The sequence below is a fragment of the Pocillopora damicornis genome, chromosome 5, assembly GCF_964200805.1.
Source record: "Pocillopora damicornis chromosome 5, jaPocDami1.2, whole genome shotgun sequence".
In the NCBI taxonomy this organism is placed as follows: Eukaryota; Metazoa; Cnidaria; class Anthozoa; order Scleractinia; family Pocilloporidae; genus Pocillopora; species Pocillopora damicornis.
The window spans coordinates 17,514,575-17,584,790 of NC_142674.1; the positions used below are offsets into that span (position 1 = coordinate 17,514,575).

Here is a 70,216-nt window from a genome sequence, read left to right on the forward strand (position 1 = left end):
TTTCTAATTCCCTTACTTTTTTTCTGTTTCTTTTCCCTTTCATTTGGGCAACTTTTAAAAATTAGGCTGTGTATAACATTTCTGTTACAGTTTGAACCCTTATTGGGGATAAGGTTTATCTACTTTGTAGATCTCAAAATAGCCGATGGGACTTTCAAATGAAATAAAAAAAGAATGCTTCCCATATGGTACTAGTACACCTCGCTTTAAAGGGCCGAAATTCAATTCACTATTTTTCATCGATATCTGGGTTTTACTAATTAAATGTAGTCTTTGTTTCGCTTTTTTACCTTCCACCTTCTGTTTCTTTTTCCTTTTTATTTAATTGAGGGTACCACGCCCCGATTATTAAAGAACTTTTTGCGATACAAAACGCATAAATAGTGAGATATATCTTTTTCGTGTTGCATTTGATAATTCTTTGTTATAAACTAATTGTAGTTTTTGCCTTAAAGCGTTTACTTTCTTAATTGGTTTTCTTCTTTTTCCTTTTAATCTGGTGCATTGGCCCCCACTTGTCAAATCAGATTGTAAGTAACGTTTTCGTTGTCTAATAGTTGTATCTTGTCATTGATAAAGATAATGGTAAACGTCTAAGTAAATTGGTATAAATTAAATGGTTTCTCTTACATTTAAATTACGCGGGACAAGTGGAATATCTAGATTGACACTGCTCAACAAGTGAAACGAGGCACGAGATTTGCCTGCCTGTTCGTGATAGATAATCGAGTTTTATTGACTGTTTGTAGTTTTTGGTTGATATATACTTTAGTGCCTTTACTTTCTTTAATATTTTTTCTTCACTTTAGTTTTAATCTGGTGCATTATCCCCCATTTGACAAATCAGAAAGAAAGTAATGTTTGGGTTGCTTAAGTGCCGCTTTCGCTAAGAGTGGTCCTCTCGACTTCCCGTCGGGAAAAAGTCTTCTTTCATTTTTTGCCCATGGAAAGGGTTTAGGACACATGTCTCAAAAATAGTTTAGTTGTTCTCCAATTCTCTTTTTTTGGGTCGCTAGAAGCCAAAAATTATTTTTGGCTAGTACACCCATGTGGACAGCGATCGAAAGTGTAAATTTCACAGATTTTGTCCAGCGCGCAGCGACTGCAATAATATGGCTCACGCAATTCTATCTTGCTACAAGTACAAGGTGCCTTTAATCAATCAGTTCAATGAGAAAATATGGAAACTTCAGCTGAAATATTTTTCATACAAGCGTGATCAGAGGAGATCCTTCGCTTCGACCTTTATTTGCATATCAAAATTCACCAATTTGTACGAAAGAATTCTCAAAATGCAGGCGCTAATCGGGCTAAAAGATTGCAACAAACCCATGGGTATACCTGTAGCTTTCATCCACCAATATCTTAAAGACAACGCAAATCCATGTGTTTGCTTAATTGCGCTCTTGTGAATGATCGTTTGCATAATTCTCGACCAAGATCACCTTTTTGACCGATCAAACCTCGTTTGTTTATCCTCTACGTTGAGGATTTCAGGTTTTCATAACAACTGAATGAAGAATAGATGCCGAGTTGTCCTAAAATGTTGCGTAAACGTGATCGGTCGTAACGCCTGCGCGCTTGCGTGACTTACAAAGTAGACAAAGGTGATCGGAAGGCGCCTTCAAGATGATTTTTGTTGAATTATCTGGTCATGAACTACGCGCAGTGTGGAGAAGATCAAAATTAAAGAATAAAGTTTGGCACTCTAGTCACTAGAGACATATCGCGTTACTTAAAAGGGCCAACAAACAAGTTGAGATACGTTACAGTTTTATTTACCAAAACAACACGCATACACTCAGAGAGAATTCTCGCAGTTTCTCCCGAGATTTTCCACACGGAACGCAATGAACTAGTCCCCCTTTCTACAAATGTATTGCGTGACGTGATTGTGCAATTTTTCCCTTGATATATGACTAACATCGCAGAACCAAAATTAGTTAATGTAACGCATTGGAATCGAAGGTTATTAAAATGGACTAAAGAATTTTACATTTTACTGAAAATCTTATCTTTTAAAATGTTTACTTGATTCATGAAAAGCAAAGATTGTTGTGGCCGCGGGTATTTCAGCCCTGATTTCTCTCCCGGAATTCCGAGACGTCGTATCGATTCATTTGAAGCACTACCAGCTATCCAGCCAAATCTTCGAGTACAAGTTAAGTTTGTTTTGGTCCGGTCATTTTGGTCCCGATATGGAAAAAATAAAACAGTTATCGAAATGTTTTACACATCGGAACACTTTCGGAAACATTCGAAATGCGGTGAAAGTACTTGTTGGCACCCAGAGCACAAGGGAAAATGTGAGGCCGTGAAAGAAAGCCAGACTGACTGGAGATGTTTTCGAAGTTTTCGGAATTATAATTGTAGTCGGATCACACGAGTAATATATTTTCAATTTCTCGAATGCTAGCTAAAAATTGATTCGTAAGGGCCTCTCTGGGCTATCTGCACGAGTAGACAAAACCAGAATTCTCCTAACAAAATCAAAGGAAAAATTGTCATGACAAATTGTTGTCTCGATTTTTGCATTTTTTAAAAATTTCAATGCTGTCAATTTTTTTCGTCAAGGCTTGATCTGCTCATGAGACCAGCCGGCATATTTTGCTAATGGACTCAAATTCTAGTTGCCAGGATTTATCGTACGTCGTTTCAAAGTTCTAAAACCCACGAGTTTTGCAACAAAAGAAAGTAAAAGCCTTCTTGATAAATTTTAGTCAATTCAATAACAAGCTGGTGGTAGTTTTTACGACAAATGGCGTTGAACACTCAGTCTCCTTACACTATCTCACTTTTTCCATTGTGCTCTGGATGCTCAAAAATACTTTTACTACATTTCCAGTGTTTTACAGCTGTTCCCATGTTTAGAACATATAAATATCTCTTTTGTTTTCCGTTTCGAGGCCAAAATGACCGGACCAAAACAAGCTTAGCTTGTACTCATAGAAATCAGGGCTAAAATACCCGCGGCCGCAACAATCTTTGCTTTCTATGAATCAAGCAAATATTTTAAAAGATAAGATTCTCAGTAAAAAATTTGAAATTCGTAAGTCCATTTTAATAGCTTTTGATTCTAATTCGTTACATTATCAAATTTTGGTTCCTCGATGTAGGTCATCTGACAAGGGAAAAATTGCACGATCACGTCACGCAATACATCATGCTGGGTTTGTCCAGTTGATTTTGATGGTCGCAGAGAAACGTCGAGTTTGTCGGTCAAAACCGTTGTGGTCCATAACACCGTAAAATCATTAATGATGGAAACAGATTTTTAGAAAGGAGGGCTAGTTCATCGCGTTCCGTGTGCAAAATCTCGGGATCTTTAATTTTGATCTTCTCCACACTGCGCGTGGTTCATGACCAGATATTTCAACGAAAATTATCTTGAAGGCGCCTTCCGATCACCTTTGTCTACTTTGTAAGTCACGCAAGCGCTAAAGCGTTACGACTGATCACGTTTACGCAACGTTTTAGGACAACTCGGCATCTATTCTTCATTCAGTTGTTATGAAAACCTGAAATCCTCAACGTAGAGGATAAACAAACGAAGTTTGATCGGTGAAAAGGAGATCTTGGTCGAGTTTCAGAATTATGCAAACGATCATTCACAAGAGCGCAATTAAGCAAACACGTGGATTGGCGTTTTCTTTAAGATGTTGGTGGATGAAAGCTACAGATATACCCATGGGTTTGTGGCAATCTTTTAGCCCGATTAGCGCCTGTATTTTGAGAATTCTTTCGTTCAAATTGGTCAATTTTGATATGCAAATAAAGGTCGAATGAAGAAGAGTTGTATGAAAAATATTTCAGCTGAAGTTTCCATGTTTCCATATTTCCATAAAGGCACCTTGTAACTTGTAGCAAGATAGAATTGCGTGAGCTATATTATTGCAGTCGCTGCGCGCTGGACAAAATCTGTGAAATTTACACTTTCGATCGCTGTGCACACGGGTGTACCAGCCAAAAATAATTTAAACTAAACTATTTTTGAGACATGTGTCCCAAACCCTTTCTATGGGCAAAAATAAAAGAAAACTTTTTCCCGACGGGAAGTCGAGAGGACCGTTCTTTGGGAGAGCGGCACTTAATAGTTATTAGCGTAATGATTGTTACTGACTAAATAAAATTGCTACAAACAAGTCCAGTCGAGTAATTGTATTTCGAGAAGAGTAAATATTTAAAGGTTTTTACCATACATTACATTAAGAAACAATTCAAGTTGTGTTTGCTTTGTTGCTCTCAGAATAGCACAGACAGTGTTAAACATTATGCGAAAAAGTAGAAGTTTTGATTGCTATCATGCAATTATCCTCACAAAACATCTGAAGATTAAAATTTTTTTTGGGGGGGGTTGTATTTAATGATTATAGATATTCATCAAATTGCGTTTGTACTCGAGTGTACTTACTTCCTTTTCTTTCTTTCTGTATTTTCCTTTAAATCTTGCGCATTGACCCAAATTTGGGAAATTAGACAGTAAGTAACATTTTCATTCCTTCTAAGTAACTATTAGTTAAGATAATGCTTTCTATAGGATTGGAATTGCTTGAGGCAAGTTGAATATCTATTTTGATAGTAAATGTAATTAACAAGTGAAATGTAGTGCCAAATTTGCTTTCTGCCTGTTCGTAACCTCTAATTGAGTTTCATTGACTAATTGTAATACGTGTTCTAGTTTGTTTACTGTCTCTATAATTTTCGCGAAAAAATCTGTGCGACATTTTCTGACCAGTTCAGATCTTCTTTTCAGTGAGTTGAAATTTCGGGTGCTTAAGACGCATAGTGGAGCGGCCGACACAAGCGAAGCAAATTTCAACGACAACTATGAGTTTCGCTGGTGAAGACGCACTATGAAGCGAGGATATATTTTACGGAAAAGACTTGAATCGTTTTAATAGCGTAGTTGAGGTATCCAAGTACTTATCGTAAACTGAAATATGAAATTATAAGGAAGAAGCTAAGCTAAATTCTAAGATACGGACCAACATTCCAATCATTCCGATATAAAAGCAAGATCCCAAAACTGACTAGCTAAAACTCTAAAACAAACTCACAAAAGACTATCTTCAAGGATAAAGGAGAACCGCTTGCAAACGAATTCTAACAAAACTAATAACCAAGTGAGAAAAAGCGAGCGGCTTACTAACAAAGCATGAAGAACGTAAGCCACGTGTTACAAAATTGCAAAGAAACTGGTATAAAAAACTGGGCGAAACTACCGAAAGATTAGATGTTTAAACAAGTACGAAGAGAAGGAACATAAGCATAACATAACAGTCCCGCTTGTGGAGGTTTGACCAAAACGAACTTCGAGATAAGGTGGGCAAAAGGGCGCTTTTCGATAAACACGTCTTATCGTTAGCCTAACGCAAGATAACTAACTAAAATGCGGTTCTGGGTGGAACTTAAAGATCACGTCCCTAATGGACAAACAGTAACTTCACTATTGCGGTTTAACACGTTTAACATGAAACAAACTTATAACAAATCAATGTCCGGTGGCAAAGGCGTGGCAGTCGTTACACATAGTTTCTTCTCGCGATCAGTAAAAGAAAGCGCAGTTCGAACCGTTACTGAATTTTTTTAATTTGAAACTTGAGTGTTAAATTCTGCTCGCGCAGAAAATTTCAGTCAGATGATCGCTTAGTATGTGAAAATCCAGTTACAATTCATCTTATCTAGAATTTATATTTTGCGTAGCATATCTTTGCTTAGAGCACTTCAGGGTGAGTTAAACAACCTACGCACGGCATGTTCCATCTTTTAGTTAAAAAAGGAGAAAATCACTCAGATAGGAAAGTTTCATTGTGTAGTGGTATTTGCCTTTTTCCTTTTCCGATCATTGGCCTTTCGGTACGTTTAAACTCTAAGCAACTCATAAACTAGGTTATACAATACGGTGAAAGAAAACAAATTCTATAATTTATAGAATTTTGTTATCTTACGCCATATCAAGTATTTAAAAGTATCAATTTGTTGCCTTAGTATTATTATTTTGTATGAAACACTCAAATTGAGCTAACAATTTATTTCTGTTGCTCTTTCCTCTGTAAAATCATGTGTGGACGATTTAGCGGGTAAGAAATTATTTTAGTTCATACCTAGATCATATTATTGAGCAAAAAAAAGTGAAAAGTAAACAATCCTTCTCGAAGCCCTTTTCTTTTATTCTGTTCAATTCAAAATGCTTTGCAAGATATTATAATCTCTTGATGTCTGAAAATATGCTCAAAGACATAAATTAATTAGCATTAATCGATTTTATCATATGGCCCGTCTGGCCCTGCTCGCGCGATTCCATAGAAAAGCTGACGTGTGTAGGGCCGGACGGGTTTGCGTGAGCCGGCGCCCGTTTCTCGAAATGCCTGGTAACTTAACGGTCTCGAGGCAATACTTTAAAATCAAAATTTTAGGAAGAGAGAAGCAGCCTGGCAACCTTAGTGTTCCATTTTGTTTCTTTAGCTAAAAGTTTTATTGTAGAATCTTAAAAGCATTTGAAACCATCTTGAAGAAGAGCAGAACAGCTTTACGGGCCCGTTAAGTCACCAGGACCCCGAGAAACGAGCTACCGGTCCGGAAAAACCGCCCGGCCCTAGTGTACTTGGGCAAAAAATATTAAATGAAAAACATTGGCCGCTTTTGTGGCCAAAAATGAGTGACAGCAGAGAGTACAAATGGAAACAAATGCCACGTTTTTCGATGAAATGTGAGTTTCCTGTTCTAACTCGAAAACAGAAAGGAAAAGTATTAATTGTAGAATCGCTTTTGTGGTTATTCCGCGCGCGCCAGTCTATCGCGTAGTATTAACGAAAAAAAAAATGGAAATTTTCCACACTGAAAAGTCATACGATAAAATGCGTAACGACTTAGTTAGGTCGGGCTGGATGGGAAATATTTGGCTTTCGGTCATAGCACTCGGACCTCTGTATTGTGCTCGGTCCGTACATCATGACCTCGAGCCAAATACTTTCCCGTCCGGCCCTCCCACTCAGTCAATTAGTACACAGTATCTCACAACGGCTTTAAACTGATAGTAAATTTCAGTTGATTCATTTTCTCCTCTTTTCCATCGGGTTCACCAACGTCTAAATGACATAACAGGTCGTAAGTAGCTTTTTCTTTACTTTTCCTCATTCATTTTTACATTTCTAACAAACAGGTATTATTCGACAGTCATCATCGGTCATCATATGTTAGACTCTCTTCAGAGTTATCATCATTTTTGCGAAAGAGTAGATTTGTAAAAGAAAAAGGTTTATTTACAATGAACTGGTATAGTTTTCGCCCAAGTCAATATTTTTTAATAATACTTTGGCAAAATGTCCTTTTTACTATTGGTGGCCGACAGCATGTTAAAGACTCTTATCTGGTCAGACTTCACCATTGACTGCCAACATGGTAACCATTTGAAATACCCAACAGTTGTGGCTAGTGTAATAGGATGCGTAGTCATACTACTGGCTGTTCCATTAACAAGACACTTTTACTTAACGATACCAAACTGAAGAACAATGTAGGCAATAACAAATGTGCATCACTAACTATCATATCTCTTTCTCCTATTTCCTACCTTAACGGGCAAATAGATCGTAAGTATGTCTTCTTTTTATAGTTATTTGGCGGATTTCACGTCTTTTCACTACTGCAGTAACAGTCATGTAACATATTTGTGTCACTGTCGCTTACTTTTGTAATAATGAAAGCTACAATTTCGTTTTATTGATATTATTATGGATGAGAAATTATGATCATCAATAAACAGTGGCATTCTGATATTCGCCTTGCTTCCTAACATATGGTTGGAAACTTGTTGAAGTCGTTTTGAACTAGGCTCTTGTGAAAATATATATTCAGTATGAACCATAAGTAGATAAGGATCAGATTTTGATTCAGTGGCTCAGTTTACGAAAAGATTTAATGTCGTCTGTGGTAGACTGTAAAATTGAGGTGTTAGTTACTAGAAACTAATTATGGGAATTAAAGTCATAATCATGAAAATGGTTTCATATCAGAATTATTTGTAGAGCAGAGGTCTTAGCCGACTGATTAATGAATATCAACTCTCTTAGCAGTTAATTACTTTCCTTTTATTTATTTTTCTGTTCTTGATATATTTTTTTTTCTTATTCCTTGGCCTTGGCAACTGTGAAAAACGATTAGGACGTAAGTACATGTTTCGCTGTGATTTAAAGCATATCTATTTGCATGGCACCCTCACAGTACGTTAACGTTAACATATTTAACTAAAGTACAGGTGATAAACGAAAGAAAAAGTGCATAGCATTTCTCAATAAACAAATGAATGTTTTGAGCAACAGATGCACGTTTTAATTTTTATTTTTTTTAATAACTTTTATTTACATGCCACTTCTGCAATCACTTAGCTGGTAAGTTGAATTTAGTTTATCTCGCACAATTCTTATTCTTGATATATCATGCTCAAGACAATTTAATTTTCCTTTAGTACCTAAGATCCTATTTACAACCGGACTGCATATGAATTGTTTACTCTTTTCGGAGTGCATGTCGATTAAGTGTTGTAAAAACAAAGCCAGGTTATTATCACGGCGAATCAGAACAACTAAAAATCACTGGAGCCTCAAGAATCTCAAGAATCTCATATTCAAAGCAAACATTTGGCATCCAGGACTGGAAAACGCACGTGATCATGTAAAATCAAATTTGCTGAGAAGCTGTAGTGCAGGACTAGGCGTAGAAATACTCCGATGTTACTAAGGATTACATCTGCAACTCCCATTGAAAATCGCTTTCGCTTACAATAATACAGTTTTAACCAATGAAATTTATGCTGACGTCCATCAATGTGTTTTAAGTTTACTTTTATGCTTTATTTTGAATTTTGAGCTCAACTCGTGCTTACGGTATATTTTTATTGGTAAAGACTTCCATGCATAACTGGCCTCTCATCCTGTGATCGGCTTGTGACAGCTGATGAGGAACATTCGATTAGGCAATGCTAACTTTCTCTACTTCCTGATAGCGACTGAATCTCTTCCAAGACTGCAAACAAAAAAGTTCGCGGTGTCTACCTTAGGATCATTAAAAGGTCTGACAAAAGCAGAACAGAATTAAAACAAAGTTTAACATAAGTAATTCAAGAGCTGGTCATACTACGCATAAAATCGGCGTGAACGAGGTTACACAGAAATTTAGAAATGCAACCCATCCTTGATAATTTTCTCTTCAGTTCTGGAGAATCTTTTTCCAACATTACATCCTTCTCTAGGAAATGTAAATTTAGGCGCTAATGCTCGCTTTTCATGTGTTGAGAAAGTACTGGAACCTAATTCCTTTCCTAACAAAAAAAAAGGGGGGGGGGTAGAATTTTTACGATGAATTGTAATTTCATAACTTAAGCTATGTTATTAGATCATTAACTGCTCCTCCTTTCTTATCTCGTCTTTTCTGTCTAGCCAAAAGGGAAGGTAACTATCAATATCATCTGTTCCTATAAGTAAAGAACTCTCCTGTGGCTTAATATACACTGTTGACTCTCTGCGCCGGCTGATTACTGATCTGCAAATTGCAATCGTGAATAGCAAAGAATTATTTGCGTTTGTATCAGTGACAGTTAGTGATAGCTGTTAATGTTATAATGTTATTATCCAAACGATTTTACTGATGTGGAAAGTATTAGTATAAAATCAATACCTAAATTCTGTACTAAACGATATTTGTATAATTATCATCAGATATCAGTCATACTTGGCTGATTGTTTGTTTGATTTAACAAATTCTTTTACATAATTATCGATTTCAATGTAAAATATTGACGTATCAAATTAAACAAACTGGTTGGTTCAAATATACACATGAATAGTTAATGACTTAACATCTTTTCCAAATTGTTTTCCTCTTTCACGGCGTTCTTTCCGGATTCATAAGCGGGTGAGTGCGACGAGTTCAGTTTGTTTATTAAGCTAATGATGTGTGTGGTCAAATATTCCAAGGCTATATTAAGCCACTTATTTACTCACTGAATGCGAATCTTTCTTTTCATGTTCACCTAACATCCTCATCCGAACTGATTTAACAGATTGTGAGTAACCACGCTTGAACTATCATTTATCAGTACGCAGGATAAAGGGTCGATAGGGATGGTTGAACAAACGATTGGATCTTAATAGGGGAATTCAGACAGGATACTCTTTTCTGAGTATCATTAGATTTATGGACAAAGATGTTGCATAGAAATAAAAATTTTAATTGTTACAACAAGTGAATTTCAACGTTTCGGGCTACGGCCATCAACTGCTAAAACTTTTACAATAAAGTTGAAAATCAAAAATTGACAACGTTAGTTTGTTTCTTTTAACATTTTTGCACAGTCATCCATTTGAGCAACACAAAGCAGTGTCATTTTCCCTGGCTTTATAACATAATAAATTCCTTACAGATGTTGAGAGAACACGAATGAGGCTTATAAATAGTGAGCTGTAAGTTGGGTGATTTATAAGCTTCAAGCCATCAATCTTTTTTAACTTGTAGATGATAGTTCGAAGTCTCCTTGGAAATTAGAAACTGGGGATATCGATACTAATAATTATGCATTTTGGTATTATTTTTGACAAGCAGCAGATTAATGCAGCAAAGGAAGTAAAGAGCATAGGTAGAGTGATAACATGACATATGACTCTTTGCGCACAACTTATTGTTTTCAAAGGTTGTATGGCGTGGTCATCATGGAGTGGCGTCTGCAGAGGGTGCAATTTTCAGTACAGGAGAAGAGTCGGTAAGTGACAAGAGGGAGTCTTTGATAATCTGTGACTCGAAAGTGCAATGGCGGGTTTTCGCCATTGTTTTACAACTTCAAAAAACTATACAGCATTTATAAGCTTTTATTAAAATAGATAAATTCTTATGTAAATATTGCAATGATAATTAAGCAGGAACCTCCAGCAGCTATTTTCAAGCGATGTTTTCTTTAACAGAAAGAAGATGACTTAATCTCCAACCGTTTATTACTTTTAAAAGATTATCTTGATATCCTTACTTCCAGAATTTAACTGCTCAAGAACTCGGGAATCACGGCCTTGTAAATGTAAGTGGTTTTATATATGAGGAGAAAGTAAAATATTCATTTGTTGGTAGAAAATGCTGCACAGATATCCTTCAACTGTCCTTTTATTAAATGTTAAACTTTTTGTTTAATATACTTTGGTTTTATCAACAGAGTTGGTAATTTAGATTGGCCACCGTAAAAATTATCAAAGCTGACGTTTCGAGGTTTAGCCCTGACGAAGCGCTAACGGTCGAAACGTTAGCTTAGAAAATCTTTACGGTGGCCATTTTACATTTTCAATTTAGTTGATAAGACCGAGATATTTTGGAAACTTACCCCTTTTTCTTTGTAAAAAGAAAAAAAATGGCTCGCACTGAATTAAAAACATTTTATTTTTTCTGCAGGAGTTTTATTACTACCGATTAGATGCTAGATTTACATTTTGTCACAAAAAAAGGCAATTTTTCTTTAGTAGAAAAGGAAAGATCATTACAGTTTCATATAGAACAGGCGTGATTTTCGCGAGCAGGAGCTGAGTATTTTTCCTTGGTGAAAATCATGGTTGCAAACTTTGATTTTTACGCCAGGGGAGAGCTGGGGAGAGAAAGAAAGTTGCACTAAGATTGTGAACGACGGTTAAAAAGAAGTAGAGGGGGAGGGGATGGGGATGAAGTTTTATATAAATCATTATTTTCCTTTTCAAAATTAAAAAGGTCCTCCTGAAATAAATTCTCAGCGAGAGAAGTCTGTCAAATTACATTCAACACTTCAAATTCCAACATGATCTCGAGACCGAAATTACGATTATCGTTATTTCTAAATTGGCACCAAATTTACGGATATAGTAATTTCGTGGCACTCTTTACCAATGCTCTTTACACGTGTTAAATAAAGAGAAGGACTCGGTTCCACTGTCTTACAACATTCAAGATGGCGGAGGAAAGGGGTAAATGTGCGTTCAGTTGTGATGGGTTATTTTGTGAAGTCTTAACTTCATTCGCTACCGTAACTCTTATTTCGCTAATTTAGAATCAGTCTTTTCCTCTACCCTTTGTAAGCTGTAGTCTCATTAAGAATAAAACATTATCGTTTGTCTCACGATGTTGTCACATATGATGTGAATCGCGACGTTTCGACTGCATACTGCTTGTCTTCATCAGTCTTACTCTCGTCTAATTGTTTATAGGGGTATACCGAAAACGAAAGCTGCCCTCGATGTCCGAGCTTCTTAGTAAAGGAAAAGGATTGTTGGGTTTGTCAAAGAATAAAGAGCGGAAAGCTCGGCAGTATGAATATGGTAGTGACCCCGTTTCAGGACTTCGTAATAATAAGGGAACATACTCTGGTCAGTCGAAAAGAAGACGAAAAGATACGAATTCTATCCTTGAAACCTCAGCTCATCATGAACGTGATGGTAAGCATATTTTCTGGTGAATCATCATATTAGCTTTCATTAATGAACATGCTACATCAACTTTTCCTCAGCTTGTTAGCTCTGAGTCGATCCCGTTTCTTCTTTATCTAAAGACCTTTCAGAGAATGCGAGCGCAAGTTATGGACATGAAAATGCGGATCAAACTACGTGCGCGTCCGGTACAGTAGGAGGTTTGTAATCATAAATATCAAGGTTGATGTTAATGTGCGCTTCTGTTATGTTCTCTGTGGTGGAGTTATTTGTGGAGTAATTCAAGTAACCTTTTAACCCCTTAGAGTGAGAAGCATCTAATTTCTCCCCACAATATCACCCCCAAATCACACATTAAGGTAATGAGAATAAAGGAAATGGTCACCAACTAGAGAAGCTCTGGATTATGAAACAAATTCTCCTCATTAGCACCTCAGGGAATGTATAGGGAACAGTATGGAGAATATGCATACCGATGTTAGGGTGGAAAGGGATAATGTCAGATTATTTACATGGTGGCGCATAAGTAAAGGTCTAGAGTACCAAAAAAATACAGTTGAGTCACTCAGTCCCACATTACTTTAGTCATACAAGGTCGGAGTTGTTGGGGCAAGGCAAGAGGCATCGAAACCTCCTTAAATCGGTAGGAGGGTGAAGAAATTTTGGGTAGGAGTCATACACCCTTTGGCATACGTTTTAATTTTTGTGCTGTTGGCATTAAAAACCTGATGAACTAATCATACATTCCCTTGAACCTGGATGGCCGGTGCTTTTGGCTTAACCCTTTAACCTCTAAGAGTGATTAGCACCTAATTTCTCCTTAACCTATCATCCTTGAAACACACATTTAGGTCACAAGAATAAATGATCATTAACTCAAGGAGGTCTTAATTGTTAAAAAATTCTCCTTGTCAGCACCTAAGGAAATGTAAAGAGCATAGTGTGGAGAGTTTGCATACTGGTGTTAAGGTGTAAAGGGTTAAAGCTTGTTTTAGTTCAAAGTGTAAGAACATGATTTTACACTTTCTGTGATTTTGTTGTCATAATCATTGTTCTTGTTGATAGTATTAGACGCACTGTTACTACAACGTGGAAATGTTTTTGTCATTTTTGTAAAGGAGAAATGAAAGAATTCCTGTTGGAGACACAGGAGCTTTTACAGAGGTTGCAAGAAAGCAACCCACCAAAGAGACAAAATTGGGCAGAAAGGCAGACACTCTTGACTGAAAGCTGGGAAGAGCAACGGTCAACAATATTTGAAGAATTACTGGAAGCCACTTATGCTGTTCCTGAAAATATCATGTGCAGCAGATGCTTAGATAAAGCTGCAGTTGTGAGATGTGACATGTGTTCCACCATACGACACTTGTGCCCTGAATGTGACCAGCAAGTTCATGAAAGCTGGCCATTTCATGACAGGGATGCCATAGTTAATGGACACTATTTCCCAATCCCTGCAACAACAACATGGAACAGTAATGGACAGTGGGAAATAGTTGGTAATCTTTCAGTTGTTTACAGTGTGCAGTTATATATATATATATATATATATATATATATATATATATATATATATATATATATATATATAGGAAGACTGTGTTTTGATTTTTCCATTGTAAAGTGCTTGGTATGTAGAAGTAGAGTGTGATATATATTGAGATGGGAAAAAAAGAGATAATACTTTCATTTCTACAAGCCTGTTTTATGCTTACTCACTCGATCATCAGAGGATTTTATAGCAAAATACCCTGATGAGTGGGCAAACAGTCTTGTGGGGATGAAAGTATAATCTCTTTGATTTTTCCCTATCTCATTATATACTCAATACATACTCAATATATATATATATGTAAAGTGTAAAATTTTGACTTTCGTAAAACAGTGCTCAATACATAGGAGTAGAGTGATGTACATATTGTGTGAGGAAAAAGACAAATACACTACAAGTTCATCCCTTGAATCGATGAACTTGTAGTTTATTTGCCTTTTTCCTCCAACAATATATATATATATATACATATGCATTTACATATATAGACATATATATTCACACACACACATATACATACACATATATACATATATATATACATATATATATGTATATATATACATATATAAACATATATTTATATATGTATATACAAACACATTAAGTGAGGCGGATTTCATCTCCTTCTTTTCTAGCGAGAAGTCTACCTCTTAGAGACCTTTGCTGTACTACATGTGGCGGAAACTGTGAACCAGACTGTATTCTACCTAATACTCACTGCATTGTTGTCTCCCTTCGAGGTATTGACTGATATGTATTTTCATGAGACATTCCTGTAATATTAATTGCATGGAATTTAAAGAAATATTTCTGCAATGAATATGTTTGTGATACAATGTGCAATAACCAGTTTGGCCTTCTCAACAGACTATATAATTGTACAGTATATATTTCCAAATTTCAGGTCGGTTTGATGTAAACCATAGAAGATATAAGTGCCTCCAGTGTGGGAAAATGCTTTGCACCTCAGAACCAGTTGTCATCATCCAGTCTGGCTTTTGGCCAGGGAGTATCAAAGATATGACGTATGTCTTTGATAAGGAGCTTTTCTTATTCTGGGACATTCTTCAGAAGCAGCTCCCAGGAGTGTCTGAAGGTGCATTTCTCAAGTCACTTGAGCTCTTTTCAAAGCGGAAAGGACGTGTGAGTATCTTTATCACAGGACAGCCCTTCAACATCTAATTCTGGTTTGGAAGTTTGGTAAAGAGGAGAACAGCTTGTGGAAAATGTTGTCACTTTTAAACATATGATATTAATTAGCACTGCTAATACTATAAACAAATCTTCAAGTTAGACTTTCAAAGAGCATAACTTATGTTAGTATCATTAGTTTTATAACACCTCAGCATATTGATAGGTTCCACGATCATTGTTAAAATTTTCATTCCCATAAGTGAATAAAAGCCCTGTTGATGTAGAGAGTCATTGAGCCAAAGAAGTCTTAAGCAAACTTAACTTTATCACATTTTTTACTGTAGTATGTTGTAACAGAGGAAACGTGGATGTTTGTTTACTGTTTACAGGTTGCAACTGTTAATGCCTCAGCTTTCAGAGTGTCATTTAAGGAGTGGAAATATTGTCAATTTGAACTCGATAAATTGCGGTGCATTGACTGGATGGAGTGCCCATCATGTAGCCAACATCAGCACTCTGTTCATGTTGATGGGAACATGAAACTTTACCGTTTTAAATCTGCAGGGATGTAAGTTCTAGATATTAATTTCATAAGTGTTCTTTGTGCTAAATTTGAAACTCAAAGACAATTTCTTTCTGCGTAGGTTATAAGTTTCATTGTTAATCAACTGCAATATTTGGGTAGTTGGCTCATTCTAAGGTCAACCTCAGTTGGAGTTGTGCAATGAAATCATCATTAGCAATAAGGTTTCAGTATTACCATCATTCTCAAGTTGTAAATCATCCTAACTTTTTTCAGAATTAATCTCTGAACAGTGTTTTATCAAAGCTTATGTGGTTAAAAAATACATATGTTTTTTGAGGGATCAATACTTATCAAAATTCACACATGATTGTAAAGTACTAGTAGGTAACACTACTGAAGAAACTTTTGAAGAAAGTTTGGACATAAGAAGAGCCTGTACCACTATCATACACTCATCTTAACACTGGAGTGCATGTAGAAGACTTGGTTATGTATTAGGTTATTAAAGAATACATATTTACATTTGTATTCAGAAGGAAAAGAGAGTGTTACTATGGAGAAACCTTTGTGGTCTCAAATGAGAAAGTTGATAGTCACATTCATAAGGTCTATCAAGGTTCAAAGCAAAGGGTAAGAGCATGTGTAATCATTAAGTGTTTACTGGATTTAAAAGGGTACATGCAACATTCCTAGTTTCTGAGGCAATGTTTTGTGATACAACTTAAGACAAGGTACAATCAAAGATATTGTAGTTAACATGTGGAAATGATGATCATTGTCAATTCAGAAACATTCTATGGTTTGATTCAGTGTCCATTATTGTAAGGCAAAGACTTGTCAATATACTTAATTCTCTGCTCACAGAGCAATCAATGCTAAGGTAGTATCATGTAGCAATATTATTAGACTGCATCTCTTGAAACCTGCCTTTTGCTATTAAAACACTGGCAAACATTCCTATCAAGCAATAGGATGTTTAGACACATGTTACTAAATTACAACTTGTTGATTTTTCAACAAGCATCAGTTATCTATACACTGTACATGTGGATGTACATTATTTTTAATCCAGAAATCAGATGAGCAGGGAAAGTGTGGAGACTCAAACTGGCGAGCAGCAGGAAATACAGTTAAAAAAAGAAAGAATCTGGATGAGTGTGGTCTGGAGATTTCTGGATGTAGGCATGGCTTGGCGCAACATGCCATCAACATGATGTATGGGGAAGTTTATGGATATGCCCATTATCTCCAGGTGAACTACTACATTCCCAAGAATGTGGAGTTCTTCTGGTATGATGTCATCTGCAAGTACTGGCCATGGTTAAAAAAGAATGATCCAGCAACTTCCAAGAAAATGAGTCCAGCATTGTCAGTTATGCATGCAAAAGCTCATGATTGGTCTTGTCAGGTACTGGTATGATTATGTCCAATTTTGCTTGCATATGAATTCTTTTGCATGGATACAGTTTGGTTTTGTTTCAATCATGAAATTTTTTATGTGTTCTGATGGCATTCCATGTATATCAATAAGTGTAATTTTCATGTAGGTCTTGTGGGGTGGTCGTTGGCAGAGTGGGGCAGCTGCAACTACTGGGGAGGAGGTTGAGCACATCAATAGCCATTTCTCAAGATTAGGCTCTTCCACAAAGCATATGCTTCCTGCAGGTACATCACCCAATTTTCCATCCACAAAATGGTGTCAACAGCTAGAGGATGCTAAATGTATGTTCTGTTACAAACTCCTATTAGCAAAGGTACAAGGTGACACACCACAAGGTTTATTCCCAGTGCAATTTACTACCCTGTATCCAAGGAACCAAAACAGCATGATAACAGCAATTTTGAAAAAAGTTGAAAATGCTGTATTGGCTAAGGTTTCATATAAAAATTTTTCATAAATGGTTAGAACTTGGAATGGTTGTATTGTAGCCGATTAGTCTGAAGTTTTCTTTTCATTTTCAATCTTACAGGTAGGGAGGAACTGCTCACTGAACATTCTTTTCATTGGAACAGACGGAAAATTGAGAGACTTCCTGGCTCACTTGCAAAACGATACGCAACGGTATAAAGTGCATTTCATTTGCTATAAAGATATTAGTGTTGTGTTTGTTCTTCCACTCATTTGGTTCTTGGTTATGAAATAGGGAAAACAATGACAGTCTATAATTGTCAATTTCGACTTGTGACCCTTCTGCTTCTCTGGTTTCAGGCAGAGAATCAGCTCAAGCAGGTGAACAAAGAGATAGAAGAGCTGTTGAAAAATCCTCAAATGAATCAAACAGATGTGTGCCTAGAAAGTTGGAAATCCGATGTTTGTCAGGCCGCAAAAGGTCAGTTATACACTACTGATATAATTTACCAATTTTTTTCTAATGTTTATCACTGATCTGATTGTTGCTGAATTTACCTGCATGACATTCTGAAAATATTTTTCCATCCCAGGAAATTTTGCTAAGACAGTTTGGCTTCTGGACAATTCTTCAAATAGTTAAAAAAAGATGGTGGCAAGCATAACCATATGATGTTTGCATCTCTTATGTCCCTTTAAGCCTATTGCCTCTCAAAACAGAGGAGAAATGGAGAATAAACACCGTTCATAAATGTAGATCTATGCATAATTTGGTGTACCCTAACTGCTTGTAATATGTAACAGGTTTTTAACAGTTTTTGTTTGTTTGTCTATTTTCAAATTTGATTAGAGGACGAAGCTTCCTACCTTAAAAAGCCTCAACTATCTGACGAGGAGGAGCTATATCTATGTCATTTGCTGACATTGCAAAACTGCACCCCCAGACAAAAGTTGCTTCTTGAAACTGCCGATCACCTCTTTGGGAAGAAGTTCCGAGAGCTTGAAGCTAAACCTTGTGACAATGTCATTGCTGGTGAGGTCGTGTTAATTGAAAAGGGGGTTGCGTATTTCCAGAAGCAAATGGAGCATTTCCACCTCTCAATTACTCAGTTGGCATTTAATATGGAAAAGCTGGCAGGTAACTTTTGTTTCAGTATAAAGATTGTTAGATCTAAACTCTCCCATGAAATGCCTCAGTATTTGTAGTTTGCTCAATGTGAGTGCCCTTTATCCTGTTAATAAAATTATTCGCTGTAAGACTTTTTCAATGGTATGTTTTTTTCTGTAGATGGATCAAAGCAACGTCAAAGGCTACGTACAAAAATATCGGCAGAGAAGATAAAGCTGGAGCAAGTAATTGCTAAGTACAATCGACTTTCAGCCACTGACTCTGTCCAACTGCACGAGATAGAGAATGGCAAATTTCCTTGGAAAGCCGACACAGGTACACCGTTTTTCACAGGTGTACCTATCCGTACCAAACGGTTGGTTGTAGACAAACAGATGGAAGCATCCAGGTTTCACGAGGAAATAGAACTTCTCCAAAAGGAAATGATACGATTCATGAAGTTCTACAAGAACAGTCTTTTACCATACTTGTTCAAAGAACAGGAGCAACTGCAGGAATTGTTAAAAGGTATTTTTATCGCCTATTTGACAGGTCTGGTACCTTTGTGATCACTTTTTGCCCAATAGTTGACAGAACTGGATGAGTAGATGTAAATAGTCCGATTGTACCACGATCACATTCGAGTTCTAACCAATCACACATCCAATTAGACAGCTGTGTAAAGTTTCTCATGTTTGTTTTATCGACCTATCTACTCTAAAGCCCATGCACGCCCAATCTTTCGGTCGGTCCGTCAGTCACTAATTGCCATAGTTCACAAGATGTTGTTCTCCTGGCGTGTAAGTCATAATCAGTAAAGTGACAAATTTTTAGGGCCCTCAGCGTACATTTAAATTGACCAGAGAAGTCATAGCTGCACCTTGTTATGTCGATTCTTTGGAGTTAGTAGACGCTACTTTTTTGTTTCATACAGTATGTATGAAAGATGGCAATGAAGGAGTGGGTATTGAACTGGAAAGATCTTCGGAGGAGATTTCGGTAAGTGGCGAGATATATTAAGGTTCACAGTACAACCAGCTGGACAATCGGACATGGTTGCCTGGTTGTAACAGGTCCATGCATTCAAGTGTATTTCTAATGTGCAATATTTCTACTGAACTAATATACCGTTTATTTGTTAAATAAGAGAGTTGGGTTTTTCAGATAATATTCGCAAATGTCACTTGTGTTATACTTTGTGTATCCCACAAATATGTAGAGTCGTCGGTACGCCACCGCATCAACCAAGAAGCGGGTGATAATGGCAAAACTTGCCCTAATCAAGGAGGGTATGAATTTCGCTACGAAACAAATCGCCGCTGGGATAAGTGCGTTTGCTCCTGTGTTAACTGAAGAGCTACATGTCTTTCGTACCTTTCTCCTTACGCACGAAGTAGAAGAGGAGGAAGACGCTGACGACGAAGAAAGCTTGAACGGTGATGGAGATGGAGATGAAAATGACAACATCATTGAGTTTCTCGGTGGTAATGCCAGTGACTTGGCAGTTGGAAGCGCAACTGGAAATGCTATCCTTCAGGCACTTAGTACTTTAAGTGTACCGGTGTTGGATCCTGTATTCCCAGAGGTTCTAGCTCCGGGTGTGTCTTGCTGGAAATTCCCAAAAGAAATAAGTCAAGGTTTCTACAAAGGCAGAAACGGGAGTAATGCCTGTAGCCTAATTAGTATCCTTTTAGGATATGCTCTAAGTTTCCAAAAAGTTCCGCTCCCAGAGTGCCAATCATGTATTGCAAGTGCCATCGTAGAGGTATTGTGTGGTTGTATCGAAATTGGCAACCGAGTTTACAATTTCTGTCGGGAGAGTTTACCTTCAAGATACCTCTCAATCCAAGAGGCTGCTAGTGTGCTAGAGATGTGGTGCACGATGGATGTTGGTGACAATTTACCTGTGCGTTTAAAAGACCACCACGTGATGTCTACTGTCTCTGGTCAGTTAAAGGAGGCCATTTCGTCGTGCAATGCGTTCACAGCGTTTCTTATTCTTAATGACAAAACTTCTTTGTTTTATTTCACCGATAGTATCGTAATGTATATTGACACTCACTGCCATGGCCCAAGTGGTGCCGTGGTACTCACAGCCGAGGAAAAGGAACTTGACTCGTTCTGTACCAATGTATGGGAACTAGAAAGCAACGACGAGACTACTTACGGAAACTTGGTATTTGTTGATTTTTGAGACTGTATTTGAGAAAGGATAGAGGAGCTCCAGCAGTACAAAGTGCCGCGGAAGGAAGCAGAGGACCATGTAGATAAGGATAGCACTGGGGAACTTAAGCGTATCAGTTTTTTTCCATGTGTGGCCAGTGGCAACATCACTGAACTCAAATTGAAATCTCTTTTGTTACCAAACGACATTCTAAGGTACTAAAAGCATAATTTTAAACATGGATTTTTACCATATCCTTCTAACAGTTTTTTTCTATAAGTCATACTCAAAATAAAAACAATGTACCTTGGTGAATTAAATTTATCTTGCTATGTATCCTCTGCGAAAATGTAAAGACTAAAGCAAGCGTAACTGGGCTTGTGTTCGTCAGTTGTCTGCGAGAAGAATCTAGCTTTCTATCTTTAGCAAATATTAAATTGGTCTGTTACTTACTCAGCGTGTGCTTCGTGATTGTATACATACCATTTCGCTGATAATTGAAAAGTAGGATCCAAAACGGACAGTAGGGAAAATAATCTATCAGTTGATCTACTAAACCTGCGAAATCCTCCTCAATTCCAATATGCTGATGAGTGAATAATAGGTTCTACAACGGACAATTTGGAAGAGTTTGAGTTCGCGAAATCAATGCCATTTTAATAATAAATGAAATATGTCTCAAAACGGACAATACGAAAAATAATCTATCAGTTGATGTCCTGAACTCGCATAACCCCCCCCCCCCCCCCACCCCATTTTGCTGGTAAATGAAAGATAAGACCCAAAACAGACACAACGGAAAAGAATCTATCATTGGTGTGCCAAAATCGCATAATCCACCCCTATTTTGCTGGTAATTGAAAAATAAGACCTTGAACGTACATAACTAAAAAGAATCTATTGGTTGATGCGCCAAACTCGCGTAATCCATTCCATTTTGCTGGTAGCTGTAAAAAGGACCCAAAGGTACGTAACTAAAAAGGAATATTTTAGTTGGTGCGCTAAACTCGCGTTATCCATTCCATTTTGCTGCTAATTGAAAAAAAGGACACAAAATGTACATACCTAAAAATAATCTTTTAGTTGATGTGCCAAACTCGCGAAATCCATTCCATTTTGCTGGTAGCTGTAAAAAGGACCCAAAAGGTACGTGACTAAAAAGGAATATTTTAGTTGATGCGCTAAACTCGTGTAATCCATTCTATTTAGCTAGAAATTAAAAATAGGACGCAAAATGTACATAACTAAATATAATCTTTTAGTTGATGTGCCAAACTCGCGTAATCCATTCCATTTTGCTGGTAGCTGTAAAAAGGACCCAAAGGTACGTAACTAAAAAGGAATATTTTAGTTGGTGCGCTAAACTCGCGTTATCCATTCCATTTAGCTAGAAATTGAAAAATAGGACTCAAAATGTACATAACTAAAAATAATCTTTTAGTTAATATGCTAAACTCGCGTAGTCCATTGCATTTTGCTGCTAATTGAAAAATAGGACAAAATGTACATAACTAAAAAATAATCTTTCAGTTAATGTGCTAAACTCACGTACTCCATTCCATTTAGCTAGAAATTGAAAAATAGGACAAAATGTACATAACTAAAAAGAATCTTTTAGTTAATGAGCTAAACTCGCGTAATCTATTCCATTTAGCTAGAAATTGAAAAATATGACACAAAATGTACATAACTAAAAAGAATCTTTTAGTTAATGTGCTAAACTCGCGTAATCTATTCCATTTAGCTAGAAATTGAAAAATAGGACACAAAATGTACATAACTAAAAAGAATCTTTTAGTTAATGTGCTAAACTCGCGTAATCTATTCCATTTAGCTAGAAATTGAAAAATATGACACAAAATGTACATAACTAAAAAGAATCTTTTAGTTAATGTGCTAAACTCGCGTAATCTATTCCATTTAGCTAGAAATTGAAAAATAGGACACAAAATGTACATAACTAAAAAGAATCTTTTAGTTAATGTGCTAAACTCGCGTAATCTATTCCATTTAGCTAGAAATTGAAAAATAGGACAAAATGTACATAACTAAAAAGAATCTTTTAGTTAATGAGCTAAACTCGCGTAATCTATTCCATTTAGCTAGAAATTGAAAAATATGACACAAAATGTACATAACTAAAAAGAATCTTTTAGTTAATGTGCTAAACTCGCGTAATCTATTCCATTTAGCTAGAAATTGAAGAATAGGACACAAAATGTACATAACTAAAAAGAATCTTTTAGTTAATGAGCTAAACTCGCGTAATCTATTCCATTTAGCTAGAAATTGAAGAATAGGACACAAAATGTACATAACTAAAAAGAATCTTTTAGTTGATGTGCTAAACTCGCGTAATCTATTCCATTTAGCTAGAAATTGAAAAATAGGACACAAAATGTACATAACTAAACAGAATCTTTTAGTTGATGTGCTAAACTCGCGTAATCTATTCCATTTAGCTAGAAATTGAAAAATAGGACACAAAATGTACATAACTAAAAAGAATCTTTTAGTTCATGTGCTAAACTCGCGTAATCTATTCCATTTAGCTAGAAATTGAAAAATAGGACACAAAATGTACATAACTAAAAAGAATCTTTTAGTTGATGTGCTAAACTCGCGTAATCTATTCCATTTAGCTAGAAATTGAAAAATAGGACACAAAATGTAGATAACTAAAAAGAATCTTTTAGTTGATGTGCTAAACTCGCGTAATCTATTCCATTTAGCTAGAAATTGAAAAGTAGGACACAAAATGTACATAACTAAAAAGAATCTTTTAGTTGATGTGCGAAACTCGCGTAATCTATTCCGTTTAGCTAGAAATTGAAAAATAGGACACAAAATGTACATAACTAAAAAGAATCTTTTAGTTAATGTGCTAAACTCGCGTAATCTATTCCATTTAGCTAGAAATTGAAAAATAGGACACAAAATGTACATAACTAAAAAGAATCTTTTAGTTGATGTGCTAAACTCGCGTAATCTATTCCATTTAGCTAGAAATTGAAAAATAGGACACAAAATGTATATAACTAAAAAGAATCTTTTAGTTAATGTGCTAAACTCGCGTAATCTATTCCATTTAGCTAGAAATTGAAAAGTAGGACACAAAATGTACATAACTAAAAAGAATCTTTTAGTTGATGTGCGAAACTCGCGTAATCTATTCCATTTAGCTAGAAATTGAAAAATAGGACACAAAATGTACATAACTAAAAAGAATCTTTTAGTTGATGTGACAAACTTGCGTATTCCATTCCACTTTGCTGTTAATTGAAAAATAGGACACAAAATGTACATAACTAAAAATAATCTTTTAGTCGATGTGCTAAACTCGCGTAATCCATTACATTTAGCTAGAAATTGAAAAATAGGACACAAAATGCACATAACTAAAAAGAATATTTTAGTCGATGTGCCAAACTCGCGTATTCCATTCCATTTTGCTGCGAATTGAAAAATAGGACACAGAATGTACATAACTAAAAATAATCTTAGTTGATGTGCTAAACTCGCGTAATCCATTGCATTTTGCTGCTAATTGAAAAATAGGTCAAATTGTACATGACTAAAAATAATCTTTTAGTTGATGTGCTAAACTCGCGTAATCCATTACATTTAGCTAGAAATTGAAAAATAGGACACAAAATGTACATAACTAACAATAATTGTTTAGTTGATGTGCTTAACTCGCGTATCCCATTCCATATCGCTGGTAGCTGTAAAAAGGACCCAAAACGAACATAACCAAAAAGAATCTTTTAGTTGATGTGCTGAACTCGCGTAATCCATTGCATTTTGCTGCTAATTGAAAAATAGGACACAAAATGTACATAACTAAAAATAATCTTTTAGTTGATGTGCTAAACTCGCGTAATCCATTGCATTCTGCTGCGAATTGAAAAATAGGACACAAAATGTACATAACTAAAAATAATCTTTCAGTTGATGTGCCAAACTCGCGTAATCCATTCTGTTTTGCTGCTAATTGAAAAATAGCACACAAAATGTACATAGCTAAAAGTAATCTCTTAGTTGATGTGCTAAACTCGCGTACTCCATTCCATTTTGCTGCTGATTGAAAAATAGGACACAAAAGGTACATAACTAAAAATAATCTTTTAGTTGATGTGCCAAACTCGCGTAATCCATTCCATTTTGCTGGTAGCTGTAAAAAGGACCCAAAAGGTACGTAACTAAACAGAATATTTTAGTTGATGTGCTTAACTCGCGTAATCCATTCTATTTTGCTGCTAATTGAGAAATAGGACACAAAATGTACATAGCTAAAACTAATCTTTTAGTTGATGTGCCAAACTCGCGTAATCCATTCCATATTGCTGGTAGCTGTAAAAAGGACCCAAAACGAACATAACCAAAAAGAATCTTTTAGTTGTTGTGCTGAACTCGCGTAATCCATTCCATTTTGTTGATATAGTTATTGAGTTAAAGCATTTAATTATTCATCTTTGCTTTTATGGCATTTCATTTTTAATATTTTTTTTGAAAAAGGAAAAAGATAACCACCTAAGAGATCGAAGAGAGATAAGAGGGAAGCATAGAAAATTTCCAGCAAAGGTAAGCCAACATTTCTAATAAGTACTGAGAAATATGTCATTTAGGGTATCGCAGCTGTTTGTGACAATTTTTTCCAGCACAATTAGCTTCAAGCACCTGACTCTTGCAATCACTAAAGAAATCCGCAGATACTAATTGTCAGCAGCATAAGAGTTTTCGTAGAATTTAAGTAAGGAACATTAAAGTGTGTTCAATTCAATTTCGTCTTTACTATCAAGACTTACCGGTAGTGTTGGTCCACACGAGTTCTCTGACTAGCTTCATGTAACATTAAAAAGAATGTCATCATTTTCTCGAAATTTAAAGGGGTGCTCACTGAGAGGGATTATGCTCAAGAGATTGGATAACTCTCTCTTTAAGTAGCACGAAGGTGTTATTAGAGGATTGACTGATCACTAGCCACATATTCATGTTTTGGAAAATTTGCCGAAGCCTAGATTAGCTTGTTGCCTGAATGTCACAAAGAGGTCACCCATTTCTCTTAACAACCTAAAATTATTCATTCCTTACGTTGAGTGTGTATCATTCCCACGTATGTCAATGTGATGATGGGCCCTTGTGATATTTAATACACGACACTTCATCAGATGGGATGATTTTTTTCCAACAGCTATCATGAAATGAAAATGAAGGTTTCTTGGATTTCACCGGTCGAGAGTTTGTCATTTTCAAAGAGGGAGCTATGAATGTTCTGTTCGTCTGGAGACATGAGATATCTTCTGCTGTCACTAGTCTTTATAGGCATGCAACTGCAGAAAGTGTATTAATTTTGATGGCAATTGCATCCCATGTTTTGATTTCTTACTCAGTTACTGATGCCAGGATGATTACAAAACACCCACCCTACCCATAGATGTTCATTGCTGTCTCTTGAAATTATACCTTCAGTGATTTTGATCTGAGTCAGATTACCCTTGAATGTGGTTTAAATTCTCCTAAAATCACTTTTCTCTGTGAATGAATGTGTGAGAAATGTCACCGATTGAGTTCAGATATACAAGTGATGTATGAACACTCAACATTCCTTCTTTTTGATGTCCACTTACATGCAGGAGAAGGAAGACTTTCTGAACTGGCTATGGTTTGGGGTTGTACCTTGGCAATCCTGTATGTTACTTACAACAGTTACAGCAAGCAGCATCATAAATATTTGTTTTCTTCCTTATTAATCCCTATCAACCTTTCTTACTTTGAAATTGATGAACTTTATCAATGAAAGAACATGCTTTGGCAGAACTGTAACTACTCTAGTTCTGCAACCCAGAATATACTATTTTTGTATTATAGCTGTTACTATTATCATATATATATTTACATTACATAACTGAGAACAGAAACATAGACTGCTTAGCCATACACATGCCCTATTACCAAGCATTTCAGAAATTATAGCAAGTCATCTCTACGACAGCAATGAGTGAGTGAAATACCACTTTCTTGCTTTGAACAAAATCTTACATACTTGATCACAATCTGGTTATGGTGGTTTTAAATATGAACTAATTACTCAAAAACTATCTTCATAATAAACTTTGATAGACACAACATAGGAAATGATGAGAATGAAATATTTTGCAATAATTAAATAAGAACAGTTTAAAATATCTTTCAGAAAAAAAAACTTTAGATGCACTAAAAGGGACAAGGAAGGCTTAGGAATAATCATTTTTGTGTCATGTGACATCATCTTCCAACCCTAAAAATACAGCTTTTTAGTGACAATTAGATGATTCACATTGTCACCTCACTTTGCTGTTGCAATATCACCTTGCTAACTCTAACGCAGAATCTCTAAAAATGAATGATGACACCATGTATTTTTGTCAATGACATGTTTTTTGTACTCTTCTTTAAAATTATGTTTTGGATCCTCAATTTGACACAAAAATTGATCATTATTAGCCCTTCCTGTCCCTTTAAGGTGTAGCATTATATGGTGCCAACTGAAGTGATCCATTCAGAAGACTTGCTCGGTAAATAAATTGTTTAGGAAGAGCAAAAAACTTTCCTTTCTCCAAAAAAGAGTTTTCATCTGGATCGCCAGCAATAAATGGCGCCATAACATTAGATTTTGCTGCTGTTAACAGTACACAAACGTGATCTGTTGGTACTCTCTTGCCATGAATTTCTCTTCGATGTTCCTCTAAATGGCCAGCTGCCATGACAACTGAGTCACGTCTGTACACCACCATCACTGTTGAAATGGAGAAAACAGAATATAAGATAAAAAATTAATATGCAACCAACAGGGATTTCATAGCATACTATTTACTAGATCAACTTAACATGTACATGTACACAGGTCTTGAAGAAAATTATAGTTTTTGCTGAAAACATCAGAAAGTCTTACAAAACAATACTACTATGCATTTATTGTGACTTGTACTTAATTTGCTACAATGAAGAAAAACAAACAATTGAAACAAACCATTATTTTGTGAACTGGAAGCTAATGCTGCCCCAACAGTTCTGTCTTGCTCTCTGTCTGGTGTTCCACCTTCTGTACTTTCAGAATCTGTATCTGAGAATCAAGTAAATTAGACTGTTCCAAATCCATACATGGTGCTCAAACAAAAACCAGAAAAAAGAAAAAGAAACAACATAAGAAAAACAAGCTAAAAAGTGGCTTGCATTGCAAATGAAACTAACCCCAGTTTACAACATCAGTAAAGCAGGCGTTACCTTTTTCTGGATTCTTCAAATTACCAAAAGTGCCCTTACACTTCCCTTTGACCTACTTGGATATCTTGGCAAATCAAATGATGGGTTTTCTTAATAGGCTATTTATGGTGCATACTCAAATCTTGTTACACAGAAAAAGGACGATTTTGCAGCCAAACATGCAATGCCTGTGAAATGTTCTCTGAATGTAAGAACAAAATTGAATTTTTAAACCTTTTACTACCATTGACTCTTTTGTTTCCCTAGCTTCCCAAACTACAATTGACAGTGCACCTTCAACTCTGTACTAATATTATGAAACAAAATGAGTAGCATAGTGACCTTTTCTGAGTCCACTTGGTTATAATTTTTTATCTTAATTATCTTTAATGGGACATCAATTTGAAGATTTCATGGATCTGTGGTATGATAGCAAAATTCAATATACATGCTAACACTGAATTATCACCAATAATTTTTAAGAAAGAACTTAATCCTAAAATGTTACCTTTGTAGATACTTTTGCATAAGTTGTTACAGTGCATACAAACAAACATTACAAACCATTATTTAGGGAACTGGATTCCGCTGTTGCCCCAGCTGTTATGTCTTGCCCTCTATCTAGTGCTCCAACTTCTTCACTTTCAGACTTGGTATCTGAGTATCAGGTAGTTATATTGAACTTAATGTGTAAGTGGTGCTCAATAGTAACCAAAAAAGGGAACCTTAAACAAACTAAACAAAAGTAGAAACAAGGAAACAAAAATAAACAAGAACAAAACAAACCTGCATTGCAGAGAGTAGATGGGGCCGCAGTTAACAACTCATTTGGCGCTTTGGGAGTTGCACAATTGCTAGAACTTTCAGACTGATCTAAATGTGTGAGCAAGAAATCCCCAAGAGATAGATTTGGGGTGTAACATACAATGTAAATTATTGTAAAACCTGATTAGATGCACTCTAATATTTCAAATATTTTTGACATATTAAATTCAAATGCCTAGGAAGAAACAGTTCAACCACCTTCCAGAGAAGAGGTTGGCAATTCACCTGTGGAGTCATTAGAGGTAGATGCAGTTGTCAAATGTTCATTGCCAGACCTTGAATAGTAATCTAAATAAAGAAGAAGTTAGCCAATAGTCACATTACAAACTAATATACAATGAGGAAGGTCAAGTCTGATTACATAGAAATTGGAATTACATAACTTGCTAACCTGCTAATGGAAAGCAACATGAGTAAGTGCTGAGATGGAGGGATACACTTCTCACTGCCAATTCACTTTTATTAATAAACATCATTAAGATTCAAAGTGATAATGTTTACAAAATTAATGCAGCCAATCAGTTTGCTTTATTTTTTTTTTTTTTTTTTGGTTTGGCACATTTTTTTTTTTGTCAACCACAACAAAAATATTATGATGATAAAATAGTAACTTGACATTGGTATTCAATAAATATAGTGCAAGTGTCTGTTTTGGTAATTAATAAAGTATGTAGATCTGATGGGCTTCTATATTATCAATGGAAAAGTATTGGTTTACAGCACCTTTGAGAAACTTCTTAAACAGCATTAATGCCACATCTCCACCTTCTGAAATCTTTTTGTTGCTCTTATTTCCAATGAAGGCAACCCCTGCACCAGCAGTGCCATACACAGTTATGGTGTTACCATCACCATGCCTGTTTTGCATCATGATGACAACATCACAGTCGTGCTTCACGTTTAGAATATCAGCCTAGAGTACAGTAAAGATCAAAGCTAGCTTTTTGTGTTCAGTGTCAAGAACTACTATCATGCAATCTGGTAATGCATGTAATACATAATACATACTGTATTTTTCACTTGTAAGGCGCACCACTTTTTACGAGAAAATATGCTTGTTTGATCAAAATCTGCTCAAAACTTGGGGTACGTCTTATATCCGAGTATTTTCGCGCCACAAAATATAACTTTTCCAAATTTCCTTAATAAACTGAAATGAGTATGTAAATAAATAGCGGTAAATTAATAAACAAAACACATCCAACGTTGACCATTGACTTTATCAGATTTGTTGGTTCTAAAAAGAACCGGGGTGGCTCTGAAAAAAACCATTTGTTTGAAAGCTGGGCTGAGCTCAGCTACTCGTCGTCTTCGGCTTCGCTGTCTCTCGAACTCGTTGTCGATCCGCTCTTCTATGTCCTCTGCTTCTTCTTCCTCGTCATCCCAAACCGCATCATCTTCAGTTCCATCGAGAGCATCGCTGATGCCACAGGACTTGAACGATCTAGTTATCAACTCAACTGGGATCTCTCTCCATGCTCGATCGATCCACCGCAACACCATCTCTTTACTGAGCGCTCGCTTCTTTCCGGAGGGCGTGTAAGTAAATGGGCCGTTAACCATCCAGGTTTCGTATTGCGCACGGACCTTTGCTTTGAGTGGCTTATTGATGCACTTATCCAGGGGCTGAAGAACTAGAGTGAGCCCACCGGATATTACGGCAACATCGACGTTTTGTCTGTCAAGTAGGTCTTCAACTGCACCATTAAATGGGCGCGGAAGAAACCCCAAACTAGAAATCCCCAATGCCCAGGCGTAAATCGAAGATTTTTCCGAATCCTATCCTTGGTTCCTATAAGTTAGAAAGACAAACTGTGATTAGGCAACAGTTAAAGACATGACTTTCTACAGCGAACGTGCTAAAAAGCATGCGCTTGAAATATTGACGTTAGAAACAATCGAACAAATTCCAAACCTCGCTCACACGAAATATGGCAAACTTGGCTACAAATCGTTCGAGGAAATTGTCGTGGCCGCTATTATATACTCCGAATGATAAAGGAAAAAGAACAAACCTTCTTCCTCCATCCAGCCCTTTTTGTGTACAGAAACCTGCATTCCTCTGGGCACCTGAATTCGTAGCTGACGAACGCCTTTAAAAATAGCCTTCGGTGGAAGTTTCTCACCATTCGCCTTCACTGCTAGGACGACCGTGAAACTCTGTTTATCGCCTCCGCAGGATAAGATGGGCACTGTTCGGTTTCCAGTGTTCTTGTGGCTGGCAACTCGAATCTCATCTGGGTTTCGTCCATGTTCAGGATGTGGCTGGACTCCTAGCTGCAACGCTGTCTGGCTCTCGACACGAAGCGATGGAATTCCACTACCTTGTCTTCCATGTCGGCGGAGCCAAAGTCGTCTTACTTCTCATGGAAATATGGAAATAGCATGGCGACGTTTCCATTTCGTGTACCAGCCAGGGTACTTGGCATAATTACTGAAAATTTACGGTACGCTGAACGAATGCTCGAAGATTAAGATGAGTTTTGCAACTGATCAATGAAAGATCTGCCAGATGAGTGTTGTTTATAAAGGGAAAAGCAGAACAATTAGTATTCATAACTTAAAACATTGTCTCCTGAGAAGGATGACTTGAGTGAATTCAAACGTGTGACTTTTATGCTATTTTCCATGTGTGACTTTCTTGCTATGGTTTGTAATGTGTGACTTTTTCGCTTTTGTTTTGAGAATGAGGGCACTGTAACAAGTAACTTCTAGAAGCTTGTAACCGAGTGCGCCTTATAAGTGAAGAAATACGGTATAATGAATTCGGCAGGGTTATATGCGTAACTGATTTTTTACAAGAAAACATTGAGGAACTTTTCTTGGTTTTCCTACACATATACATGTAGGGTAGAGTATCACACATGTAGGAAAAAGTTTGTGTAACTCAAGTTATCTAACGAAGTGATGATATCAACAACAAGATGCCCAATTTTTTTTAATGCAGTGTATATTACATTTAATGCTACTTACACGTTTTTCCATCAATCGTCTCTGGATTGTAAGATTTGTTTGTCCCATTTTTTTAATTTTTTCTAGCTGTGCAGGCTTCCTGATCTTGGGAAAGATGGCTGAGCATTCTTCACACCGCCTCTTTGCCGAAGGCTGCTCTGCACCACAATCAGAGCATGTCTATTGACCAAAAAAAGGAAGCTAAAATCAGTTAAAATATTTCTCACAATACCTTCAAAAAAGGATCTACATGTAAAACTGTGGAACATGAAAGATGTAATATAAAAAAAAAACAACAACAGATGTCATACTGTTAAGATCAACCAAGAAATCAGACTTTTTAATCCCATTTTTCAGATGAGATTACAATTTGGTACCTAACCTGTTTGCCAAACTCATCAATAGAATGCCCTTTAATTTTATCCTGAATAATAACTTTTTGTCTGACCATTAGGCACCTTTCCCTAACTATTTTGTGTCTGCTTTGAATTTTCTTACAATTGTAAAATTACTTTTGATAACCTATTTCAATTGGCTCAAATGAGTTTATCCACCCATTGAGCTACCTAATTGTGGTCCTAAGATCTTGTGATCTTAAGCTCACACAAGTACATGAACATATGGCACTTGCCTTTCTTCCCTTCTTCACTGTTGAAGTTCCTAGATGGAGAGGTTAGAATGCAGTTAAAGTTTGAATGCCCGAAACAGCCCAAAAATTGACAGTTTCTATATAGTAGTAGTATGTGTCTTATATGGATGTGAGTGCTGAGTAACAGAAATCTAATGCCAATTAACAAACTATGTTAATCTTGGAGATTATAGTATACTTCATGCGGGTTACTGATCTTTAGCATGAGTTCAAGTGTACCCAAAGAATACACCTGAGGTTATCAACAAAATCTTTCATTTTGTGACAATAAAATGCACCCATAAAGAGAGCAAGAATATCACAGTTTTAGCAGCTAGAGTATCTACACTCTATCCTCTATGTTAAAATCCAGTAAGTAAGTAAGTCTGTGACATCCTGCTATTTCTGAAAATTACTGTCCTGTGTCTCTAGATTTTCAAAACAGGGCAATGTTTGTTGTTCTAATTACCACAGTGGCTTAGCGAGTAATTCACTATGTCATTGTTCATGTAAGTCAGTAGGCACAAGTAAGAAAGAAACCTAGTTAAGTCTGTGACCTTTCGGAAGCTTTTAAATCAATCTCACAAGAATTAGGGCACCCATTGATATCAGCGATTGCTGACAGGTTTACCCTGGCTAAAGATGGAATTATTACTATTATTATTAACACCTCAGGACTTACTTTAGTTCTGTCAACTCATTTTGGCCCTTAACATGTAGGTTCTAATTCAATAAAACCGGCTTTCAAAAGCTAATACTTAGCAAAGTTACATCAAATGCCTCTTTTTGAGGGAATAAAAAAAATTTAGTTTAGGCACAAACCAAACCCTATGAACTGCATCAATTGTTTACAATCTCATGTGAAACACAAGCCCTCTGAACAGTTAAAGTCATTGGATGATTAATTAATTACCATAAGTAAACAGCAGCAGCTGAATTCATTCCTAATTAAATCACTTATCCCATGATTTTCTACAAATAAATCTTGTACAATTCTTTGCCGCATATCTTTTATTTTATTCTGTAAAAAATAATCTACGAGCACAAGTCGAGACAGAATGCTGAGAGATTTGTTTCCAATCACAAGCTCGAGAGAACCATGTAAACAAAAATCAAGGCATTACCATGCAAATATTAAGGCGATTAAGCAAATGTCGGAAAAAAAATATTTCCAAAACCATGGAAAAAAACTGGAATTTGGCCTGGCAATGCGAAAATTTGAATCCCATACAGAAATTTGATACACATAGGATTTATTCCGCACTGTTTTTGTAGACTGCTTGTTAGAGGCGTTTCTTATTTTGCGGTGTTTTAGGGTAACCAGTGTACTAGATATTTCCTTAACATTACGGCATCATTCGCGCAAACTCGCCAATTGGGCCCGAAAACACCTTGACATCTCTTAAATGTCGTTCAGTCGACTTTCACCCTTACAACACAAGGTTTGATGAAAGTAATATAACGGATATTATCCATTTATGAAGGACACCACAGACCGATGACGCAAAAACATGCCTAAAAGGTTAGCTATTCACTCTAACTGCATTGCACTACTTTGAGTTTCTATTTTTCTTAGCTGAAATAGTCGTCTTTGGAAAGTGAGGACTACAGTATCTCCTACGCACACATATAAAACAACTTAAGCGCAATTAAAAGTCCTTTTCTCTTGAGATAATAGCGAAAGTAAGACAACTTACAATTAAAAAGACATTCCATGTGAACATAACCCATACCTCCGCCTAAGCTCTATTTATTCTACCCCTCAAAAAATGATCTGAACGGTGCCAGCTGAAGCACATGAACTGCGTTCGAAGGATACGGCCCTCACCAAACAGTTTCGAAATACCCCCGAATATTTCACTAAAAGGTGACCTCTTTGGCTCACAAAGCTTTGTAGCACTAGTCCGAGGTCACAAGTAGTTCTTCCCCCAGCCGTGACCTTTATATTGCTTATTTGACCCGAAAAGAGACGAAGACAAAAGCCAAATTTACTTACCGGACGTGTCAGCCATTCTTGAATAAATTACTCATGCCCCCGCCTCCGCTACTCCTAGAACACAGGTCTCTTCGTGCGCGTGCCACGAAATTACTATATCCGTAAATTTGGTGCCAATTTAGAAATAACGATAATCGTAATTTCGGTCTCGAGATCATGCTGCAAATTCAGTGCTTCGTGAAGGGTTTTCCTAAACCAGAGGTGAACTGGACAAAAGATGGAAAGTTACTTGATACCAGGAACATGCTCACGATTAATCAGGTGACTTATGGCGATGCTGGTCAATACAAATGCAGTGCTAAAAACAGTGAAGGGAAAAATGAAGCAGCTTTTCATATTACAGTCACAGGTAAATGTTGACTTACTTTTTTATTTCAGTTTCTATTCTTATTTTCTAGTCTTTTTTTTATACTTTCACCTTTTTTGAATTGTACTTTTGAATTCTATGTCCAGGTCCTCCTGAAATTAATACTGAGCTCAAGAATCAGTCGGTTGCCTATAACTCGTCTCTTAAGTTCATTTGCTCTCTGAGCGGTTTCCCTACACCTGAGATACTGTGGACTAAGGATGGGGTTAATCGCGGTAACAAGAACACTCTCACGATTAATCGAGTGAGTTATGAAGATGCTGGTCAATATAAATGCAGCGCTGAAAACAGTGAAGGGAAAAGTGAATCAGCTTTTCATATTACAGTCACAGGTAAACGTTGACTTAATTTTGTTTCCTTCAGTTGCTCTTCTTATTTTCTGACGTTTTTTTTTCTTTTTTTTTTTTTTGTACTTTCACCTTTTTTGAATTGCACTTGTGAATTCTATGCCCAGGTCCTCCTGAAATTAATACTGAGCTCAAGAATCAGTCGGTAATATATAACTCGTCGCTTCAGTTCATTTGTTGTCCAAGTGGTTTCCCTACACCTGAGATACTCTGGACTAAGGATGGGGTGAATCTCGGTAACAAAATCATGTTTGCAAGCTTTGATTTTTACGGCAGGGGAGAGCTGAGGAGAGAAGGACAGTTGCACTAAGATTGTGAACGACGGTTAAAAAGAAGTAGAGGGGGAGGGGATGGGGATCAAGTTTTATATAAATCATTATCTTCCTTTTCAAAATTAAAAAGGTTCTCCTGAAATAAATTCTCGGCGAGAGATGTCTGTCAAATTACATTCAACACTTCAAATTCAATGCGTCGTGAGGGGTTTTCCAAAACCAGAGGTGAACTGGACAAAAGATGGAAAGTTACTTGATACCAGGAACATGCTGACGACTAATCGAGTGACTTATGGCGATGCTGGTCAATACAAATGCAGCGCTAAAAACAGTGAAGGGAAAAATGAAGCAGCTTTTCATATTAAAGTCACAGGTGAATGTTGACTTACTTTTTTTATTTCAGTTTCTGTTCTCATTTTCTAGTTTTTTTTTGTACTTTCACCTTTTTTGAATTGTACTTTTGAATTCTATGTCCAGGTCCTCCTGAAATTAATGCTGAGCTCAAGAATCAGTCGGTTGCCTATAACTCGTCTCTTAAGTTCATTTGCTCTCTGAGCGGTTTCCCTACACCTGAGATAATGTGGACTAAGGATGGGGTTAATCGCGGTAACAACAACACTCTCACGATTCGCCAGGCGAGATTGAAAGACTCTGGTTCATACACCTGCAGCGCCAATAACAGCGAAGGAAGCAAAAACTCAACTTTCTGGATCCAAGTGGCGGGAGGTACGGTTCTTATTTACACTTAGAAAGAACTGGAGTCGATAATCAATTTAGATCTTTGGTTGGATGAGGATAAAATCGTTTCCATGATACCAAATCAAATTTTAGGACTTGAAACCACAAAAATTTCAAAATCGACTAAAAATAATTAAAAAGTACTCAATTGATGATAACATTTAAAGGGCGAGAACATGCCAACTTACACACCAAATGTAAATGAATTTCGTGATCAGACACATGTTATTAATTTTTGGGCAGTTTAAACTGATTGCCTTTTGGAACGTCGAGCAATTTTGACTTTATAGATATCACCATATTTTGTCACGGCATTTATTATAAAAGTCCGTTTAAATTTTTTAATTACCTTTTTTTCTGCTTCTTAAATACCAATGACTGACAAGTCACGATTCATATACCATTTTAGAAGTGCAAAAATGTCAAAGTGGCTATCAGTGCATTATTATTTGAGTATTTATTACTGAAGTTGGAAAGCGAAACATCCATGTAAACTTTTAATTGAGTTAAAATTTGAAAATTCGGCGACCAAAACTTCAAAGAAATACATGAAAATAATCCCGCTGTTACGTCGTTATGAACTTGTACTCCTGCTACAATGGACGATCTGAGCGTTTAAAATGACAGATTTAACGTAATCTTTTCATGGAATGCAAACCTTTTCACCATTACTATTTGGCTATTCTTCAAAGTAAATGTGTAGTTTGAACTTAGAGAAACTGGTACTCTTGAACATGGTAGCACGGGGTGTTGATATTACACCTAACAACCAGTAAGAAAATGACGAAGAAATTAATAAATAGGTAACTAAATTGTTACCTCCTGGGCTGTTGCTAAGATAGGAAGTCTTTTAAGGAAATAAAAAAATGTTTTGATGTCACATTGGGCTGACTTATACCTTCCTATATCAAAAGTGAAGAAAACTAATTTCAAAATAACCTTGGATTAAAAATAGACTTGGCATGACTTGACTTCTTTTATTTTGAAACTAGTTAATTTAGGGTTGGATAAGGGAAGGGGGAGAAGGGCTTAAAATGGAAAATGCGACCCTTTGTTTAGCTTGGTGATCTTTTTACTTCAAGTCTCTCCCCAGATCATTGAGCCTCCGAAAAGCCAATTTCTTACCGAAGGATACCCTGTAAACCTTAATTGCGTAGCCTCAGGTATTCCAACACCAACCTTCGTCTGGACTTTTAATAATGGTGACCTGCCATCTGGTATCAATCAAACCGATTACGAAGAAGAATCATTCCTAGTTTCGCCAAGAGTTACGAAAGGGATGAGTGGGACTTACAGGTGTACAGCAAAGAACATAGTAAACAAAACCAGTTCCTCAGCAACTCTGCGTGTTTATGGTAAGTTCAGTTATAACGATATTGATGACGATGATGATGATGATGATGATGATGATGATGATGATGATGTATGACGACGACGACGACGACGACGACGACGATGATGACGTTGATAATGACAATGATGGTGTTGAAGATGAAGAAGAGAAATAGGGAGAGAAGAAATTAAGACAGAAAAATGAACTAGTAAATCCATGGGCAATAGTGACGGAGAAAAGGAATAGCGCGAAGAGAATTTAGGCAAACTCGGCCCAGTTGTATAACGGGCAGATAACGCTAACTAACGGTTAAATATTTATTCGGTGAATGAGTGAGAGTAAAACATAAAGCGTTATCCACCAGATAGAGTTTTATCTTGTGGATAGTGTTATCTACCCTTCGATCGACCGGGGCCTGACCTTAAAAAAAAACGGGTGATACCAATGCTTAATACTAATGTCCTTGGATCTTTATGATTCCAAACGCAAAGAACTGCGTAGATCTGAGTAGGAAAGAAACGCCAAGGAAAAAGGACAGGTGATGACGCTATAGAGAGTTGATTGATTCGAAATACTTGACGATCTGCAACGTACTTTCAAGCTAGAAAAATCTGAAGAAGAGAATTCCGAGACGGAGAGATCCAGAATCTCGGAAGAAAGCAAAAAGGAAGCGAGACGCAAAAGTCAAAGTTACACACGACACACAATTGTAATCTCTACATTGAACAACAAGACTAAAACAGAGGAAACTACTTAAAGCGAATACGCTTGTATCCGTGACCGAAATCGGAGGTCGAATAGCGATTAAGCATTCGAAAGAATTCCCTCGCACCCTGAATTCTATTAGATCTCTCCAAAAAGTTGATTTATGGCTTTGTAACTCGTAATGTGGCTCAGCCAATGAGGATGGAAGATATTACAGAGTTAAGATTTAGGGATTTACAAGCTGAAAACGCACGAAATAAAATTTTTTCTCAAGCTGGTCCAAGAAGCCGAGAGTCAATCAAATGGCGCATATCGCTTTTTTTTACGCGGGAGGAACTGCGCATCGTGCTTTTTCACCCGTGAAGCGTATGTTATTCTTATTTATCACATAAACTGCGGTGTTAGATTGGGATTTCCGGCTCAGAGAAAAACCGAAACAACACACGTGATAAAATATCGTATTTTTTCACGTGTGTTGATATAGCCAATCGGCTGCTGATACGTCACTTGCCTTTGGCGCCACTAGGTCAGGTTGATGAATGAATGGCAAAGCGTTCACGATTCTCGATACAACTTGTTTGTCGGAGCTTTCTTGAATTACGGCAGCTAAAACACTAAAAAATCCGTATCGCTAACAGACAGTGAAGTTCAAACTTTCCTAAAAGGTAAAGAAAACCAATATACTAAAAGAAAAACCGAAAGTTTCCTATTCAGTGACTTTAGTGTTAGCATTTCTCTCGGCTGAGAATGAAAATCGACAACTGGAAGATTTTCTACTAGTCGATTTTGGCCGTTTACCTGAAAGACTTCTTCTGTCGGTAAGGACAAAGTCAATAAATGAGAATTTTGTTAATTGAAAATTACGAGCATTGTTGTTTTTGTAATCGTGATTCAACGCATTTTTCCATCTTGGGAGTTAGCGCCAACGCACTCTACGATTGTTATTCGGGGATTGTCGATTAATTTATATTCATTTATAAATGAAGCCGGCTATTCTTCTCAGTAAAGGGCTATTGTGTTTATATGATAAAAAAATAATAATACATGGGTGCTTATAGATGTGGAATTTCTCTTCCCGTGTTCAGCTCGACATCTCACTCATTCGCTGCGCTCACTCGTGAGCTATCGAGTTAAACACTCTAAGAGAAATTCCATATCTACGCGCGCCTATGTATTATTCTCTATCAATCCTTCACCGGCATAGTTTCCGTTCGTAACATTATAAAAATCGGCTTTCAGGACTGTTTATTAAATCAAATTACTTACAAAAGATGACTGAGGAACCTCTGTGGAGAATTATGCGGAATAGAAAGCATACAGAGCAAAAACACAAAAGAGATAACAGCGAGTCGGTTTGTACAAGAAATCGCGTTGGTTCGCTGCGCACACCTGTTCGATTTCCGATACTACCAACTCGTGCGTAAAATACCATACGGACAGACTTTCCATGAAGTATTCTCTGTCGATGGAATTGTCATAACAGCTCTTGGTTCTAGTTCCGTCTATGATATCCACAATTTTTCAATGGAAATTTAACAGTGTCAGCTTGAAAAAATGTTGTAAGTCCACTCGAGAAAATGTAATAAGTCCACTCTCCTCAGGATGTGACAGAAAACCACCTAATGAAGTTGTTGTAGTACTTTAGAATTTAAACGGACGACCATCTACTTGAAATCAGACCCGCTACCGCAGTGCTGGAAAAGAAAAAACTTCGTGTTGCATGACTCACTTGTTGTGTCCATTTGACACAAAGGAGTAAAAGAAAGAACAAGAGAAGATGGAACATTACCGAGACCTTAATTTAGAAGTTCAGCGTAGGATCTGGGGCGGTTGAAACAGTAATCAGGAAATTTAAAACATAAAGGTTTCAAGCTTGTTCTGAAAATCTTACGAAAACCTTACGAAACTCACAAGGAAATACTTTTCTTTTTTTTCTTTTTTTTCATCGAAAGCAACATATTCGAGGCATTATGCAGAAGGTCACATTTGATTCGTTTCGTTTAAATGTTTGTGTTTGTTTTTTGGTGTGTTTATAATGCAGTTGTAGTTTTAATGAGAAACCAGCATACTAATGAATTGCCCCTTTTTCAACGCAGGAAAAGCCTCTGCTCTAGTTTTTCCAGAGAAATACATAACACTCACGAAAGGAGATACCCTCAAATTGATCTGCATAGTCAACGAAGAAACAATCAGCATTATGTGGAAAAAAGATGGAGACCTAATAACAGAAAAAGCAGTTATAGAGACACGATTAGATGAGGAAAATAGTAAACTTGATAGTACTGAGGTTGTGGAAGAGGATAGTGGTGAATATTCTTGTGAAGCACGTAACAAGCCAGGAACTGTGGCTCGCTCTGTTGTGACAGTAAATGTCAAAGGTAAGCTGTTTAAGGAACCACATATAATTTCAGTAATCAACTATGTAAGGTCATTGTTATAAAAATACACGTCCACCTCTTATGTTCCTCACAAGCTTTTCCAGTGGTTTTTTGGTCTTCTGGGAACTAGAAATTTGAAGTGAATTAAATTTGAAAGAAATTTAAAAAACTGTTTCAAAACGAGTTTCAAACAGTAGCAGCATGTTATACATATTCTATAATTCTTTCACCAATCTTACTCTTTCTATCTGCCTGTTTTTTGTAACTTAACACATCTGCGTCTGTTTTTCCATGAGTTATTCCCCGTCACCCAACGCAAGCAATGAAGAACGTAAATTGTTGGAACAAAAAAAAGTTAGCTCTCTATCTGGATAGTTGGTGATATCAATTTTTTGCCGACCAGCAAATTACTTTCCTATAAAGCTTCTTCTATTATTGTGTTTCAGGAAATTCAGAGGCTCCTTCCAGCAGTTCATCTTCCTCCAGCAGCTCACTGGAGTGGTACTACATTGCGGGACCTTTGGCTGCTGTCGTTTTTCTACTGGCGTTCATTTCATACATTAAAAAACGCCGTGCTACAGGTAAAATGTTACCATACGAAAATAAAATGTCTTCATATGGCAGATTGTGGCTTTTAATACGTCAGTGTCTTGGAGCACGAAGGAGCTATTTTAAGAAGGTCATATTCTGCATTTCCAGCACTGATTTTGAAGGTCCCTCTACAGTCCCGGCAAAGCCCATTACTAATCAATTTACAAAAATGTTGCAAATTATATGAAACTAATTACCATGATAACCCACCTTATTCCTTCTCTCATTGTTTGACTTCAGAGTCAAATATAAGTCACAGGTGGTTTCTGAGTCGCAAGCTTCAACTTAGTTAATGATGTCATTCTTACTCACAACTAAACGATTTCTTTCATCTCTTTCCACATATCTTTTGATGATAGCCCCACCTGAGGTGCCACCTAGGCTGAAGTAAGTAAATTCTCCCTTTTTTAAAGCTCATTGTTTGAACGTGTAGTTGTATTCGAAGTTTCTAACTCTTGAATAAGTCTCAGGTGAGTAGCGATAAGCGCCACTGTTGAGAAAATAAGTCTCTTTTTCAGTTTGGACCGATTATATTCACAATCAAGAGCACATGGGCCCTTTCGAAGCAGCAGCAGATTTCGAAGCAGTTCTTATCAAATGGCAGTCAACTATTTCCCGACGTTCTTTCTGTTTTGAATTCCTCCGTCCTTCACTTGTTTTGACACCTTGTTTAGTATTTTTTGTTGTTGTTACCAGTATGCTGGGTTGTGGGTGGCATACTTGTAAAGAAGAAGAGAAGCTTTGACCCTTCGTCACTGTTTGTTACGGAAACTACAGTTGAAACACACTCGGAGTCTTGTAGAACGATTTAAAATACCACTCGATATATCGATTGTAGACAATACTTCGGATGGTTTTGGTTGGTATTTCATTTCTCGCGTAGGAGGCACGATATTTATATGACGTAAAATGCCGAAAAACACAGTCGGCGCTAGATTATCTTCAAGCGAGGTTTATTCAATCTTTTTCTTTTTTTTTTCAATAAAATCTCCTCCCTGGGTCGATGCGTCGAAAAAAGGGGTTCAGTAAATTAGCATCCAAATTTCACCTATTTCAATAATTTTTCATTGGCAAGTGATAATTTTCTGAAGCACCCGGAAAAGAATGAAAAGAAAAAAAAATTTAAATTGAAGATATAGAGGATATATTTACCACGTTATGTTAAACCAGATTCAAAGAAGGAAAAGATAGATAGGTAACACAGATAGTTAAAGTCTTGTTTTCATCTGCAATTATTCAGTGAAGGGGAAGATGAAGTTGAGATGGATCAGCTGAACGCAAACACAGACGGATGGGAGATTGCAGTTGACCGCTTGATCCTTCGCGAGCATATTGGCAAAGGGGCATTCGGTTCAGTGTGGCGAGCGCTACTGGGTCGTTCCCGCGGCAGACCTGGAAATCGCACAGTTGCTGCGAAATGCTACCTACGTAAGTACTTTTTCAGGTCTTTCTTTTATACAAAGCTTGATTGAACTATCCTTTATTAATTTTTTGAGTAATTTATCTCAATAAAGAGCATTTCTCTTAGAACATGCTTTATTAACCTACCTAATACATAACATGGATAGCTTAAAAACTATGAGCTGTTCAAATGATTTATCAGCTGGCATGTCAAATTAATTGTTAGCGGATGGTTCCCGAGGGGACCAGTTGTTAAATCTTTTGTCATACAACGCTACTAAAATAGAACAAAACACGAATATCATTTGGAGTATAAGAAGCTGTGGAGAAAAATGAAAATTTATCGATTAAATTGCATTCAAGTGTAAAAAAAGCGGAAAATACTACAATACTAAAAATGTCACTCTGTCGTATATTTTGCAAAGTTGCCCGCTTAGAAACTTTTCGTGGGAAATAATGTCATGAGACCTCAAAGAAACCTTGAGAGGGTGAGTCTAGCGGAAAAAACTCGGAGCCATTTGCCAGTCTAGTGGTGGTAGTATGATCTTCTTGCGCTGGACAAGCTGAAAATCACAATGCAGTAGAACCTGTATTAAGCGGTCACCTTGTAATAAGCGGTCAGTTTTGAAAGTCCCGAAACTTTCCTCCTTTACTTATAGTACTTTTTATATCAAGCGGTTGTGGTCACCTTTTACTAAGTCCCAACAGCCTATTTGTAATGTTCCCCACCTTTATCGAACGGTCACTAAAGCGGAAGTACTCAAATAAAATTAAGAATAATCTTTCAAGTAAAATTTAATCCATGTTTATCGCCCGAAATCAATGTTAGGAATATTTTTGAGCGAGGTTGTGTATGTTAAGTGGTCCGTGATGGCATAGAGTGGCATTTTTTAAACTTTTATCAATAGTAGCCCTATTCCGTGGAACCTATATTAAACGGTCAACCATCCCCGCGCGTGACCGCTAAATACAGGTTCGACTGTAACAAACTTAGAGAGTCAAATGAATTTATAATAACTCTGGGAATGCTTACGAATTATTGTAGCTTTTAGTAAGATAAAAACAAGGATTATCTTATTTATGACCTGCAGGAAACAAGAAGGCGCAAACAGAGCATGTATTAAAAAAAAAAACAGTCCCAAATATATATTCGACGACAATTAGGTATTATAACAGATGGAATTTCTAGGCTTAATTGCGTCTCTACTTTTGTAAGTTATCTGTAAACAATTGCACGGTTCAATGGGCTTGCCTAGTTAACAATAATGCTCGAGATGCGCAGCGTTTTCTTAGCAAATATTTTTTTCAAGGAGGATGAATCTATTTTGGAAATTTCATGTTCAATAAATTGAACAATACGGCTAACTGACATTTTTGTGGCAAGTATGGATTATATGGAGTCTAGTAAATTAATTTTTTTTATGTAGACCAAATGCCTTATAATTTGCGCTGGTAAGATAACACCAAGCATACAACAATTCCAGATGTGGATGTTTACCACATAATTAATTGTGTCTCTCTTGACATGCAAAGTTTGTTTGTTTATCTAATTTTTGTGTGGTTTCCTAGCGATCTCCGGAGAGAAAGGAAGGAAGGCCCTGCTGAGAGAGATCGAGTTATTAAAACTCTTTGGAAGAGAGGGCCATGAAAATGTTGTTAAGTTCATTGGTTGTGTCAGTTGGAGGTAATCAGCTATTGTTATGATTATAATCAGCTAATTCACAACAACGATTGAGACATCTCTGAGTTCAACCACTGGTACAATTACTTCTATCAGTATTCTTAGTCCTTGTTAAGATGGTGTACTAATTCAATGGTTATTTTCAATTTTTTGACTGTTTTAAATGAATTTACTTCGCATTGTATGAGGGGCATTTTACTTGGAAGATGTTCGCTCTAAAATCTACATGCTAATTGTGATAAAAACTTCAACTTACGATGACAAGTCTTTGTCTATTTATCTGCCATCTCTGTTTTTTCTGTCTGTCTGTAGATTTCTATCGGCCGTATTTGTCCGTCTATTTTCTATCTGTGTGTTTTCTTCTTTCACTTTCCCTCTCTGTCTCTACTTTGATTCATTACAGATATAACTTGAGGTATGACTAGATAAAGCATGTACAATTCAAACACGTTTTGGAACTTCTGCACTGCTTGCCGTAAAATAATTTTCTTGTTTTTCCCTTTTAGCTCAGCCAATACTTATCATGGAGTACCTGTGGCGAGGTGACTTGCTGGGTTATCTCAGAAAATCCAGGGGGGTTTTCGACCAATATCATCATGGGGTCGGAGGGGTCGACCACTTGACAACATATGACATGGTGCTGTTTGCTAAACAGATCGCACATGGTATGACTTTCCTCGCGTCCAGAGGGGTAAGTGCTCAAACTCTTTCTGGTCAGCATGTGGTCCTGCATGTGATAAAATGGCATGACTTGCAAATCGTCAAAGTAATACTCTATACGGCTAAAAATATGCAGCACATTAGAGTTACTATTTCACCGAGAAATGGTCTGACCTTAGCATGATGTTAAACTTTCTACCTATATTTTACTTTTTTATTTTATGTAGTTTATAAAAGTCCCTTTTAGCAGATCATTATTTGTTTTCGATTTCAGATAATTCATCGCGATCTTGCAGCTCGTAACATCCTTCTTGATGAGCATCGTGTCTGCAAGTTGACTGACTTTGGGCTCTCTTACCAGGATTTCAAATACGGCCCAGGAAATGCCAAGAAGGTAATTTTCAGAATTTTTTCATCATTTAGTCAATTGGTTTTGGGGCTGCTGGTATGGAAGATAAAAATATGAAGAATTAAAATATTACTGTCCTTACAAACCTTTCTTTTCAGTTATACAGTCTTACTGCAAAACATATTTCCCTTTAATGGGAAGCCATTCTAAGCGTATCGAAACTTTCACAGAAAAAAACAATTGTACCCAGGGAGTGAACACAGGAAATAAGAAAGCCGGAAGAGATATCGTTCTCTGAATAACAAAGATACAAACTCGAAGGGCAAAGTAACACAGGAAATTTAAAGCAAAAGGAGTGTGTGAATTGTTTTCATAGAATTTGTACAAAGGTGTCTACTGCTGTTGACTTTATTGTGAATCCTCACATCACGGTTTTAATCTTATATGCAAATTATTTTAGGAGCTGTATACAAGCCTCTTTAGATTACAGATATTTATAATATTTTGGTTACTCATCCAGGGATGTATCCCAATCAAATGGACTGCACCCGAGATTCTCTTTGGACATGTGGAACAGCTGTCAACCAAAAGCGATGTGTACGTAGTGTATTGGTTATTATCTACATATATTCCATAACGTAGCGAGGGAAACTAGAATATTCAGTGCTCTATTGATTAGAGGAGCATTAGGAAACGTCAAGCTGGAAAACAGCTGAGGTTACAGCTGTAGTATGAGACTTTACATGAATATTAAGTTTAACGAGCAATATCCAAAATCTGATTAGGAAAAGAAAAGACGGATGAAAGGATGAGTGGATAATCAAACTAATAAATATGGCGTTTTCTCTTAGGGAGGTTGCTTATATCTTGATGGCATGTTTTTAAACATCCCAAGTATCTGAGTAATTATTATCTTTCTACCTCAGTTGAGATATATCGTCATCCTTCCATTTCTTTAACAGGTGGTCCTACGGCATCGTCTTGTACGAAATCTTCACTGTCGGTACTTAACTTATTTGTTACTTTATATTCAGGAAATATACCTGCCGAAATTGTACGCATAATTACTAACTGATGAGTGATACCGAGCGGACAAAAGAGCGTTGTACAATAGAGAAGTAGAAGCAACACTCGATGTCGCTGATAAATAAAATTATGACGATGCATAGCAATTTGAAATAAAGCTTAAGTTTAAGTAGAACTGAAAGTATTTAGTACATTATTGAAAAACCTTAAATCCATCGCTACACTTAAATATGTTTTTTTACAGTACTCTTTCATCTGATGTAAAACCGAAATGTATTTCAGCAATTAGTTGTCGTTTTGACCGAAGAATCATTTCGATCGCGCTGAGAGGAATGAAAGTGATTACAACGAAAAAAGTGTGCTTTTTTGGGAACAGAAAAAAACATTATTTTCCACAGGAGGCATTCCTTACGAAGGATGGTCTCAATCCACGACAATGAAAAAAATCGAAGAAGGTTATCGTCTGCCAAAGCCTGAACATATCGACGACAGTTTGTAAGTGTTGCTTCCTCTGTGTGGAATGTTATATAAGTCAAAAGCAACATCGATTGCTGCTGTGGTCAGGTGTTTTTGATACACTCGCTCTGAATAAGTAACCTTCCTAAGAAATTAATTTTATCTTGTCACTACAAAAATTAAAATGAAAAGTTGTTGAGTCAAATAAAGAATACGGTGGGTTTTTCATCACAGAATTCGTTTGAGCTGCAATGTAATGAGATAAACTTAGCATTTCAGTTATTTTTGTAACTAGTTGTGGTTTCTCAACTTTGCTACTTGCAATATTAATGCCTACTGCAGAATTACTGTAATCATATGTCCCTGTGTTTTTCTATAGATACGCGGTGATGTTAAACTGCTGGAAATACGAAAGCGCCAGCCGGCCACACTTTGTGAAGCTCTACCAAACAATGGATACATATATTAAAACAAAGGTTTGCCATACAGCGTCTAATTCAGGATATACTTCAGAAATTGAAATTGGTATCCTACCAAGTCAATTTCAAATTTCTTTTCACGTCAATGTGATGTCAAAACGCGTTAACTACCCAGCCGCTAACAATTTGTGAATTCAGTTTCATCATGAACCAATGTTACTTTTAAACATATGCAAATGTGGTTACGTCATGTCAGTCTGGATCATCCTTATTTCCCTCTGTTGTCTACACACAAGAAAGAACGGAACAGATCTTGAAATAACACTTTTGGAAAACTTTGACAGAAAGGAAGACCTTACCTGACTTTTATTCTTATCAATTCATGCAAGTGCTAATGGTTCTTGTCTTTATGATTGATATCTGATCTGCTCTTTTTTTTCTTTTTAGTGACTCCTTTTTGGAATTTCTTTGTTGAATTTTTGAAATTCATTCGTTCAAGCTGTTTTAACTCATGCAGTTCTTGATTACCTTCTGATCTTTTTCATAGACATATGTAGATATCTTTGACGATGACAAGTATGATCAGGATAAGTACAACTTTGTCGATGACCGTGGAGCTGTTGCAAACCCAGAAGATGCAGGACCGGACGAACTAGGAGCAGCGGCAGCAAATCCCATCGGTGAAGTGGGTGAACACGGTGCTACGGCACATCCCTTTCTGGTTGCAGTGGACGATGATGCTACAGCTTTCCCTCTTGGAATTAACGTAGGAGACGAAGGAGCACCTGCAACAGATCCCGACCGTGAAGTGGGTGAACACGGTGCTACGGCACATCCCTTTCTGGTTGCAGCGGATGATGATGCTACAGCTTTTCCTCTTGGAATTAACGTAGGAGACGAAGGAGCACCTGCAACATATCCCGACCGTGATATGGGTGAATACGGTGCTACGGCACATCCCTTTGTGATTCCAATAAACGATGGTGCTCAAGCTTTCCCTTTCGCTATTAACGTACCAGAGAAAGGGGCAGCTGCAGCAAATCTCTCCAGTAAAGTGGGTAAGCACGGTGCCGCTGCACATCCCTTTGTCGTTGCAATTGACGATGGTGCTACAGCTTTCCCTTTCGCTATTAACGTACCAGAGGAAGGAGCAGCTGCAGCAAATCTCACCCATGAAGTGGGTAAGCACGGTGCTACTGCACATCCCTTTGTGGTTGCAATTGACGATGGTGCTACAGCTTTCCCCCTCGCTATTAACTTACAAGACAAAGGGGCAGCTGCAGGAAATCTCGCCCGTCAAGTGGGTAAGCACGGTGCTATCGCACATCCCTCTATGGTTGGAATTGACGATGGTGCTACGGCTTTCCCTCTCGGAATCAAAGCAGAAGAAGAAGTTTGCGCAGCATACCCTTTTGAGAGTGATAAGAAAGATATGGATGCTCAAGCGTACCCTTTGGAGAGTGATACTTTACCATATCTTAGCGAGAACGAGGAAGAAGATGTTGATGACTCCGAGTGCCCTCTTGCGATTGAGGAAGAAGAAATTGATCCTTTACCATCCTCCCTGGTGATGGACGAAGACGGTCTAGCTACTTCGGCATGTCCCCTTCTGACTGACGAAGAAAATTCTGATTCTCTAGCATGCCCCCTTGTGGTTGAGGAAGAAGATTCCAATAACTCAGCATGCTCCCCTGTACTTGGGGAAGAAGATTTGGAAGCCACAGAATGCCTTTCTGTTATTGAAAAAGATCCTACCTCTTTCGCACGCTCCGCAAATGAGGCGAACAAACCCGATGCCTCACCATTCCCTTGTGTGATCGAAGAGGAAGATCTTGATTCTTTAGAATACAATCCTCTGATCGAAAAAGAAGGCCTCAGTGATTTCGTCTTCCCTCCAGAAAATCCAACCAATGACGAAGAAGGTGTAACAAGTGAACCTGAAAATACCGTTGGTTATGAAGGTGCTGTAGCAGTTCAATCTGAAAAGGAGGCAGTAGAAGAAGAACCTAAGACTTGCCAACTACAGTACACGAATGATGAACAAGACGATCTTGGAAACTATATGGACGACCAAAGTGATGCTGTTGACCTTTTTGACGGAGACGCTGGCTTACAAGAGTATGATGGTAATCAACTTACTGCTGCGGATATAGACGAAACTGGAAGTGACGGAGACGAGGAGTCATCTGAAGCAACTCCTCTTGTGCAGGACTGAGGCTTAATAGCAGAATTGCTGAACCTCTAAGGTTGTAGTCTTATAACACTCTGTGGTAATTTGTAGTTTATATTTCGAGATTTTTCAGCCTCAATATTTCATAGTTTTTGATTTTAAGACGTAGGTTTTTTCGTACTTTTACTTTAGTAATGCTTTGGTAGTGATGATAACCATTTTCATAGTTTATAAATGGAGGTTAAGTGGAATTTCCTTCAAAGAAAAAACTTGTTTATTTACTTCACTTTTGCATTTCTTAGTTTATCGTTTATTCACTTGGTGCACTTGTCAGTGCTTTGTTGATGTTATTGACTGTAGGCTGATAGAGACAAAAAAAAAGAAAAAAAAAAAGAAATTGCTGTTAAGATAATTTTTATAACTGATCAAGCCAGAAATGCTGCGTAAGTTTGTGAGTGTTGTTCCTAGTATAAGTAATATTTCCTAATCTAATTAAGAATAATTTACTTGTTGTAAAGCACTCCATAAATGCTTCAATAAACTTATTTAAGCTAAACTCGTTTCGCTTACTCCATTCATTGCAGCAAAATTGCTGGTCTGGATCTAACTGTAGATTTGAAGGATATCATAAACTAAAATGACATCTGGCCTCCATCAAAGAGTAAGATTGACGAAAATCCAGTAGCGCTGCGTTAGTTCTGATAAGTGTATATATTTTTCTATTCCCAGCTTACGCTCGCTTAGCAACCAGGAGTAGCATATCCTCAAAACTTTATTAACCCAATACATTTTATCCTTTTTGTAGGCAGCTACTGACTCACCGTTCTGTATTCCAATTTGTTTATTAGATAGGTGGTATTAAGCTGATTAGTCTTGAATGTTGTTATTTCACATCACTGCTTCTAATCATTGTCTGAGAAAAGTGTTTTCGAAGTTTGAAACATAAATGACCCATTGTGACGATTCTTAGTGCAGAAGTCGGCCTAAGGCAGATATTCCAAGTCCCAAGGAAGCATGATTTTTTACTTTTTAACTCCCCAGTTTCAGGCATTTGGCGTCTCGGGATATTGTGTTTGAATATTGTTGACACTAATCGTGCCTTCCTGGTGCACTATGTCAGCAAATATGTCGAGTTTAGTCAAGGAATAGATGGTGTTTTCGAGAAACACAGACGAGCTAATATAATAATGGATTCTCATTCAGTCATTTTCAGTTGTTTTTTTCACGAGCACTTACATATAACGCTGACATTGCCTAACCCATTACTTCAACTTTCATCTTGAGAAGTACTGTGCTATGATTTTTAGAGAAATAGGCAACAGCAGTTATTTTCTTACTGTCCGTCCTTGTGTTTCTTGACATGAGCCAGTTCTTTGACAAAATAAACGAGGGCATTTCGGCGTGGCTTAGTTCATCATTAATCCATCAGCTAGAAAACAAGTAGCGCTCATAAATTCTGAGTCCCTGACTCTCTGGTCTTTGAATCCAGAGTGCCACAAGCGGTTATTCCATGACTTGTTTTGTTCAGAATTTATGTAAATGACTTTTCATATGCCCTTCAATCTTGTTTTACTGAATATTATTGGATGATACTAAACTTCAGATTTCTCTCCCAGTTCAAGGCCGGGCTAAGACAACAATTCTTTTCTGAGACAGGGAGTGTCCTTTAAATGAAAGTGAAATAACACCACGATCTTCGATCAAAAGATCGGTGGTGACTCTGATGTCGATCTCAAAAATTTTGGTTTTTGCCTTTTTTTCAGTATTTATTTACTGTTTGATATTCTTATAAGGAAGTATTTATTGTTTAGATAGGATTTTGACATTTCTGCACACGAAATTAAATTAAATTTTCTTTTTGTTTGAATCTTCCGAAAATCTGACATATTTCGATCCGTATATAGATATAAGGAACCCAAAAGTAGTAATTAAAACGTTACTCCGCACATCCTTCTCCATTCACTTCCAGGGGATTTGCGCCCGAAAATGTTGTGATTATTACAGGAATAAATTATTCAAAATCATATTTTTGTATTATTTTATCTCACAGTACACGAAATTAAATTAAATTATTTTTTTGTTTGAATCTTCCGAAAATCTGACATATTTCGATCCGTATGTAGATATAAGGAACCCAAAAGTAGTAATTAAAACGTTACTCCGCACATCCTTCTCCATTCACTTCCAGGGGATTTGCGCCCGAAAATGTTGTGATTATTACAGGAATTTATTATTCAAAATCATGTTTTTGTATTATTTTATCTCACAGTATTAAATTATATACAAAAACAAATATTCATCTAAGTGCCGGTGGCTAGGGGTAGATATTAACATCTCCGCTTGGCAGCTTGGTAAATATCCACCACTAGTGTTCTAAAAGTATAACAGCTTGAGTTCGCTTTAGTGTCACAACTTGTCTGTATCTCAGCCTCAATAACAGAACAAGAAGTCTGTCAACACTGATGGCTGTTGATATCAGTACAGTCACTCCAAACAAAACATAGTTGAATATACAAACAACCTCTTCGACGTAATACAAAATATCTATGCCGGTGTTACCAAGATCAATGTAAAGAAATAAAAAAGTTACGAACAGAGGTTGTGAAAATTAATCCACACAAATATCGGTAGTGGCTAGACATTCAAACAAGACCTTTGCAGCGGGATGCAAAGAGGACACTTTATAAAATGCTAATAGAAGCAGAGCATTACCAAGAGATGCAGTCAAGGAGAGGACAATGTTGAAAGCGAGGAGAAATGCTACTACTCCAATTGGTATTTGTGAAGAAAACTGGCTTGTGAGGGTCGCCATTGGCGCTCACGTTCACACTTGTGGCTCTGTCTTTCCCTCGTTTGGCCGCAAATGAACGTTTATTGGGCGATCCGTCTTCGATATAAGAGTATTATTGTTTTGTTGAGAATTCTAACAGTTTCTATTGGATAAAAAATTCCTCCTGTTGTCTGATTTTACGATGACAAATGTCACAGCTATAATTAGACTTGTTTTTAACTCTTTCGTGTTTTATTCAAATTCTTCGAATTTTCATCATGTTTAGTGAGCGGGTGCTACATTTATTTAGCAAACTAAATGACGTAGAATCTGCGAGTTATTTTTCACCGATACTATGTAGAGCTTCCTCAACAAGTCAGCTTTTCTTTCCAGTTCTTGACCCATGTGTATCTTTGTCCTTCTTAGCTATGCTTGTTTTGTTTTTAAGGTAACATATTTGTGGTTCCTTTATGATGAGCAAGTGCTTTTTAGATAAAAAAAAATTTGCATAATATACTGATGTTTAAGAACATTGAGGTCAATTCTCATAAAATAAAGGCATCCTTGAGCTATAAACAACAACAAAATGCTCTGATTGTCTTCTTTACTGCAATTCTCACTCCTCTGAACTTCCAGCACTAAAGAAAGAGATTCAAATTTAATTTAATGTTATCAACTGAGTTGATAAAGTAAACTGGCTACCGTATGCCAGTTCCCAATTATTCGTAACAGAAAAATTAATTACTTTGCCGCGAGTGTGTTCCCTAACTTCAGAACTCATTAGCGAGAGCCAATTTGCCGGCACGTCATTATTAATTATCAATTCGGGCAGGATTAGCTGATCCAATACTAAATTATCCGAACTAACATTAAAAGAATTCTATGGTTGACAGTAAGGAGAATTACAAATTTGATCTGGGAGTTGAAGAGTTAAAGTAGTGTTTTTCAAGAGGGATGAATGTGGTAGAGTATCTAAAGTTTCGTTTACACAAAAGACAGAATTGGTGTCGAATTGTTCATTAGTCGTAGGAGTGCCAGCGACCTAGAGAAAATCGAGAGTCGGAGTCGTAAGTGGAGCCAAAAGCTTGACGAAATAGGAGTTGGAATATTCCGAGCAATTTCTTCTCTTCCGATTCCGCTAAGAACTCCAACGCTTATGATCCAGTGAAAACTCGATTGTCGGAATCACAGGCAATGCCAGTTCTTAACTGAGCTAACCGATGGCTCAAAACTCCAACAATTTATTTTTCACATGTCATTAGCGAAGGAGTCATAAGTGGCATCAGTATTTTGCTTCTGATTCTTTGGTTTGATTTCACAAGGTCATATCGCTCTGCTCTTTTTTTTTCTTTAGAAGTCGATCCAAGTTGATAACGAAGGAGAGACAAGTTTGTTTGTTTGTGAAGTCTCTTCGAAAATTCAACATCCGTTTTCAACACTAAGCTGATTGTTCTGCACTGCAAAAAAATATTTGAGGGATAAAAAGCAAAAGAATACGTCCTCAATTTGGCTGTAATATATACACGTATATTTTGTCTTTAAACATGATCCGTTCCTAAAAGCACACAGTTTCCCTCAAGCTTTACTCTCCGAAAATTCTTGGCCTCTCTAGACAAAATAAATGTCCACCAAAAAAAAGTACGAGCATATTTTTACACTAAACAGAGGCTACTGTTTAATAGTCGGTCCTCGCTCAAACTTGTTAAGTTTCTAAATTATCCTTCAGATTGAGTACACGTTTCTCACAAGCTTCCCACAAACTTCAGTGAAGAGAGTCTTACAGTTCTTCTCATTACATCAAATGATCAAGTGACTTATTACAGTTAACAATATATGAAAGTCATATATTTGAACTGCGGATAAAGACATGAATGAAAGTGATCCTCGCAGTGATGTGCACTACTTAGGCAGTAGTGAAAATAAGGCTTGAAAAAAATTTCAGGCCTGTACGGGATTTGAACCCATGACTTCTGCGATACCGGTGCAGCGCTCTACCAACTGAGCTAACAAGCCAACTGGGAGCTGGTCATGATAGTGGTTCTAAATAAACCCGTGAAGTGATGAATATACGGTTAACAATATATGAAAGTCATATATTTGAACTGCGGATAAAGACATGAATGAAAGTGATCCTCGCAGTGATGTGCACTACTTAGGCAGTAGTGAAAATAAGGCTTGAAAAAAAATTTCAGGCCTGTACGGGATTTGAACCCATGACCTCTGCGATACCGGTGCAGCGCTCTACCAACTGAGCTAACAAGCCAACTGGGAGCTGGTCATGATAGTGGTTCTAAATAAACCCGTGAAGTGATGAATATACGGTTAACAATATATGAAAGTCATATATTTGAACTGCGGATAAGGACATGAATGAAAGTGATCCTCGCAGTGATGTGCACTACTAAATTTTTTTCAAGCCTTATTTTCACTACTGCCTAAGTAGTGCACATCACTGCGAGGATCACTTTCATTCATGTCTTTATCCGCAGTTCAAATATATGACTTTCATATATTGTTAACCGTATACTCATCACTTCACGGGTTTATTTAGAACCACTATCATGACCAGCTCCCAGTTGGCTTGTTAGCTCAGTTGGTAGAGCGCTGCACCGGTATCGCAGAGGTCATGGGTTCAAATCCCGTACAGGCCTGAAATTTTTTTCAAGCCCTATTTTCACTACTGCCTAAGTAGTGCACATCACTGCGAGGATCACTTTCATTCATGACTTATTACAGCACATACATATATGTTATTTGCCGGCTGGGAGGTCCGTATGGTGAAAAACTGTGACCGAGGTCTTGAAAATACTGCCCGAGGCCGTAGGCCGTGGGCAGCATTTTCAAGACCGAGGTCACAGTTTTTCACCATACGGACCGACCCTTAGCCGGTAAATAACATATTTATTGTTTTTAAACTTGACGAAATTCTTTCCGAAAGAACCCGAATGACTTATGGCCGTAAATACGGCAAGATCTTCCATAAACTGAACAATTTTTGAGTGAGTAAATGGTAGTTAAAATAGAGGTGATGCAAATTTAAGAGAGATGCCTCAGCGAAACATTTTCATTTCCGTAACGATAAAGGTGATTTAAAAGGCTTCCAAACAAACTTTGAAACATTATTTTTACAAGTATCTGTCACAATATGACACCTGTCAATTAGAGAGCGCGCAAGAAAAAAAAAATCGTAGGAACATTTGAAAACAAACAGAACTAGTTTGGCAAGGACTGTCACGACAATGTTTTCTTCAAAATCAGTTAATGATCTAACGAAAAGTATTATTTACTCTCATCGACCATTCATTCATGTACGAAGATTTACCTCTGTTCATTAAGTAAACGGCGAGGAAAGTAATTGTGAGTAAATTCAATTTTTTATTTTGAAGTTGTGAGAGTTTGCTCGTTTGTTTGCTGTAATGGCGTGTTTAACTCTGATCTTTCCTTCACAAAAACTAAATTCGAACGGCACACTCCAACGAGACACAAGGGAATTTAATGCAGCCTTTCTGTTGTGCAATTTAAGGTACAAATGTCCAAATTGAACGGAATTGGAAAGACTCACCAGGAGCGTATATTTGTTGTAGAACTTAAATTAAAACTTCGCTCGCTTTTTTTTTACTATGAACAAATTGCTCGAGAAAATTCAGATATTAAATGAATGAAAGTTCCATCGTTCAGTTTAACTGTAACCAAATACCTCACGTTTCAACTTTCTGAGTACTTTTTGTGAACGATTAAAATTAATTGCAGACGGTTTTTAGGCCGCTTGTCATCCAACGTATGACACTATTGTTTATACAAATTCATTCTGAAACCAATATTTTTCTGTCAACCAAAGTGATTTGATAGAGAGAAAAGGGAAGATTCATAAGTTATTTATCGGCTTGAGGTAGTGACCGACGTGTTTGCTTAAAAATACTGCCCAGCCGGAAAACGAGGTATATTTATGAAAAATGACAACGAAAGTTGGGATGTACTCGGCGACTCGCGAAAGCGTTACCGTGGCCCGTGGGCAGAGATAGGAAAATACTGACCGGGTAAAGAACCAATCAGATTGCAAGATTCGTTACCGTGCCCTCTAAAAAAACAATAACTCCTGATATTCTCCCAAGGGAGTCAGATAAGATATCTATATCTTAACCTTGTACACTACCTTGGATCACCTAACTAAAACAACCTTCTACTTACACCCAGTTAATAAACATGTACACAAAATTGAGTTAATTCAGAAGCTGAAGCTGTACAAGAATGAGATAAATCTAATTTTCCCCAGGAGGCCACTTGATGCTAAATATTTTGTCAACTAAATTTTCTTTTTTCTCTTTTTCAGGTATGGTGACCAAAATGTTCAAAGCCTGAAGTACTGTGTAAAGTAAGACCAGTAAACTATGATATAAATACCTGTAGCATATGATCTTAGGGGTTCATATTTTTTTTTCATCCATAGAAATAAAGTAGAAATTGTGCAATTTAATATTAAGTATTTAATTTTTTTCTAAAAAGGAAGGGAGTGCCATGCCACAGAAACTGGACACAATTTCTGGACTTTAACATGGAACTCAAGCTGATAAAAAAATGTCACATCTTAAGATTATTAACACTTTAACTCCCACAAGTGATTATCATGTAACTTCTTCCTATAATATTCATACATTATCCAGCAAAAAGGTAATGAGAATAGTCAGACTTATCAGGAAGAAGTTGTCATCTTGATCTAATATCTTGTAAATATGCAAGAAAATAAAAAAATAAAAGTGTGAAAAGTGTGAAACACCAAATTCTCATAACTAATTTACAAGGAAATGTGTAGCAGCTAGAGGAGAGAATTTAAATCAGATCTTGGGAGTTGAAGGATTAAGAATACCTTGCTAAACTTACCATATCCTGAAAAACTGCAGCACTTTCCAGCCTAGGCATGGCATTTAACAACACTCTGGCTGCAGTGCAGTTCAGATCAAACTGTTCCACAGTGCTCATGATGTAGGAGTTCAGTAGTTTCTCCATAAATTCATCATTTCTGAACAGTGCGTTTCCATGCTATGTTTTATTCGTTCAGAGAGAGGAAAAGGATTTTTTTTTGGTGTGTAATTACAGCCACATGCCAATTCAACAACAGTTTTGGTTGGATAGAGAAAACAATGACAAAAACAACACATTGCCATTGGGGAAACATATTTGTTTTGCGATAGTTGGGGGCTGTGCGGAAATTTTACCAAAAATACTACTACTATTACACTTCACCAACCTTTGTAGTGTTTTAACGGGTGATACATTATCCTGATCTTCCTTTCGCCAAGTATCCAAAGGATTACTGAGTTCAGAGGTGCTATCCAATGCAGCCAAAACAAATAGACAGTTTACTACAACGAATCCACAACGTGTAGAGTTTCGAAGATTGAAAAGCCCGCCATTTTTGATCCGAAAGATATAATGATAAAGGATTACATGGTCTTCCTCTTCGAAAGTGATCTCGCTTTTCTCGGCATAATTACTCCGATATTACTGCAAGTGATTTTGTTGACTGTGCGAAGATCAGATGTAATTCCTGTGTGTAAACTATATTTACGACGATTAGTCACATGGCGAGTTCCAACACAACACGCGCGGAATGCCTAGTTGTTATTGACCTCAAACCAGTCTTTTTTATTTTGCGACTCGGTCGGCTGTGATCTTATTTGGAATGGTTCACCTTTAACGACCAAAAATAATCAGGAGAAATGAATGACTTCCATTGTATTTTGCCCTCTTTAACTTTTGATTCTAGTTTGATAAATTTTTTGAAGTGCTTTGGAGGAAATTAGAGTACCACAACTGAAGTTCAGAAAGGTTAACGAAAGTTACTTAAACAGTTACAAGTTACAAGATCTCGTTTTAATGCAATGTTTATCCAAATTGTTGTTTCTGAATTTTACAGTAAATGTCTTACTTTTTGGTCCATCACTTTCTGTCATTTGTCCTGACTTTCTCTGATACTTGTCTTCTGAATTTTTCAAACTGTTCATTAACAGAGCAAACCTGCAAAAATGTTCCCCGGCATCTGAAACTTGGAAAATATTGACCGATCAGCTTGACAGGTATGAAACCATCTTTTGGATTCTGCTATATTTACTCCCCTGGTCTGGGAACTAAATGATCTTTACGTAAGGATATTAAAACGGTTTTCAAATGAGGTCCACTAAAACAAAGTAAAGTACTCGTTACCAGCCACAAAATCTACAAATAGCTAATCATACAAGTAAACAGACAATCAGGCAATCGGGCAATCAGAATTATGGACAATTTCATGCAGTTAAACGTGGAAGTCGTTAATGGTATTTTACTTGGTTCTCGGGGTAAGTTTTTTTTGCCGATCGTCACGGGAAAATCGATTTCATTCCTTCAAACTGTGGGTTGAACAATGGTCTCTCCGTCATCTCTGTCGTAATTCAACACCGTCTGTATGTAGGCTTTGAGATGGTACATGTCCTCTTGTCCTGTGAGAAGGGTGCCATTAGCTCGGAAATTGACTTGTTTGAAGAGTGTGTGCGCCAGCTTATTGGCTGGAGTTGTCATGCGATTCACAGTGTCATTGCGTGAAGTGAGATTGGCATTTCCCGTTGTCTTGAATGCCGAATACAATTTCACAAAACTCCGCTCCAGATCAATGTAATCCGATTGTCTTTCTATGTAAACGTGAATCGGAGTAATACTCGCTGTCTGAGGTGGTACTTTGACGTACCTGTAACTAGCAGTAGAAAAATCCGTAGGTGGAATCGTGAATAGGTTGAGATTAGGATTGATAGCGGCTTGTTTTCGCGCCCATCTCGCTACAGATGATGTGTTTACTTCAACGTCTCCATCGTTTAAGGGTGCGTCAGCGAGTGGAACGGTTCTTAAATGGTCTTCTCTTCCTCAGAAACCCACTGCCTTGCTGACCATGATACTTTTGTCTTCCTTTATACTTTTTTTAAATAAATTTCTGAAATAAATTTCAAAAAAAAAAAAAAGAGATTTTATTTGTTGCTCTCAGTCACCTCACTTCAGTGGAAAGCACTTTAAAAAAAATGCAAACTTTTCAGATTTACTTTCATTTTTCCTTAATTAGTACGAGTACACACGTCACTTTAAATCTTTTTTTATGGATCCAACTGTTATATTTAGCGGGATATCCTTTCCACTTGACGTACAATTTATCTTTTTGTCGTTTCAAGACTTTCTCCACTCTAAAATACGAGGATTCGTTCAATTGTAGTTTTCGTAAATCCCAGGCGTAAAACGTACCCTGCAAAGGTGTGTCGTCGAATTCTTCCATTTTATTGGTGGTAGTCATAACCGGTAAGACTTTGCGTACCACAAACACCTCTTCAGTCCAACCAGGTAAGTATCCTTTTTTGAAAGTTCTAAATTTTTTATTCAATTTCACTTTACCCCCCACTTTAAAGGCAGGAGGTTTTTTTCTTGAGATTCACATACTTGCCGTACAAATTGTCCCAAACTTCTTTGGGATTAAACATAGTGACTTTGGCGGGAATCATGCGAATACTTCTATGATACGTGTGATTATATTGGTACACGAGTTTCGGTAAGTTGTCTACATACTTTAAGGTATTAGCCGCTGTAAAATATTTGTACATTTTAGATTTCACACTTCTATTAAATCGTTCGACAATACTGTCTTTGGCATCTCCGTGGGTGGAAAAATGACGAATGTTCTGCTGTTTCATCAGAGTCTGAAAGACTTGATTGTAAAATTTTCGTTTTGGGACGTGAAATACCTTTAGCTTGAGCATACTGAGACACGCTCCCTAGACTGCCGACGACACCGGGTGTATCGTAATCGAGTATCTTCTTTGTATCGGATTGAGTCTTCTTATTCTATTTAGCCATAAAAATTTGAACAAATGATTCACACAGTAGTAACCAATCCAATACCCTCCCAAACACTATGCGTACAATCGATTCCACACATTGTATGTGTACTTTCCCTCGTAATATCGCATGAGTCATCAAGTGACGAATACGAGTATGGGGAGGATACAAATGAGGTTTCATAGCATGTTTATACACATCTTCTATCATAAGGGAAGGAACCCAGTCGTAAGGTATTCTATACACGTCATCGTCTTCGTACACGAGTACCTTAATGCGTACACATGCCCACGATACGAATCGGTAGTGAGCGTAACAATATAGACGACGCCACCAAGAACCCATGATTGAACAAAATAAGAATATGATTTCAATTTACACACATTTTATTTATCCGCATTATAACACTCCAGACACATGACCTCGTTTTCTAAACATTCCAGTTCACTACTAGTTAGGCCTAGTCGTGGAGCTAACCTCCTAAACAACGATAATCCAATCCTCTGCGCAATATGTGCATGCTCTTCTTCAGAAAGCTCACCTATTAAAAAATCGAAAAATTTACAAAATTAATTTTTGAAATAAAATCGTGAAAAATTCTTCCACTTTTTTAGGATCTTCTTTGGCTAATTCCTGAGCTAATAAGAACAGTTCTTCATCTGTGGATATGCCTTCCTTAAATCTACGCTCTGAAAAACGCGAATTATACCATTTTACTTAAAATTGATATAAATGTTAGAAAATCTCTAGGATCTCCTTGTTCTAAGGCATCGAGTTCATGAGGTTTAAAACCCATACGTTCTTAGGCGTAACTTCGCCATTTACTGTCCAAAAATTTTTCAACCTATGCATCTACTCCTTCTTCTACAATTTAAAATAAGGGCAGTGTAAGATGACGTCGTCTATCTACGACAAAAAATGTCATTCCATGTCAGCACACAGAATTTGCTGTGTTTTCCTGGAGGGTTTGTAACGCCACCAATGGAATAGATTCCAAGTCTTCTGACGACATTTCAAATACATCTTTTGATAATTCATGTCTGACTTGTGATGCCACTGGGTATCATTCACCGCTATGTGAGGCAATTGGAGAACCAACAGCTCTTTGTAGTTGTACGACAGTTTACCATCAACCAACTGAAATAGAAACGAAGTTCACGTAAGTATATCAACGTTCAATGGCTTTTAAAAAATGTATCTTGATTTACATAACTTACCTCCGGCACCGAAGATGATGACGAAAAAGAGATTTCAAACAGAGTTCCTGAAGGCTTAGCTGTGCGGAATCTCATTGAAACACTCCACAGAAGATTGACCTTTGAGTTGGTAGGCACCCTCTTAAAACTCTGTCTTGAGAATCTCTTAGTGTATTTTACACCTGTTGAACAAGGAAGTTTGTATGAATGGTTTACATCTAAGAACCCGTGATAAGAAATTGACGTTCTCCTTAGTTGGGGTATTTTAGGATAATGCGAATCCCAGAAAATCAACGCTGACTGGAGGCCTGGATAATTTCTCTCCAATTTAACCCTTTAACTCCCATGAGTGACCAAGACAGTATTTCTCCTTACAATATTAATACAATATCAACCAGGTAAGTGATGAGAATAAAGAAAAACATCAATTTAGGAATAATTAGTTGATCCAATACTAAATTCTCTGAACTAACATCGTAAGAATTGTGTGGTTGACAGTAGGGAGAACTACAAATTGGATCGGGAAGTTAAAGGGTTTAGGAAATTAATTAACCCGAGTTACAACAACCTTTACCAGCCATTAATGACCAAGACATAATTTCTCCTCACAATATCAAAACAAGATCAAGCAGATAAGTGACGAGAGTAAAGAAAAGTATCAATTAGAGAATTATTAATTGATCCAATACTAAATTCTCAGAACTGACATCATAAGAATTGTATGACAGACAGTAAGGAGAATTACCAATGATATCTTGGCAGTGAAAAGGTTAAGAAACAGAAATTGCTGACACAACAGAAGACAGTATTTGAGGAACTCGGCCCTTAAAGTTAAGGAAGGGAATCTTTTAACTCTGAGGATTGTTCACAGGGTTTTTGAAACCGGCAGATCTTCGTCGGATGTACAGTAAAACTGATTTTTCGCTCTTTTCTCAGAACTGTTGGGTCAAAATCTGGTATGGATCGATAATTCAAGGCGAAAATACCGGTGATTAAGTACGTGCATTTATTAATTGAAGATCCACTATATCAGATAAACTCGACGATACATTTCTCATAACAAGGAACCGCATACATTTAAATGCTCATAAGGTGTCCTTTATCATGCACAACTCGTGAACTGTTGTCTGCATCTTAGACACTAAGCATTTGAAAAGATTTCAAAAGATTCCGTACTCTTGCGAACGCTTCAAACTAAAGTAAGTGCGAGAGGAAAGATTACTTACATATCCGTAAAAAAAAAATTCAATACCTGTTTCACCGCGACTTCCATCAAATCCAGTGGGACAGTCACACCGGCGAGTACCAAGTAAGTTAAAACACGTGCCTCGCCCGCAAGGTTGTTTATATGCGCACGTGTTGCCCATTGCTTTACATTTAGCACTGGTTCCGTTGTTGTACAATGGCTGACTGGGGTCCAAGAACTTGTGATAGATGTAAACATTTCTGATGCAGCCAGTAAAATGCTTGTAGGGGACTGGGAATTTAATTGGTAGCTGCACGAGCCCACCGAGAAGAAGACGGCCTGTCAAATGCAAGGGGCTAAAAAAAAAAAAAAAAAAAAAAAAAGGATCACAGCGTTACTATTTACAGTTCGCTTTTAATTACAAACACGAAAACATTCCATACACGATTTTATGAATTTAAAAAGTAAGTAGATATCTAGAATTATGTATAGGTCAAGTACTGCAAAAAGTGTACACTTGTGATCAAAGAGCACTGATTAGGAAGTTATAGCCCTCAAGATTACAGTTAGCCCTTTGACTCCCAGAAATGAGAGCTCCAACAGCAGTTTGATATAAGTAATCTGACAAAAAAATCACTGCTTGGGGTCAAGAACACGTCAAAAACATCTTACAATAAAGGTCACCCACTATACTAAAATTGTTGCATATATTGACCCGCTAATAAATACCTAAAGCTCTGATGATGATGATGATGGTGATAATTAATAATAACAATAATAATAACAATTAATTATAACAATAATAACACTATTAACAGTTCGTAAGATATATTTCTCTATTCTCAATTTGCTCACAAATTTTAGAAATAATTAATTCAAACAAATTGGAAATAAACATAGTAAATAAACGTCAACACAGTTTTTAAGAACCTCAACTAGTGAAAGGCAGACAAATTGCCTTTAAACAGAGCAAAGCCAACGAGTGGAACTCAGTGCAACTAAAAAAAAATCCAGTGAGTAGCAGAGTGGAGAACTACAACCTGGGACCACTGCATTACAAGTCCCTAAGCACTTGGCAAGTCCCTAAGCAGGTGGCCAGTGCCCTAAGCACTCGGCCACTCTGCCTACTCCAAGGGTCTTTCTTGATGGTGTGCATTTATATAAAAATATACCTGTAATTTTCAGATTCATCTTTAATTTGAAGCTGCCGTGCTGCGGCACATGAGAAGGAGGTTGCTTTGGTCCCAAAATTCACTGCCACGGCTAGTTTACATTCGTCAACAATGATAATGCCAGTCTAAACAAAGAAAAAAAAAATGATTTACTGGGTAAAAAACATTTCGAAAAAGGGTTACTTATCCTTGTATGTATTCAATTTTTTCAATATAAAGTAACAAGGGGTTAACCCTTTAACTCCCATGAGTGACCAAGACAGAATTTCTCCTTACAATATCAACACAATATCAAGCAGACAAGTAACGAGAATAAGAAAAATCTTAATTAGGTTCTATTACTTGATCCATTACCAAATTCCCCAAACTAACTTCAGAAGAACTATATGGCAGACAGTAAGGAGAATTATTTATGAGATCTTGGGAGTTAAAGGGTTACAGGTAAAGGTGAAAGTGTTGCTTGCTTCCTGATCTTGGCCACAGTGCGTCGCAAACTCTTTTATTTTGCCGGCACTTTTCTGAATTATTCAAATTTTTTATTTCATATTATTTTCGTATAAGGACCAAACGTTGTGCCAGCATATAATTTGACATGATTCCTCATATACCAAGACGCGTTTTGAAGGCTTGAAGTTGCTTTATTTTTTCGCTTTTTGCAACAAGCGTTTGAGAGTACTTTGTTAAAAAATCATGTAAATTTAAAAATTACACCAAAGCTCCTAAAAGTGCCGCAAATAAAAATCAAATGAATTATATTTTGAAGTAAAAACACCCCCGATTTCTTACGAAAAATCTTCCTCCAGTACTAGCAAATCAATTTTACTGTATTTTTTACATAATTACTCAGTAAAAACCCGGATTTTCGTTTTTCCCCATTTCCTCGGACACATTTGATTTTTCAGACTTTGAAATTTGTTTTTTTAATATATCTCCCTAGAAGGGTTTTCCAGGCAAATTATCAGAATTTTCGATTGTTTTAACCTGGCCAGCGATTCTCGATATTTACAGTCATGGGCTCTTAAGGTCATATTAACGCATTTCTTCCTGCAACGATTACCATCTTTCCGGGCGCAAATCGCGCGCGCGTTGCTCGGAGGTGATTAGCAAGGGATATTTGGAGTTTGAGTAGCCAATCAGAGTGCGCCTACAATGCTACCCACTCTATATATACTCACAAGACTGTTAGCCTTTAACTGACTGTACCAAAGATGTGTAACAGATGTTTCGTTGCACAATAATATTGCGTGACGAAGTAATATCATCCCTTATTTTCATCTTCGTTTCGTGACCATCAAAATATTGACTACAAAGGAGTTAAAACATAGAAATGTTTGAGTTTACGCATTGTAAACGACTTACCGAGTTCAGGATTATCAGGGTACTTGGCCTTTCGCGATTTTCCATCTAAAATTTGAACAACCAAACAAAAATTAGTTCCCACAAATGAGGAATAACTCCATTACAACGTATTTTCGCTGAGCGAAATGAAAGACTTGGACGACACAAACAAACAAACAAACAGAATGTACAGTTTCTGCAAGCCATAAGTCATTCCTAAAATGGTTCAGAGGAGTTGGTTCCTTGAAAAAAAAAGCAATTATAAATTCCACTATACAGCAATCAATGCCCAGCCCCTTCTGCCCTAAACCAGTTAGCCGACACAAACAAACTAACAAACAAACAAACAAACAAACAGAATGTACAGTTTCTGCAAGCCATAAGTCATTCCTAAAATGGTTCAAAGGAGTTGGTTCCTTGAAAAAAAAAGCAATTATAAATTCCACAATACAGCAATCAATGCCCAGCCCCTTCTGCCCTAAACCAGTTAGCCTGGCTCCATGTATGATTGTGGGTTGAGATTGCTTCTGATTGCTTTTGTGTTTTAAGTCTTGCCTTTACTTTCTGAGTGATTCTTCTTTTCTCCCTACCGAATTGAATTGCAAAGGAACATTTCTTGTAGGACGACTGTAATTAACGAAAACTTGTCTTCGTATGGCACAAATCTGGTCTTCATTGAAGAAAAAAAAAAAGGGGATTTGGCGGGGGCACTTTTCTTCGCTCTCTAGGGTATAGAAGCCGACTAGAAATCACTGTAATTTATTTAAAACTACGTTCTTATTACTTGGACTGAGCAGAATTTATAAACGCATTTGAGAGAAATTACATTTCAAACGCACACCTGGTGCACTGGTATCTTCATCTCCTATAGTATCCGTGATACTGTTGTCTGTGGTGAACCGACTCGTTATACTGTTACGGAAACCGCTGCTGGATGGCTCCGTGGTAGATGTGCTAGTGGCGTTTCCATCGTCGTCAAAATCATACGGGGATCGGAGAGGTGCCGTCTCCCCTGGGTGACAGGAGCGTCTCTAAGGAAAAAAAAACCGAAACAGAACTTTTCGTTTAACAGGTGAAGAAAGATACAAGAAATCAATACGTTGGGTGAGAGAAACTGGAATGAGAGAAAATGGAATAGTCTTGCGAATACGAACAGGGAGGGGAGGGAGAGTGCATGAATTGAAAAGTGGGAAGAAAGAAGGGGAAAGGAAAAAGGTTAGTTCACCCTTTCACCCTCAAGATCCAATTGGAAATTCTCTCCTCTTACCACGATACATTTCCTTGAAAATTAGAGGGGAGAGTTTGGTGTTACTTCAGAATGATACTCTCCGGCTGATAAGACTGTCTGTTCTCAAAACGTATTTACAAGATAACAAACTGGAACCTCAGGGAGAAGTGACATGTTGATCAAGTCAGGAAGTTAAAGAGTTAAAGATTCAAAAGAAACCTACTTGTTTCATTTGTAGGTAGCTGACAATGAATTTTGAACCGACGTGACAAGCGGGAGAAGGGTAACATTGTGGTACCTAGAATGGAGATGAAACAGTGAAAAATTGCCAAACAGTATTTCCTCAAACAAGCGGTTATTTAAAATATCGGCCAAAGGAGGGGCGGGGGGAATGCGCTCATTGGAAGGATTGGGATCATTGGAATACTCCAGAACGTTATGGAAGGGATTCGGTAAATTTCATTTTATCATCTTATCATTTTAAGGTATTATAACATTTCTCAGTTACTGAGCAGTTGGAGATTGGTTAGTTAAGGGAAGCGGTTTTTAATGGATGGTGTGCATAAATCTAATGTCTTCCGTTTGCTATGGCGCGGTAGTTAACTATTCACCCCAGTGGAGGAAGCTGGCAGTTGATATTTAATCTCGCCGCTTCACGGTTCGGTAAATATCCACCACGAGCCACCTCTACTTCGGTGAATAGTTGTTAAATAGTCTTTTACGCTTAAGTCTGGTTTTCCCCAGCGACGCAAACACAAGCGCAAGCACAAACGCGAGCATCAGGAAAGTATGCCAATAGAAAACGAACGTCGACGAGCACAAAGAGTAGCACAAGAAAAAGGACAAATTTTGATTCTTGCGCTTGATTCTTGTTTGCTTCTCTTTGAGCTGTTATGCTTGTGTTTGTGCTCGCGTCGCTCGAGAAAACCAGGCTTTAGCAAGAGACGATTGGTACGCTCATGAATCAGTCAAAAGTGTTATCTTACGTCAGGTTAGATTGTTCGTCGTCATGGTGATGGTGGTGATGCCGGCGACGTCTCTTCCTTGATTGTTTTTGAAGAAGTGAACAACGCCATGATAAAGACGAGAGTGTTGAGCTAAGATAATAAAAAGAAAATCAATGAACAACACGACATACTAAATCAATCAGTGTAACTGTATACAAATACTGCACCATTCCACAAATACAAAATTTGTGTATAAATATGAGCAATTTCAGACCGTCATCTCTATGTAGTTGTTTTTTTTTGTTTGCCACAGCAACATGCATGTCAACTGCGCAAAAGAATGCCACTGAGGCAAACACCAAGTCACAAAACGAAATATAAATAAAACGGGCCCACCGTTCATCAACACAGTATCAGCAAAGAAATTATAAATGGAGGGGAGGATGGGAAAACAAGATGAAGAAGAACAGGTGAAAAGTGGACGGTTGACATTAACTCTTCTCATTAGTAAGACAATTCTAATGATGTTAGTTCGGAGAATTTGGTATTGCATCGAGTAATAATCCCCTAGTTGATATACTTTTTCTTTTTTTCTCGTCACCGCCCTGCTTCATATCGTGATGATGTTGTAAGGAGAACGGGAATGAGACCAGCTTCCTAGAGATGTCACTGGATGTTTTAGAAAGATTTTTAATTCAATTGATAATCCGTTTACCACAAGAGATTTACCTCTTTGTTTGCCGTTAACATTGACATGTGTTGTCAGGAGTGGGATCATTCGTGAAGCTACTTACCGCGACAATAATGATGATCGGAATCGTAAACGTCCAGATAAGTGTTCCATCTGTTGACATCCAGCAGCTGAAAAGTAATGAAAAAAAAGGTCAAATGTCACGAGATTTAGTGGGAACTGTCACTATCTATTGCTTGGTTTGGGAATGTGAAAAGTAAAAACAAACTATTTACACGGGCTGGTAAAAAGTTCTACAGAGACCATACAAAGTTGACTTACAATCTCTGGTTTCCGTAGCCCTCGTTCGCTAAGCCAGCGGAAACTCCGACCACAGCAGCGGGACATCCTGAGACAAAAAAAAAAAAAAAACGGAGTTAAAACCTTCACACGTGTTGCACAGAAATCCATGTTTTATGCCTCAAATAGTTTATTATTAGTATTATTTGAAAGCATTAATTGCGCAAAATTATCTTCCAATAGATGACGGCGAGTGAATGTTATAAAATAGTGACTTTGATAGGTTTCTTGTACCAGTCATTCCTCTCCCCTCTCCCCTCTCCCCTCTCCCCTCCCTCCCCCCCTTTTCTTTCCAGAAAAATGCCTGGTTACAGATAACAACTTCTACCTGATAATTTGGGTATTCTCACCACCTGTTTGCTGGATAATGTATGGATATTGGAGGGAGATTTTAATTGTTCATTACTTCAAAGGGTTGATACATACACTCCCTGTTGGACAACATTCGCACACTTACCCCACCCCATAAAGAAATAGAAGGACATTTCTTTCTTCCAACATATTTCCTCAGCAAATGCTCTTGGACATGATGAGGCAATAACTATTGGATACAAACAAATAAAATAGGACTTAATTCCAGAGTTCTTCATTTCCCGTTTTTAGATAACAAATAATACTTAAATAAATAAATAAATATATATATATATATATATATAAATAAATAGAGGTAACATGACGAAGGTTGTTCGAGATATCTTCTTTTCATGTGGTTAAATAATATAATTATGATAAAAGTAATGATAATATTAATAATAACTATAACGATGATGATAATTATAATAAAAATAACAATAAAATTTTACACTTTAGAATTCCTTGTTAATTATGTGGACAGAAGACTCACGATTTCTCGAGCAAACTGTTTCTGGAAACTCTCAAAGAGATGAATCAAAATTGACTATCCTTTTTTATGAAAGAAATGTTACCAGACATCTGACCTTCCAATAATTCAACCAATTTCCTATTCCTCAGGAAATTAGAAAAATCGGGATTCTTCTCTATCTGACCAAACTGAAAAAGACTGTTTCTCAGCAACAGAGTTAATGTTTGTCAAAGCGCCTGTTTTAAACCCATGCAAACGCATTTCGCTTGCAATAAAGACGCGTTTTGAACGGGTGGAGGCTTGTTTCATCCGCACTGTTGACGCCTTACACGTATAAGTAAACCCATTTCACACGCATTAAATATGCATTTTCACTGCGTTTGCAACGTGTTCAATTTAAGTTAAATCTCACTCACCCACACAGCCTCTACCGCTCACAATCTGACCCTGTTTGTCTTCGCACTGATTACAACGCCTTCCGACCACATTCTTCCCTCCCCTTCGGCCTCTAAGACAAGGGCACTGGTCATTTTCTGTAGCACACTGATCACCAGTCCGACCATTCTCTTCACAGTCACATCTAAGACAGCCATCACTAAACACAGGGGCACCCCGAAAATGTGTAGCTTACAATATTTCGATAGCGCTTTGCCTGGACAAAAACAAAATGAGAAAAATACTTTAAAAAAAGCACAGATTTCCAATTGCATAACAAGTGAATGGAGGACACAGCATCAGAACTGAATTCTAAAACAGTAGCCGCGATTTACAGGCGACGAAAATTGCAAGACCACATGGGAGCCATTCAGACTCTCGTAACTTTCCACGGTTTTAGTAAACTTCATCTGATAAGCTTCTTCCATGTGGCACTTACATTACAGTAGCACTCTCCTGTAGACTTGTTACAAACTGGACTCAGATTGATCCCCACTTCACATTTACACGGACCACAGACGCCTATACTTGAAGCACCAAAGTACTTATCTCGACAGGGTATCTCCATGCGAACCTCACAAAATTCCCCTAAGAAATTATACAAAACATTCAAACTTTAAATTTAAGTGGATCTTAAGTTCAACATTGAGAGATTTGCGTTGCATATCGATAACTGGTGAATTCGCCCCACTGCAAGTTCGCGCCTATTCACCTGTGGGATTTCGACCCAATCACCAGTACAAGTTCGCTCGTATTCAACTCAACATCTCACACGTGAGCTATCGAGTTAAACACTCGAAGGGAAATTCCATATCTACGCGCGCCCATGTATTATTCTCTATTTATTTACTTACTTATTTATTTAGAAATGTGCCCAATAGGTAATAACTTTAATTGAAAAAAATAAGATAAAAATTGAAAAAATTTCACTTACCAG

The 70,216-nt window shown here is 37.1% G+C and overlaps 6 protein-coding genes and 1 long non-coding RNA gene across 16 annotated transcripts in view; 4 read left to right on the top strand and 3 right to left on the bottom strand.

Moving 5' to 3' along the window:
* Positions 1-11,802: 11,802 nt before the first annotated feature.
* LOC149045710 (uncharacterized) lies at positions 11,803-21,219 on the top strand. Of its 3 annotated transcripts, none has more exons than XM_089208390.1 (16): positions 11,803-11,972; positions 12,213-12,440; positions 12,554-12,631; positions 13,550-13,930; positions 14,622-14,726; positions 14,891-15,129; positions 15,510-15,688; positions 16,180-16,276; positions 16,719-17,054; positions 17,194-17,311; positions 17,617-17,708; positions 17,856-17,976; positions 18,346-18,633; positions 18,784-19,131; positions 19,538-19,602; positions 19,823-21,219. In XM_089208390.1, exons 1-16 carry the CDS (start codon positions 11,957-11,959, stop codon positions 20,795-20,797), a joined length of 3,666 nt encoding a protein of 1,221 aa, XP_089064516.1. In that variant the 5' UTR covers positions 11,803-11,956; the 3' UTR covers positions 20,798-21,219. The 3 variants fall into 3 exon arrangements, with proteins under 3 accessions (XP_089064516.1, XP_089064515.1, XP_089064518.1); XM_089208389.1 differs by having other exon boundaries at positions 11,825-11,978; XM_089208392.1 differs by lacking the exon at positions 12,554-12,631 and having other exon boundaries at positions 11,825-11,978.
* On the bottom strand, positions 15,428-21,960 carry LOC149045711 (uncharacterized). The gene is made up of 2 exons (XR_016187335.1): positions 21,833-21,960; positions 15,428-21,374 (listed from the first exon to the last, which is right to left on the bottom strand). It is a non-coding gene; the product is annotated as an uncharacterized LOC149045711 (long non-coding RNA).
* On the top strand, positions 21,556-29,653 carry LOC149045712 (uncharacterized). Of its 7 annotated transcripts, none has more exons than XR_016187334.1 (4): positions 21,556-21,733; positions 21,851-21,913; positions 25,286-25,351; positions 25,962-26,098. XR_016187334.1 is itself a non-coding variant. In XM_089208395.1 (4 exons), exons 1-4 carry the CDS (start codon positions 21,823-21,825, stop codon positions 26,518-26,520), a joined length of 336 nt encoding a protein of 111 aa, XP_089064521.1. In that variant the 5' UTR covers positions 21,744-21,822; the 3' UTR covers positions 26,521-26,536. The 7 variants fall into 7 exon arrangements, 2 of the variants coding, with proteins under 2 accessions (XP_089064521.1, XP_089064522.1); XR_016187332.1 differs by lacking the exon at positions 25,962-26,098 and adding an exon at positions 22,030-22,091 and having other exon boundaries at positions 25,286-25,422; XM_089208395.1 differs by lacking the exons at positions 21,556-21,733; positions 25,962-26,098 and adding exons at positions 22,030-22,091; positions 26,404-26,536 and having other exon boundaries at positions 21,744-21,913.
* LOC149045713 (uncharacterized) lies at positions 26,301-34,571 on the bottom strand. Of its 2 annotated transcripts, none has more exons than XM_089208393.1 (9): positions 34,414-34,571; positions 32,421-32,449; positions 31,811-31,969; positions 29,561-29,750; positions 29,063-29,125; positions 28,799-28,885; positions 28,577-28,669; positions 27,780-27,872; positions 26,301-27,545 (listed from the first exon to the last, which is right to left on the bottom strand). In XM_089208393.1, exons 1-9 carry the CDS (start codon positions 34,427-34,429, stop codon positions 27,268-27,270), a joined length of 1,008 nt encoding a protein of 335 aa, XP_089064519.1. In that variant the 5' UTR covers positions 34,430-34,571; the 3' UTR covers positions 26,301-27,267. The 2 variants fall into 2 exon arrangements, with proteins under 2 accessions (XP_089064519.1, XP_089064520.1); XM_089208394.1 differs by lacking the exon at positions 34,414-34,571 and adding an exon at positions 34,151-34,403.
* A 265-nt stretch (positions 34,572-34,836) lies between these two features.
* LOC149045714 (roundabout homolog 3-like) lies at positions 34,837-42,616 on the top strand. The gene is made up of 8 exons (XM_089205946.1): positions 34,837-35,112; positions 35,530-35,772; positions 35,877-36,125; positions 37,220-37,492; positions 40,272-40,553; positions 41,000-41,134; positions 41,841-41,901; positions 42,385-42,616. The coding sequence occupies exons 2-8, from the start codon at positions 35,559-35,561 to the stop codon at positions 42,614-42,616; spliced, it is 1,446 nt and encodes a 481-aa protein (XP_089062072.1). The 5' UTR covers positions 34,837-35,112; positions 35,530-35,558.
* LOC149045715 (uncharacterized) lies at positions 40,547-49,862 on the top strand. Its single transcript, XM_089207426.1, has 3 exons — positions 40,547-46,756; positions 47,097-47,193; positions 47,684-49,862. The coding sequence occupies exons 1-3, from the start codon at positions 46,698-46,700 to the stop codon at positions 49,349-49,351; spliced, it is 1,824 nt and encodes a 607-aa protein (XP_089063552.1). The 5' UTR covers positions 40,547-46,697; the 3' UTR covers positions 49,352-49,862.
* Positions 49,863-60,292: 10,430 nt separating this feature from the next.
* LOC113684892 (cadherin EGF LAG seven-pass G-type receptor 1) overlaps positions 60,293-70,216 on the bottom strand; it is a 32,071-nt gene continuing 22,147 nt past the window's right edge. Inside the window, 17 exon segments of the mRNA XM_089205948.1 lie at positions 60,293-61,061; positions 61,142-61,302; positions 62,373-62,662; positions 63,479-63,603; positions 64,838-64,882; positions 65,658-65,847; positions 66,268-66,342; positions 66,817-66,976; positions 67,031-67,105; positions 67,107-67,141; positions 67,786-67,852; positions 68,004-68,070; positions 68,479-68,562; positions 69,261-69,454; positions 69,456-69,496; positions 69,719-69,867; positions 70,214-70,216. The exon segment at positions 70,214-70,216 is cut by the window's right edge and continues 279 nt beyond it. Coding sequence (XP_089062074.1) covers positions 63,584-63,603; positions 64,838-64,882; positions 65,658-65,847; positions 66,268-66,342; positions 66,817-66,976; positions 67,031-67,105; positions 67,107-67,141; positions 67,786-67,852; positions 68,004-68,070; positions 68,479-68,562; positions 69,261-69,454; positions 69,456-69,496; positions 69,719-69,867; positions 70,214-70,216 — 1,205 coding nt within the window. The 3' untranslated portion in view covers positions 60,293-61,061; positions 61,142-61,302; positions 62,373-62,662; positions 63,479-63,583.

Excerpts from the sequence above, each read along its gene's own strand:
- LOC149045713 (XM_089208393.1), bottom strand. Across the intron at positions 29,751-31,810 it reads GACGATTGATGGAAAAACGT|GCTGATATTCTAAACGTGAA; the intron begins GTAAGTAGCATT and ends ACTGTACTCTAG. Across the intron at positions 29,126-29,560 it reads GTTTAAGAAGTTTCTCAAAG|ATTACTATTCAAGGTCTGGC; the intron begins GTGCTGTAAACC and ends TTCTTTATTTAG.
- LOC149045715 (XM_089207426.1), top strand. The coding sequence starts at position 46,698 with ATGAAAAAAATCGAAGAAGGTTATCGTCTGCCAAAGCCTGAACATATC. Across the intron at positions 46,757-47,096 it reads GAACATATCGACGACAGTTT|ATACGCGGTGATGTTAAACT; the intron begins GTAAGTGTTGCT and ends GTTTTTCTATAG. Across the intron at positions 47,194-47,683 it reads ATACATATATTAAAACAAAG|ACATATGTAGATATCTTTGA; the intron begins GTTTGCCATACA and ends TCTTTTTCATAG.
- LOC149045710 (XM_089208389.1), top strand. The coding sequence starts at position 11,957 with ATGGCGGAGGAAAGGGGTAAAT. Across the intron at positions 12,441-12,553 it reads AGCTCATCATGAACGTGATG|ACCTTTCAGAGAATGCGAGC; the intron begins GTAAGCATATTT and ends CTTTATCTAAAG. Across the intron at positions 19,603-19,822 it reads GATCTTCGGAGGAGATTTCG|AGTCGTCGGTACGCCACCGC; the intron begins GTAAGTGGCGAG and ends ACAAATATGTAG.
- LOC149045712 (XM_089208395.1), top strand. The coding sequence starts at position 21,823 with ATGTACATACCTAAAAATAATCTTTTAGTTGATGTGCCAAACTCGCGA. Across the intron at positions 21,914-22,029 it reads CTGTAAAAAGGACCCAAAAG|TTGATGTGCCAAACTCGCGT; the intron begins GTACGTGACTAA and ends ATAATCTTTTAG. Across the intron at positions 22,092-25,285 it reads GCTGTAAAAAGGACCCAAAG|GAAAAAGATAACCACCTAAG; the intron begins GTACGTAACTAA and ends TTTTTGAAAAAG.
- LOC149045714 (XM_089205946.1), top strand. The coding sequence starts at position 35,559 with ATGTCTGTCAAATTACATTCAACACTTCAAATTCAATGCGTCGTGAGG. Across the intron at positions 35,773-35,876 it reads TTTTCATATTAAAGTCACAG|GTCCTCCTGAAATTAATGCT; the intron begins GTGAATGTTGAC and ends TTCTATGTCCAG. Across the intron at positions 41,902-42,384 it reads AGCTTTGACCCTTCGTCACT|TGAAGGGGAAGATGAAGTTG; the intron begins GTTTGTTACGGA and ends GCAATTATTCAG.